We start from the raw sequence: 72,089 nt of genomic DNA on the forward strand, positions 1-72,089 counted from the left end.
ATCGTTGTCCTTGTCGGTCCATAAAGCCAGTTGTCATGACAGATCAGGATGTCGATACGTGTCATGACAATCAGTAGCGGTTCAGTAATATACTTATCTTGTTAGCGGTGGTATATCCTCACAATGATATCCCAACCTAATGGCTTTATCTTAATGGAAATAATCATGTTATGTAAAGAAATAATATAACCAAAATAAATAGTATATAACCATTCAATAAAATAATATTTTTGACATATTTTGCAAATTCACATGATCAATAGATGGCGGTTATGACCGCGAAGAAAGATGTGCATTTATTTCAAACATAAAATTATTGAAGTTATGTTTTTATTTTATCTATCTGAACTATTGTCTTACATGTTATTAGGTTTTCTTGCTAAGAACTTGAAACAATGAGTACTGAGGGACAGGTTGTGAGGTATGAAAGAACCTCTAGGCGAAGGAAAGATATGCCGGATCTTAATGCTCCTCTGGTTGAAAACATGTATCAACAAGGTGGGCCCGGGCTCTCTCTTTTAGCGGATCTTGGCGTTCAAGCTAATGTTCAAGTGGCTCTTGGTAGCCAAGTTCATCAACCTGCTGGATCCACGCACCCTGCACCGATCGATGTTGAAGAACTGGATGATGATGTTGTTATCGCATCACCTACTGCATTTGAAGAAGTAAGTTTTATACGTTTGTTTTATTTACTTGTATTGTTTGAGTTAATATTGTTAATCTGTACTTTCATTACTTTGTTTCCAGGCTAAAAAGAGGAGATTAGTGATCGACGTCAATGCTGGTAAGAATTTGCTTATTATTATTATTAATATTATTGTTGTTATTATTGTTATTATTATCATTATCATTATTATTGTTATTATTATTATTAACTAATGTGATGAATATGACAGAAGATGCTAGTAGGCTTGGTCGTAACGCGGTTAACAAGCGCAGAAGACGTCATCCAAATGCACCAAGCATTGACTGTGAACTTTACGTGAGTCTCGAAGGAAGTAGCTGCTCTATGGTACTTTAATCTATTAAATAAAATTATTTAAAAATTTATGTCTAAATTAACACTTTGGGCAGTTTTTGACTCGTTTTCCATTTTGTAATAGCAGAGGGTTGCACCACCGCCGCCACCCCCACCACCGCCGCCACCACCAGAGCCGACTTTTAGCTGTCCGGTTTGCATGGGCCCGCTAGTTGAGGAAATGACCACCAAGTGTGGTCATATTTTCTGTAAGGTGTGTATCACAGCTGCAATCAAGGCTCAGCACAAGTGCCCGTCGTGCAGGCAGAAACTTACCATTAAAAATCTGATTAGGGTTTACCTCCCTACCACCAAGTGAGTTCAAGGTGCGTCGTATAACTAATATTTTAAATATTTATTATACTAATGTTTTGTCGATAACATAATGTTTGGACTAACGAGTAACGAGTACTGAAAACAGGTATATGGCTGATCAATAGGCGACGATGGTGGGTCGTAAGGATATTAGTTTTCGGTCTTTTTTTTTTTTTGGTTTCGTCGGTGGGAGGATTATATGCAGCAGCAGCAGCAGGGTAGGAAGTGAACTGATTGGATGGTTATCTGGACCACAGTTGTGTTGTATTTGGTCACCTTAGGTTGCTTGGTCTTCTTTTGTGTGAACCATTGTGTCTGAATCTGTGCAGATTTTTTTTTCTTTATTAAATATTTTGTTGGATTTTATGATTATTGTCCCCCTATGCTGAATGATATACTTAGCTAGCAAGCGGGGTCGGGTGTGGTTTGGGTTCGGATTAGGACGTAGGGATGAGATCGGTACCGACCGGTCCCGGACCCGAAAATTGCAAATTTTTGGTACCTGCGGTTTAGTACCGGTATTAAAGGTAAAAAAAATTGGGAAATACCAATAACGATACCGAAACTCAAAACTTTTTGTACCGATTCGGGAATCCAATACCAAACTGGTACCGGTAGTACCAAATTTGCTCATCCCTATTTGGACGTGTAGTTCTAAAACATGATTATTTCGGTATCGGTAACGGTAGTTATATGTGCACAAATCGGGTTTTTTAAATACTCGGGTTTGGGTATGACCGGGTATTGGAAAATCGGGTATCGGTAAAACCCGGGTTGGGTCCGGGTATTGTCTCTAAAAACCATATCCTATGCATCGGGTTCGGGTCGTGTATAGAACCTAGTATTTGAATATACTATTTTTGGGTATTGAAAAAACCCTATTTTCAAGTTTTTTCGGGTATAAATTGTATTTTTTAAAAACTTGCACTTTTTAGTGGTATTTTTCGGGTATACATCGGGTATATGAATTACCTGGTTTCGGGTATTGAAAAAACCCGGTTCCGAGTATGGAACTGGTTCGGGTTTTCGGGTATTACCCGTTACAAATCGGGTCCGATTCGGGTTCGGGTTTTAGTACCGAAATGCAATACCCTATACCTATCATATGGGTAGGTAGGGTACAAGGTTTTAAAAACCCGGGTATTAAAAAAACTGGTGTCGGGTTTTTATTTCGGGTTCGGGTTTTTTATGCACCTCTACCGGTAGTACCAAATTTGCTCAAAACTTATTCTATTGCCTTGTAAGCTTCTTTAAGTTAATTGTTTTAAGTTGAAATTACTTTTGATCTTTTAGTTTAGGTTAAGTTGTTTGTTTTGCTTAAACATTTTTTTTGGCTAAAAGGCAACTTTAAGATGCATTTTTTCTATTATATTTAATAAATTATGTTTTTGAGTTTTATATAACGGTATAATATTGTTTTATTATCATTTGGTTTTTTTCCGATTCATATTCTCACACCCTATCCGAAGTTCATGCATTCGTCACTGATTGGGCCGTTTTATCAACTTGGATCTCCATTTGACTTCCTATATACCATTTGATGTCACTTTCTTTAGTTGCTTCGAATGTGAAGCTTATGCCGATATTCACACAACCATGAGATACACACTAGTTTTATTGAGCTTCAGTAAGGTTATGTGTAGTGGTTTAACTAAGAGGTGAAAAACATCTCATTGCCACGTAGATATGGGGCACTCAGTAACATTTCACTAAAAAACGCATAATGGTTTATGTAGTAAGATTGGTAACTAGCATGAGAAGATAGCATAGAAAGACTATAATAAACAGAAAAACAAGTTCATATTCATGTTCAAATAATCATGGTATTGAACCAAGAATTTCGTTAATGTGGAACAAAACAATCGGGCCAATCATGCTTGGATGCAATGAATTCCAATTGTATTTTTTTGACCAACGAAAGTACGAAACTGTTGATAGACGTCGTAGTCTGGTTTTGGTCTGGTCCGGGCTGAAGCAATATGAAAGTTACTTAATCGGGCTTTCGTTTTCTATTGGTTTCAGCCCAGAACAGACCGAAAACCAACTATACATTTTAGAGGATTGTTAAATATAAAATAGTTTGACCAAATAAATATATGTATAATTTAAAGTAAGCATGGTACCCACGTATTGTCACGTCGTTATTTATTTACTCTACATTAATATTCCAAAAAGAATTGAAGTAAAATGTTCACATAGCTGTACAATAATTATTTTAGAAAACTATATACGTGACTTCTTTTACATCAGGTAACTCAAATGATCAAATGTGTGCACATAAAATACACAATCATTAAACCTTTATAAAACTTATATTATTACATAATTCAATATAAATGATTAAAAGTTTAAAGCAACAATGTCATGTTTAAAAATTAATAATGCTAAATATACATTATTATGGGACTAAGCTTATTGTAAAATAATTGATCTTGGCTTATATGCTAGAGAAACATAAACAAATCATGTAAAACTATGACAACTAATTTATTATTATTATTAACTTGATGTCAAACATAGACTTTGGAAAAAAGCATCATTGGTCAAGAAGAGTTATGGCTGATGAGGAGTCGGAGCAATGGTGGCTTGCGTTGGAATCAATCGCCACGAATAGAGAAGATGAAACCTTACACAAAACCGGAGAAAGTTCTAACAACATTGGACAAATTGTTGAAGAGGAAACATTCGAGTTAGAATTTGAAAAGGTGAAACCAAAGCTTGCAACTCATTCTATGCATTGTCCGAACTGCAAGTCCGAAATTACGAAAGTTATTCTTCGTCGAAAAGTGTTCTTACATTGTCCCACTGAGCCAGAGCCCGAACGAAAAGATTTTGTTAGATGCTTTTCATGCTCAAGTTTGTTCACTTGCTCAGGTAAAACAATATTGTTTGTTACATATATTTTGCAATTAGCACCAACTGATCAAAGTCTTTCTTAAGCAGACGACGGTTGTTTTACTTTTGTCCCATTCAATATTTTCCGAAAAAGATCATCTGATGGTGAACAAAAACATAAACTTGCAGCTCATGAAAATGGGAATATAATATTACTAAATATTAATTTAAGGTATCAGTTTCATTAATTCTATCTAAAACTTTGCTTGAAAATAAACAGAATCTTGTTTTAGTATGTTTTGGGTTGTCGGGAACGAACAAAAAGATTTGAAACAAGAAGATCCTTTGCAACAAGATTCAGCGTTGTATGTGAATCGTGGGTCCATAATAAGTTCAGAACAAGTTCAAGCTCCTGAATATGTTAACCGACAATCTATAATAAGTTTCAATCAAGTTGAGGATACTGAATATGTCAAAGGGAATGATCTGAAATTAAAAGATCCTGAGCTGCTAGAACCATTGTACGTGAATCGACAGTCCATAATTAGTTCACATCAAGTTCAACCTCCTAAATATGTCACCGAGACTACTTCTATTAATCAAGGTGAAGTGTTCAATATCTAAAAACAATTTTTTTTATTATGCTTTTAGCTTTGTTTTAATGTAAATATTTTAATTTTTCAGGAACTTACCATATACTTTCGTCGGATATACCTGAATCTTCCAACGCTAGAGAATATGATAATACGACAATCATCGTTGAAAATAAAACGGGTAACAATTAGAAACCGAATGATATAAAGAGCTTAAAGTTTGCGTATATGTTGTTTTTCATGTAAGCACGCTTATTTATAATGCAGAGCCCATACCTGTTGCACGATCTAGAGGAAGATCATGTCTCGGTTACCAGGGCATTGTTACAGAGATCTTAAAGAGTATTGTTTATGGCGGTTTAATGGAGGTGATTGCAAGCTTAAGTGTTGTAGTATCTGCTTCTGCTTCTAATGCTACTACTTGTAAGTTTTGATCAGTTCTTGTTTAAGTGATTATGATTTGCATTATAAAATACATAAATAACAAGAAAAAAAAAATTCAATTTGTATAGTGAATATCGTATGTTTGGCACTCGGATGTCTAATCGGTGGAGTCTTCATCATCGGTCACAATGTAAGTAAAACCCGAGTGTTTAAAGTTTAAACATCTTACAAGCTTAAAATATAATATGTTTAATAAAAAGCATATCTTCAGCTTTGGTACCTTAGAGACGACTGTTACAAGAACCGCTCGGACCAAGAAATAAACAGAGCAACAACTAAAAAGTACAAAGAGCTACTCGGACAAGTAAACAATTTCCCACTACATGCGCTCATCGCAATACTATCTTTCCTCGTGTTCGGGATGGTCCCGCCAATTACATACAGGTACTCATATCACGAGACCAAAGATAAGGACTTTGCACTCGTGGTGGTTTCAGCCGTATCTCTTATATGCATCGCGTTATTGGCAATAATCAAAGCTTACATCAACAAGTGCACGGTTTTTTACTACTTTAAGACAGTCGTATACTACATTATCATTGCGGTATCAGTGTCGGGCGTGTCTTATGTTGTCGGGAATCTGGTTGAGAAGTTGTTGGAGGAGCATGGATGGTTTAACACAAGTCCGAGTGGCGGTACGTCCTGCCATCCACGCGTCACCAACGCATACTTAGAATCATTCTAGTATACATAATGATTGTTTGTATTATGTTTAACTATTCATTTGTGTGTCTTTGCTCAACAAGAAAGTCTTGTTTATGGCAAAACCGAATAATATTTGACGAACCGGGACCGCATTGGACTCTTTCATGTCAACTGTCAAAACTTTTTATAAAGATTTCCATTATGCTCAAAAATGAAACACAAACATATAAAATGATACATTTTACATAAAAAAAATCGACGCTAAAACGCCCATTTCGGAGATGAACGGTTAGCATTCGGTCTTTGCACATTAGGCAACCGTTCCGAGTTATTCTGTTTTTTCATGATTGACGACACGGTAGGGCTATAATAGTCATTACTCCTTTGTGACGTTGTAGCTTGTGAATAACCATATGTACCTCGTCGTGCAATCGGGTTCCTCTGAACCGAACCTGGACCCGACCCCCATCGGTTGTAATTTACACAGCTTTGACTCCTCCCGACCTGCTGGTTATTAAACCGGCCTTCTTTTGGGCTCGGGTAATTACGGCTCTCAGCTGTTTCTGCAGAGTACATTGTCGTCTGTCCGTCACTGGAATACCCATTTTGCCCCTGGGCTAACTCATTCGGGGACGCACATGACTGAACCTCGCTGTGGGCCCCGTTTACCGAGCCCGTTGACTCAATCTCAGCTTCAGCTATCATGTTTGACTTTGACTTTGACCTTGAGTATGATTTCACTTCACTAGGTGGAAAGTTAGTCAAGATTCGAGTTTGGGCTTTTTCGGCTAACGGGTTGGAGGTCAATTTTGGCGACTCGTAAATCTCGGGAGTCGGGATCCCCTGTGCGTGAGTCGTAACGTTAACGGGCAGGGTTTCATCTTGAGAAGAACTAGACCCGGGTTGTTCCACGTTATCTTTAAAAACCCGTTTTTTGGTAAACGAAGAACACGAGTACTCACCCTTTTGGCCCGATGCGATCAACCTAATAATCGGAAGCTTCGGTTTAGTCACAAAATCATCCAAACTTCCTTCCCAATGCTGATTCAACCAATCATATATTATATAAATCGGTATACCAAACTGAGTCCCATTATTCTTCTCAACAGATGATGTAGAAGACGAAGTTGATGACGATTTTGCGGTGTCTGACGTGGCAAGCTTCATGGGGTCACAGACCATGAACGAAAGGTTACCGTGTATGTCGAAACCGGCGGAACCAGGGGTCCAGATTTGACCATCTGGGCTGACTTTTATAAGGTTGTCTGTGGCTATAACCACCTTGCCTTCACCAATGGTTTGCTCGTGGTTTGCGGTGTAGCCTAACAAGTAGACCATACGACCGAGGTCTAGATTCGGTTTCGAACATGGTTTCAGATAGTGAGATTGTTGGCTCGAGGTGGTTGAGTCTGGGTCACTGGCATCTAACCATACTATGGTTAGGTCAAGGATCGAGCTAGTGATGAAGAACCTGTTGATGAGTACATAATATATAAGTATATAATCAGTGTTGTAAAAATCGCAATTAGGCGTCAATTTATCAGGATTAATCAGAATTCGGAGGGCTACTAATTCGATTTAACCTAGTCAGCACCTAAAATCTAGTTGTGCAAACAAGCCAAGCTGCTCGCGGGCTACTCGAGCTCGGATAGATAAAAGTCTCAAAACGAGCCAAACTTTTTCGAGCTCGAGCATCCAATAAAGCTTGTGTAGTTTTTTTTTTGAATTGTTTTTTTTTGAATTGTGAACTTATAAAAAATAAAGCTTGTTTAGTTATCGAGTCTGAGCTCGAGCCTTGTATAGGAAGCTCGTTTAGGCTCATCGAGCTTTAACGAACCTTGTGTATTTTTAAATTTAATCTCTTTTGGACTCTATGTATTAATTTCACACTGCACAACCGAGCTCGAGTCGCACTTTGGCTCGTTTAAGGTTTTTATCAAAGTATATAAAAATAATTAAGAAAGCATATAAATTAATTTATAAATAATAAACGAGCCAAGCCCGAGCTTGAAAAAACAACTCATGAGCCCAGCTTGAGCACTTTGAAAATTGGTCAAAGTAGGTCAAAGCAGGTCACGCTTCGGTCAAAATCGGTCATAGCAGGTCAAGTTTCGGTCAAAATGGTGAAATTGGTTTAAATCTTCCAAGTATTTTGAAAAAAATATTCAATATAAAATTCCAATATTGTTAATCCCGGTTAATCGCTAGTCGGTATCCAACCGCCTGGCTAGCCCCAAGTGCTCTATTAAGTCAAAATTCAAACGAAACTGAACATTTAGGGTTTATGAAACTTAAATTAAACATTTAGACCTAATATTACTAGTACCCAATTCAATCAAAATCACATAATCAATCACAAACACATCAATTAAATAATAATAATAATAATAATCGGAACTTATGTGGGTACCTTTGAGGAAAAAGTGAAACTTGGGCACCGTTTTGAAGCCGAATCTCGGCGGCTTCAGCTGCGGCTAGAGAAGGAATAACAGCGTGAGTAGTAAGAAGAAGGTTCCGGTGAATAAGAAACCCGGTGCCGGTGTTAATTCGAGCCATGGACGGAGCTTTGCCGGAAAATATAGCGGATTTGGTTCTTTCCGACTTGCATATGCCGTTACAGAAACACCAGGATTCTTTTAACACTCCCATTGTTGGTATAATAATTGTTCAGATCCAGTAAGACATTGATGGTGGTATGGAACAAAGTTTGTGATTTGTGCGTTAATCGAGAGGTGCGAGTGACAAGTGACTATACTGTCTATACCTGCGACTGCAACTGCAACTGCTGTTCGATGACAGCTCTAGTTTGAAATAGGCGCTCGAGGGTATTTGAATTCGGCGTCCGATTAAAGTTTAACTTTGTTTTTTTAGAGTTATTAAATCACATGCTCCATTATATGGCTATATCCTCATGAACCGAGTCGAATTGAACGTAACCTTGTTTATATTTGGTTTGGTTTGAAAGCGAGCTAAACTGAGTGTGTTGAATTTTAAAAAATGAGCGATATTTTTATGCTTTAACTTGGTTTGGTTTGAATTCGAGCGGCTTGGTTCGTAGATTTTTTTTAATTTTAAATTTCTAAAAGTAAAAAATATATTAATAAAAAATGTCTAGACTTCTAACCTTAAAATGTCTAAACTTAAAGTTAACAAGAAATCATATATAAAACGAGCAACTAAAGTTTAAAATTGAACTTTAAAGTTAACCCAAATTAGAGAAATTTCAAAAATTTTAAGGAATACTTTAAAGTTAAAGCAGCTCATGATTCTTGACGACCATCAAGAACAAGATGCTCATATTATTATATATAATAAATTGGGAGTTTGGTGCCGCAAGTGACCTCATTGGTCCACTTGGCGGCACCCAATTAACTACTTTTTTTGTTTTGTTTTAAAATTTGATTTCTAAACGTGTCGACAAGCCCTGTAACTCCTGGGATCGTCAACGCTCGGGTTTTACCAACAACCGTGTTTTATTATGTTTTTTGTTTTAGTTCCGGTAGCGTATCGAACGCAACCGAATCCAACTGAATTCGTGTCGACTCAGTGCCGCAATGCCCGAGACCAACAACGTTAAGGTTTAACAAAAGCCAATTGAATGACAATTTTGTTTTTGTTTTATTTGTCTTTGTTTTGTTTTAGTTCATGTATCGTAACGAACGTGACGGAAACCAGCCAAATTCGCGTAGACTCACCACACTTTGTTTTAGTTCCGGTACCGTAACGAAAACCGACCGATAATAGATGTTTTTTTTTTTGTTTTTGCTTTAATTCTGGTACCATAATGAAGGTGACAAAAAATCGACCAAATTTGTATATGCTCATCGTCTCAACGCCCGGGAATAACATCAGTCGGGTTTTACCAATGCTTGAGTTTTATGGGCCGACACCACCCTATTGGTGCACCTTAATTTTTATAATTTTTTTGTTTTAATTCTAGTATATAAGCGTAAGTACCTAAACCGACCGAATTCATGTCAACTTACCGCCTCAACGCTTAGGACTAACAACGCTTTGATGCTGCCACAGTCTGAGTTTTACCAACCTGCCCGGCGCGTTGCCTCAACGCTTAGGACTGACAACGCTTTGATGCTGCGCCGAGCAAAACACTAGTTCATTAACAATAAACTTACTAAACACCTACTTAACTGATGGCCATACTCATTAGGAAGCATAAGTGTTTTAAGGCCATCTCCAAAAAAACCGCTAAAAAACTTTGGGTCGAGTGCAAGATAATAACCAACAAAAAGACACGACGACGTACTTTTTGTTATAATTTGTATATAACAAATTCATACTAATATTAAAAATAAAACGCTTGTTATTATGGTGATTTTAAAAAAAGTATATATCATAAGAAAAAGTTATAGAAATTTTAAAATGATTGAAGAATTGATACGTGACTTGTATGTGAAAAGAGAAAATATATATACTATTACTTTTATACATTTTTTCTCTTTGTTATCCAATTAACACATGTCAATTAATTATGGTTTCCAAATTTCTTATTTTTGTTGGTTTTTGTAAAGTAGCTCAACCCATAAGTAAAAGAGTATTTTGTTGAATCTAAACAATAAAAATTTTTAGATATGTTTATTGTGTTATGGTTTGAGTTGTGTAAATTTGTTTTATATAAAAATGAACTTAAATTTCTTACGGAAATCGCCCCACCCAACCACTGCCACCACCACACCAATGCTACCTAGGGTTCCAAAATTGAACCCAACAACGGAACGATGACGGTTGTTGTAGTCCGTTTGTGACCAATCGGTGAGACTTAATGGTTTTCCGGAGATTGAACAAAGATGATGAAGAAGTCAACGACGATCTCAAACTGCTGAACAGGAAAATCGTTTGAGAAGATGACAAAGAAGCCACAGAAAAAAATAAGTGGAAGAAGAAACGTTGAGGTACATGTAGAGACGTAGAGTGGTATACAATTTTCATTGTAGTAGGTACAACTCGGTATGCAGCAAAAAAGTTTGCAATTGCTATATATAAAAATGGGCCACCTAGATGATCGGGGTGGGAGCGGTCGCCCCCCCCCCCCCCCCCCCCCCCCCCCCCCCCCCTAAAGACGTCCATGCTAGTGTTACCCTTAACAAACTATTTGGATCATACTTGTTAATTTTAGAATGTTTTGGACTAAACATGTAATATAAGTAAGCAATTTTCAACCCGTATTTGGAGGTATAACCCGGATTTCGGTTCGACCCGGAAACTACGTTTCCCCTATAAATTCAAGTAGCTGTACAAAATTAGGGTTTTAAAACACGCCGAACTCGTATATTGATTGAAAACATACCAATTTCCGTCGAAAATGATTTACGACGTCAACTCTCCGTTGTTCCGATCCTTCCTTAGCCAGAAAGGAGGCTCATCTGATAAGAGGTATGTCTTGTTTTGTTCAATTTGACCTAGGGTTTGTGTATATTGTATTGTTTGTTGATGATGTTAGCTGTGTTATACGGTTTGAGTATTTGTTTATTGGTTTGTTTATTGTTTCATACGTATTGAGTGGTTGTAATGATTTTTATTGATTGTTGTTATTAGGAGTTTGTAATTTGTAGTTTGGGTTTAATTGTGCTTGATTTTGGTTGGGGTGTAAATGAGCCTATCCGCTTGTGTTGAATAATGAGAGATTGAGGTCGGCTCGTTTTGAACGGCGAGAGCTCGAGCTCAACCAGGCTCGAACTCGGCTCGTTTCGAATGATGACAGCTTGAGTTTGGCTTGTTTCGACGGACGAGAGCTCGAGCTTGAGCCGAGCTACTTTTTGACTGCCGTGAGCTCGAGCTTGGCTTGTTTTGACTGTTGAGAACTCGAGCTTGGCTTGTTTTGACTTACAATAGCTGGACTTAGACTAGGCTTGAGGTCTGCTTGTTTTGACTGACGAGAGCTCGAGCTTGGCTTGTTTTGACTTACGTGAGTTTGAGCTCAGCTCTTGAGTTGTTTATTTTAAGCTTGGATTCAGCTCGTTAATTATTTTTTATAATTAATTTATATACGTTTATAAAAAAATATATAATTTGAAAAGAACCTTCGGTTGTGCAGTGCGAAATTAATACACAGAAGTCCAAAAGAATTAAAACTTAAAAATACGCAAGGCTCGTTAAGTCCTGGTGAGCCTAAACGAGCTTCCTATACAAGTCTTGAGCTTGGGCTCAATAACTAAACGAGTTTTTCGAAAAAGCTCGGCTCGTTTCGATTTTTTTATCAATCTGAGCTCGGTAAGCTTGCAAGCAACTTGGCTTGTTTGCACCCCTCGATTTTTATTTTGGTTTATGCATGTATGATCTTGAATTTCCTTGTTTCTTGTAGTGAATTATCTTATGAAGGATTAGGGCTGAATTTGTGAATACTGAATCAGAATACGTGAAGTGAACTTAATTAGATTTAGAACTATCATTGTGTATTATGTATCTTGATTATTGGTATGATTTACCTTGAGATGAAGAAAAGAATTAGAGAAACTGAAAGTCAAAAAGTCAATGTTTTTACAGAGAAAACAGATGCGTCTTTTGCTTACTTGTCTTCTTTTTGCTTTGAAGTATATTCTAATTAATTATCAAACTATAGTTGGCTTTATATAAGATTCTTTAAACATTTATAATGATGTAACTTCGTAAGTATTGCTCAAATAATCAAAAAATTTGGATAGTCTTGTTTACTTTCTTTATGGAGAAAAAGCAACCGCAAAACTGGTTATATGATTTGGGCTTTGAGGGCATAGACACATAGTATATCTTATAGAATTATATGTTATTGATCTTATTATGGTCTTTTAAATTTAATTGCACCTACTTGTAAACAACTTGATCCAATTCTTAATTGTGTGTATCAAGCTAAAGTCATAATCTTTATATGTATAAAACCAGTAAAATTAACCATCTTATGTACCACACGACTTGAAACTGGTGACTTGAACTAAGGGTAACCCTTTGGTTCAACTTACCAGTGCCACATAAGCATTTTTTTTGTTTTAAAGATAATTGTTTAGTAAGCTACACACAATTACAATGCATGTCAAGTTGAACTCTTTACATTATTACTTGTGTACATAATTTGCTTTTAACTTTTTACAGGAAAACTGAGGAGCAAAGACCAAAGGAGCACAAGCCGAAAGCTAATGAAAACAAACCCGTCATGAACGAGTAATAATCTTTTATCAACTAGACACATGTAAGGTGTTACTTGTTTTTTTGTTATCCATTTAGCTATTATGGAGTCCTTATCATCACTCTTGTTTCTGTTTATTTCCTTCAAGTAATGTTGGATATTGACTTATTGTCGTTTAAAAGAACCGTGTTGGTTTGAAATTCTGAAAGTATTAAAAGTACTGTGTTGGTTTGAAAAATTCTGAAAGATAATGATGTTGCTAATGAAAACATAACCTTAACTAAATGATTTCTTTTAACAATGCAGACATTTTAATTGCAAAATAACCATATTATGCAATCATTGTATCTGTGAAATGTGAATAGCTGTTTGTTCTTAGAAGCTGTTCTTTATTAAGAAATAATAATGTTCAACTTGCTTTATCTGAGTTTCTGATTGCCAATCAACATTATGTTACGGCTTTTTTTTAATGATGAAGTGATGAGAAAGTGGTCAAATTTTTGTAATGTAAAGGTCAAAGGCTTTTAATTATTGCTCTTTGTGGTGGATTGGTGGTGATAGAATAACAATATCGTTTTTATTTTTGTGTTTTTTCAAATGCTAGGTAATTGTAGAGGGGAAAAAAAACCCGAACCTGGAACCGGAACAAAAAACCCGGAACTGGTTTCTTATACCCGGGTTTTAACGACCTGAACCCGTACCGACCATACATGTAGGGTACAGATAAGGTATGCATTTCAGTACTAAAACCCGTACCTGAGTCGGGCTTGATTTGTCCCCGGTAATACCTAAATTCCCGAACCGGTTCCATACCTGAAAACTGGTTTTTCCAATATCTGAAATCGGGTATTTCAAATACCCAATCTGTACCCGAAAAATATCTTAAAAATACCTGAAAAATACCCCTAAAAAGTGCAACATTTTAAAAAATTCAATCTATACCGGAAAAAAGCTTGAAAACCCTGAAAAAAAGGACCTCAAATACTCGATTCTATACCCGACCCGAATCCAATGCATACCGTATGGTTTTTAGAGACAATACATGGATCTGAACCCGACTCGGGTATTACCAATACCCGATTTTCCAGTACCCGGTCATATCCGAACCTGGGTCTATATCCGGAATCGGGTATTTGAAAAACCCGATTGTTAAACCTCTAGATAATTGTACTCTCAAACTAATACTCCAGTAGTAAAAAAATTAAAAAAACGAGAAAAACAAGTTTTTGTTTTATTTCTTTAATCTGTAGTGGTCATGTCAGCATCGGAATGTCACATGGATGATTAATATAGGCCACATGGACGATAACTACAATACAAATTTACGTTTGGGGTACTAAATATCAGAATATTAAAGAGAGTACATGTACCATTTTAAGAAAAAGGTTAAAGTACAACTTTATTGTGTGACCTTAACTGTATTAATAAATAGCTACATGATCTATGAAATTGTAGTTCGACCAAAACTCATGTTACCTTTATAATTGGTGTGTTTTTAAAGGACATCTTGTTACAAACTAGTACTGTGTTACAAGTATACATGTAAAGGTTTCAACTGATTTATTAAAAAATCGATCAACTTGAGGTACCATATGTTCTAGTTTTTGTAGTGATATGTAACAATACATTTTTCATAATTTAAAGAGAGATGGATAGAATGAGTTTTAATATGTAAACATTCACATCATATCAATGGATTTCTGAACCCAACATCCACTCCAACCAGGCATCTCGTTACAAGCATGATCGGGTAAAGTTTGTCTCGTTTACAACTTTGTTGGTTCCAGAAATAAAAAAACTAGGGTTACGATCAGATTTTTATATACCGTCACCATAAAGGTTTCCAACACGACCAATCACCATAGAGCATAACCACCTTGATATAATAATCGAAATACCACACGTCAAGGTATGATCAATATCTCTACTATGCTAGTAAGGGGTTCGTTTATGACAACTAACCACTTTGCGAGAAGACCCCATCTACCTATAAGGTAAACGAGCATACACATTTACTCTTACCGAATATAATATATAGGAGTCACTCTCATGCCAGATGTTTGTTATAAACATAAACCTACATAGCGAGACTAGCATTGTATGCATGCAGGTTTTGACAACCTTCAAACCTTGTTTCGGTCTTACTGAATCGTATTTCTTTTGAGTGATAAGTTATAACACCTTAAGTATTTAAATAAATAACCAACAAAGAAAATTTGATAATGAAAATAGTTGTGTCTATTTGATGTGGTAAGGTCAAAGAAAAATAAATCATGACCATATTAGTGGGGATCTTTCTGCTTCCATAAACATGGATGATACTGAGAGGCTTTTCCATGGGTCAGAGATTGAAAATGAAATGCAATAAAGGTAAAGATTGGTGTAACTAAATGGTAAAAGAAGCATGTGAATTCACACTCATGGAAAAGGTAAAATGGACAGACTGATGATGCTTTTGCAAAAAAAGAAATATAAATAAAAATAAAAAGATTGGAGTATTTGTAAACAGTGGTGCACAAACCAATTAGTTGAAAACCGGTTATTGGTATGCGGTCAAATAACCGGTTAATCAGGTCGGGTACTAACCGGTTTTGAGACAAGAAACCCATACCCGATATAACCGGTTTCGGGTATTACTCAACAGATTAACCGGTAAGAAAACCGGTTTTAAAAAAATAATCCAAATAACCGGTTTGTAACCAGTTTTAGAGATCAGTTATAAACCGGTTTCCGACCGCCGGTTAGAAACAAGTATAAACCAGTTAGTGGTGAACCGGTTAGGAATCGGTTAACCGGTTAGCTTGTGCCCCTCTATATGTAAAACAAGAAACATGGAATTTACATAAATACCCATGAACTAATCAATGGGACGGTGTAACAAACAAGAGAAAGCAGGTTGGTCCCTTTAGGGTTGAAAAGTACTAAAACTACAACAAATGCACTTGATGAACCATAAGTGGTTTTTCCATGTGAAGCCCTTTAGTTTTGCCTTTTACCTTGACCTATTTCAATCACCTATTCTCTTTCTGTTGCAATATCCCCTCATTTATTCACTTTCCAACTTTGCCTTATAATAATTGAGGTTGTTATGAGGTCACTAATCTTCTTTTGCTTTTGTGTTTTTGTACTATTAAGGAGTGTTGTATTTCATGTCAAAGTTACAATTATGCATCAAGAGTTTCGACGTTTGGTCTACACAACCAATCCAAAACGATTAAAGATGAAATCAGACGCGTAAACACAACCCTGGACAACTAACTTGGTAAGTAGTGGCGGATCCAAAAAATTTACCTAGTGGGTGCAAAAAAAAGTTCAACCTACAACTCGTCAATTCAAACTAAAACAAGTCAAATCAAAATGGGTTGGGTCAAACCGAAATGGGTTGAGTAAAAATTTTACATTAAACAAACTATGTATACAAATGTAAACAATAAATTTCATTAAAGATAAACAAAAAACATATTACAATTGACCTTTACGTGATTTCATTTTTTGAAAACAGCCAATTACAACTTCATTCGTAACACTTAAAAGTGATTCTTTTTCAACGCTAATTTTACAAAATAAATCTAACCTGAGATGCCACATGTGAAGCCGTCATCACCCTAATTTGTTCGTCTCCCACTAATTCCAAATTTTCAATTAAAGTGGTTGAGTAATTAACTAATACGGGCTTAATTCTTATTATTCATAACAGAATTACATTTGGGCTTAATATTTTTGACTTAATGTCACACCCCCATTCTAGGCCTAGGGGTATGAACCATAGTTGATATCATATTTGTAAATAAATCAGAGTAACGGGTTATAGCGGAAGTCTTTATAAAAACATAAGGATCGATAATATAAAATATTTACATTACAAAAGATGAAACAAAAGTCTCGTTTAGTATTTACTTGTTTTTAGTTTACAAAACCACCATGTTTTAATATTTACACAAAATTATCTGAGCCATCTGATTCTAGAGCTTCTTCGTCCTTCAAGCTCTAATCTTGATTACCTGCAAAATGTTATTAAAATACGTCAGCAACGAATGCTGGTGAATATGCTGGCTAAAATATTTTCTTTACTTAATTACCCCTCGAGACCACGTAAGTCTCGGCCCATCTTGGCTTAGGAATAATCAAGTTAAAACAATCATCATAAACTCGAGTCTCTGCACTAGGTCACCTCAGCGAAACACCGCAGCGTTTATGACATAAGTTAGATACCATAAATATACACATGGTCATTCCCCACTCGGACGTAACTTAGGTCCGGCCCATCGTGGCTGGAGGTCGTGACCAAGCGTGGTGCGATGTGCCCACCACATTCCACGTATGTAAGGATCCAGACAAACGTATACCATAACCTGAGGGCTGGCTTATACTCTTATTTATAATGTTTTTAGAGACACATAGCCTCATATAAAGTTTTACACATAACACGTTTGTTTGTTTGAAAACAAGTTTGTAAAAGTGAGGCGTATTCACCTTTTCAATAGGATCGGCTTCCAACACCGTCCGTAGATCTCTTCTTGCTATCACGCACCTATAGTACGAGTATAACATTCATTAGTCGGATAGACGATCCGACTTTAAGACCTCTAGTCTTAATTATCTCGATGAACCTTTAGTTCATTATCTCATTTTACTTTAAAACCTTTAGTTTTAATAGTAATTTATAAACCTTTAGTTTATTCATAAAAACCCGACGTTTCTTCTTCTTTAAGAAACGTATTCTTTTCTTTATTATTTAAGTATACTCATTATACTTAAATAATATATTTTATAACAAAGAATATTTATACACATATATATACTCATATATATATATATATATATTTTATTTCTCTTTCTTTATTTTCTTTGTTATTCATTTCTTTGTTTATCAAGAATAACATCGTCTTGGGTATTAAGCCGTTGTAATATTTTATTATTATTTTGGTCGGGCATTATGCCTACCTTGCTCGACTTAGAAATACCCTAGACACTTGGGCAGCACTTCGACGCCGCTTGCTTTTCAACACTCACTTCAATCAACACTTTCGCTTCGACACGCTTATCGAGACACCAGCACGTACTTTGAGGTAGTTATCGGGATGTCGGGCAGCACCTTCTCTTTACTCGGGACGTCGTCGGAAAGTGGCACGTTTATCGAGGTGTAGGGCACGGAAAACGAGGTAGCGGGGTACGGATTTTGAGATAGATCGAGGGCACGCTTTACGAGGTTTAGAGAGAGAGTAGTGAGAGAGTAAAGTGTGTGTTTTTTGGTGTGCAAATGGGAAGAGCCGGAGGCTGCTATTTATAGATTCGAAATTGGACCCCATCGCGCTACGCGATGGGTTCCTTGGCAAGCCCATCGCGTAGCGCGATGTAGGCTTGCAGAGTCACATCGTAGACCTGCCACGTGGTGACACGTGGCAGGCGCCGAGCCACGTGGCGACACATGTCGGACGTGTTGCCACATGGTGACACGTGCGCGGCAGACGTTGCCACCGTGTGCCATGTGGCACACGTGTCAATATCTGTCAGACACCCCATCGCGATACGCGATGGGTGTCTCTCTTGACCTGTCGCGTAGCGCGATGGATGTCTCTCTTGACCTGTCGCGTAGCGCGATGGGTCAAGAAAACAGATTTTTCATTTTAGTCCCTGGAGTTTAGAAATTGACAGAATTGGTCCTTTTACTTTAGAAATTGACATTTTTTGCTCGAAAATTACGTGATGTTACACTTAAATTTTAATAAGTTGAGTTTGGGGCACTAAAAAAATAATGAATGGGTCACTAAATTTTTTTTCGATTGGTCACTTGGGTATTTGGACCTAATATATTACAAATTTATAAAGGAAACTATAGACTTTAGTGGGTGCAAACGCTCCCTTGGTCGAACACTGGATCCGCCCCTGTTGGTAAGTTCACATAAGTGTTACGACTGATTAATATTTAAGAATTGAACAATCATACTTTGATTGTAAGGAATGTGAATTTGCCTCCTACATGTTCTTTGAGCTATTTTGTTTAGGCGAAACAAGTTGCAATATGAACCAATGAACACTCCAAGACCATTACACACTACGGGTTTACTAGGTCTTCTACTTTTTCAAGCGATGTAAAACATTCCAAATACAAAGTTTTTTCATATATCACTTGTGCATTATTAGGTATGCTGGTTTGAAGTAGCCAAGTTCATATAAATTTTGGGATAGCTAAATTTATAACTTTGATATATTAGGAGCTTTAGTTTGTATAGGGATTCACTATATCATGAACAAAAGTTAAAAAGTTGGCTAATCACTTTTAATTTAACCGAATAATTTTATTTATTTATTTATTTTATTAAAATATGAACTGAAGTTAAAAAGTTGGTTAATCACTTTTAATTTAACCGAATAATTTTATTTATATTTTTATCATGACACTATATTATAGACAAAATTACAAATTTTGTCCTTTAAAAATATACGATTTATGAATCATGTCATTTAAAAAGTTTATTTGCAGGCGGTGTCCTCTATATGACAAAATGCATTCGCTTTTTGTCATTTACACTAACTGTCAGTCATCCAAAAACTTAGTTAAATTCAAATATGTCAAAACTTAAAGGGGTTTTTGTTTAACATATTTTATTTAGTTTCTTTTTCTAATAATATATTTAATTTGTTTTTTTAATTATAAATACTTAAATAGTATGCGTAAAAAGAATTAAATGCCCTCAAATGCCAAGACTTAATGGGGGTTTTGGATGCCATTTAGTCAAAAGAACGAAAATCAAAACTTTTTAAATGATCTAATCCATAAATTGCATATATTTAAAAGAAAAAATTTATAATTCTGTCTATATTATATATAAATATGTGTTTTTTTTTAAAAGAAAAAGGGTAAGAAAAGACATTCAATCCGCATAGAAGAAGGATCTAAGGCATTATTAAGGGTAATTTTCTTCTTGTTCTTGTAAAGCATGATTATCAGAACATACTTTAAGAAAATAGTTTGCATACATTTTAGTCCAATCACAATGATAAAAAGCATTATAATGTTGTTATTGCATATATAAAAAAAACAATCGTACTTTAAGAAAATAGTTTGCATACTTTAAAAAAAAAAACTTAATGTAATATCACCAAAAAAAGAAATATTAAAAAGACACTTCATTGAAACGTAAATAAATAATGTTACTAGACGTCATACTCTTTATCTTTACCAAACTTATTTAAAATATTGTTACTAAATAATTTATTTCCCACAAAAGTTATCCTTATATAAATGACTAAAAGTTAATCTAGAACTAGAAGACTAGAAGGCTCATTAATCTAGTATAACCAAATTTAATAATAGTATTTTTATTGTTTAATGTTCTTATTTTCTTAATTTTGAACCTAACAGAGCAGTTAAAAAAATCACATAGCCTACCAATAGTCTGCTAATTTAATTAAAAAATATAGTTGTTTTAAACTTTATGCAACTATATAAATATATTAATAATCTAGGTTGACAAAAACTCATTTAAAATTTCACTTAAACTCAATAATAACCAAATTCCCTAATTAAATAATTTACTAATAGTAACTATTAGTTTAAAAAACTAACGTTTATAAAAAATTCAGATCACTTAAAAAAACTCAATTAACCAATGAAATAAAAGAAAAAGGAGAGGGGATGATAAGAAAGGGAAAGGAAGGGAAAGAATTTTTTTTTAATTAGGTGTGTTCTTGAGTTGGAAGGAAATTAGAGGAAATGAAAGGATAACTACAGTAGAAACTCGATAATTAATACTCGATTATTTAATAAACTCTCTAAGATAATATTTTTTGCTGGTCCCTACTCGGGGATAGGGTGCTAAATTAATAATTCGCTAAAATTATAAGATAATATATTTTGATATTTTCTTTAGACCCCATATAAAATATAAATTAATAATTCCTTATATATAGCATATTACATGAATGATTTACGAAAGCTTCTTAAAAAATGACTCAATTGTCTTTTGTTTTTTGTTAAAATCAATTTCCCCTTAAATCCCGTCTCTAATTTTCCTTAGCATTGTAAGAACTTCTAGTGTTTGTGTTAACCTATTTTGATTTTGTATTTATATATAAAATATTTTTAATGTCCATAAAGTGATACATTGAACACAAGAAGCATAATAAGGTGGGAGATTGAATGTTTCTTTCAAATTGGGCCGTCATTTGATATACATGCATTGTATACAATAATTAAGTGGAACCTTGAAAGGTGTTTGTAAACTAAATATTCTACTATAAATTAATAAAATAATAATTAATATATAAATTAATAATCATTAATTTATCGATTAATTAATAACTCTTTTAATTAATAAATTTTGGTGGTCCTAAGTGTATTATTTTATAGAGTTTCTACTGTATGTTAAAAAATAGTTATGCTTAATAATCATCCCATTTTTGAGAAGATAACTTACTGGGAAAATACATTAATTTAATCATTCCAAACTCCTCCTACTCCTTTCCTTTCTATCCTAAAAAAACTCAAGAACACCCATTTTTTAACTATCATTAGTTTTCCTTTCATTTAACCTTCTTTAGAAAAACTCAAGAACAAGGCGTTAAAGAATTTCAATTAATAGTAACCATTTAAGTTACATATTTTATTTTAAATAATATAATTCTATAAAAAAACAAAATATTGTGAGATCAAATACAATGGTTAATGCTTCTTAAGAGGCAACTTTTTGCGATATATGTATCACATCTTTTTAGCCGAAAACACATGTAATATATAATGTCACTTAATGCCGCTCAATCATTAACACTTCAACAACGTATGACTTTATTGTAGAAATTTCCACACCTATAAAACCTGGTGAATTGTTGAAGGGCTTTATTTGCCCCCAAAAATGTTCTATTACCGATGGTATGTACACATGATAGTAAAAGTAGTAATTATAATTAGACTACGGCTGAGTGAGTTTATAAATCTTTAATGCCTTTAATAAAACACATAAGAAACTTAGTACATATAGTGTTCAAAGTCGGATATCCAAACTTTTCGGATAGTGGATTTCACTATCCGAATCTAAATCAAAAATTTCGGATATCGATTGAATAGTAAACCGGATATTCCAAAACCTGTAAAAAAATAATTATTATAAAATAATTTAATGATTACTTTTAAATATATTTAGAATAACCGAAATATTTGAAATATCCGAAATTTCCAATAACAATTATTTATTAATAAGTAAAAATATATTTCGGATAATTCGGATATCCGAACTATCTAGAGGCTCAGATATCATTACCCGAATTTGAAACTTCATATATCCGAAATTTCAGATAATTTGGATTCGTTTGTTTAACACCCCCGAGATATCATGTGAATTTTTCTCAAAAAATGAATAACAGTAAAATAGTTAAAGAGTTATTTTATAAACTTATGATAAGTTGGTTATGGCTCAATGGTAGAACACTCACTTTACAAGTGAGAGGTAGGGGGATCAAACCTCACTACCATCAACTTATATGGGAGATATGAGGGAAGACCCTGGCTTGCCAGGGTTCGAGTCCTGATCTCACCCGGTTTTACCGGCTCCTCGCTGTCGTGCCGTCTGGCGGGTGTGGGGGTCGGGTTTTATCCGGTGAATCCCTCAACAGGTGGACCGCTAGGGGCTCTGTCCGTCCGGACTAGTAGCCGGATCGGGCCACGTTTAGCCAATGGGGGGCGCGTACGGGGTACCCGACGATACTTAGTTGGCCGTTCAAAAAATTTTTTATAAACTTATGTTAAATACAAAAGAAAAAAAAAAGAAAAAGAAAGTATTAGACTTTCTCAGCGAGTCAAAAAAACGTAAAAGGAAACTAACACAAGACTTGTCGTACTCAAATCTCTTCCCTTTATTCACGCCGCATTCACTTCACTCTCTTCTTCAACTCTCCTTCTCCATCTTCCTCCATTTTCTACAATAACAATTATTAATAATAATTTACTCCATAATATTATTATTCATTCCTTCACCATAAGAACCAGCAATCAACAATGGCAACAACAGATCATCATCTTCTCCATCTCACCACCACTTACAAACTCATCCCAACTGTCTTATTTTCCAACATTATATCCTTCATTCTTTCTCACCCTCTTTACTTCTCTTTCGTCATCATCTTCTTCTCTCCATACTTCATCTCGCCTCTTCTCTTACTTCTCTCCGTCATTGCCTCCACTCTCCCACTATCCAAACTCCGGTTCACTCAAACCGCCCGGTCCAAGATGGACGACGATGACGTGGATAATAATAATAATAATAATAATAATAATAATAATGATGATAACAACGAGTTTCGTCAGTTTGAAGAACTCGAGATTTATAAAATCGTGTTTCACGGTCCACCGCCGGTGTTAACTGACGGTGACGGTGATGATGGACACGTGGCAGTGACGAGTAATAATTTGGAGAGCCTGTTTGAGGAATTGGATCGGTTTGAAGGTAGTACGGAAAACAAATTAGAGGTGGTGACGTCATCGGTTTCCGGTGAAGATGTAGAATCCGATGAGGATTCGTGGCCGTTGGACTCTTCTAGTGGATTCGGCAGCTGTGGATCGACGGCGGCGAGTTCGCCTATCGGAGAAGTCGCCGGAGAGATACAGAAGTTAGAGTTGCTGACGTCATCATTCTCCGGCAAAGATGAAAAACCTCTGAAATTAAATTTTACGGCGGAAAATGAGATGAAGGACTACAAAACGACGTCGCATGTTCGTGAAGTGTTGAAAAAATTTGAGCCGGTGACGTCATCAGTTTCCGGCGAAGATAAAAAATCCGTAAAATCATACTCAACGGTGACGTCAGCAATTTCCGGCGAAGATCAGAAAGACGTAAAATTACATTCGACAGTGACGTCAGCGGTTTCCGGCGAGAATAAAAAATTCGTAAAATCACATTCAACGGTGACCCCAGCAGTTTCCGGCGAAGATCAGAAAGAAGTAAAGTCAATTTCGACGGCAGCGATTGAGCATAAATTACAGCCGATGACGTCATCAATTTCCGGCGAAGGTATAAAAACAGTAAAATCAAATTCAACGGCGGCGATTGAGGCGAAGAATAACAAAACGACATCGCATCAGAAATCATTGCCAGTGACAGCAATTTCCGGCGAAGGTTTAAAAACCGTTAATTCAAATTCGACAATGACGTCATCAATTTCCGGCGAAGATCAAAAGCCCATTAAATCACATTCAACGGTTGGAGAAGTATACCGGAATTCATCGCCGGTGGTGACGTCATCAATTTCCGGCGAAGAAAAAAGTTCCGTACAAAAACAATTAAACTCATGGAGACTAGACTCATCAACTAGCTTCAGTAGCTACGGATCGATGCGAAAGGAGAAAAAATGGAAGCGGACGTTAGCATGCAAGTTATTCGAAGAAAGGAACAATTCGGAAGGCTGCGAAGAGGGTATGGACTCGCTTTGGGAGGCGTACGAAGATGATAATAAGAGGAAATCGAAGAACCGAAAGGAAGCTATGGTTAACAATAATAATGTTAATAACAAGAAGAAGAATAAGAAGAGCGAGTTTAAGTATTTTAACGATGGTGAAAATGAGGACGAGGAGGATGATGAAGACGAGTTTACGAGTAATGGGCAGTTGTGTTGTTTGAAGGCATTGAAGTTGTCTACTGGGAAGATGAATTTGGGCATGGGGAAGCCTAATCTTGTGAAGATTGGTAAAGCTATTAAAGGGTTTGGTTGGTTGCATCATGTTGGGCGTAAACATGGTAAAAGACATTAGGTTTGGTTTGGTTGTGTGTTGATAGATTTTTTGTTCTTTTTTTGGTTTTGGTGTTTTGTTGTTCATTTGATTGGTCTAATTTTTTGTTCTTTTTGGTGGTTTTGGTAAGTTTATGTTTTAGTTATGTATATAAAATACTTTATTCTAAGTATAAAAAATGTTTTGAAATACAAAATATTGTATGCTAAGGCTTTCGTGAAGGTCTTGACGTGGCGTGGAAAAATGGAGGGAAAAACCGGTTTGGATAGAACCGGTGAAGAATGCGAGGTGGGAGGAGAAAGAGAGAGACTTTTGCTCATGAGATGCATGTTTTACGGTTGATTTTATTATAACTTATTGCATTTGAGTATAAATAAAATAAAATTATGTTGCTACTTTATAAACTGTCATTTACTTTTTGACCGAAGGACCTTTTTTGTGTCACGTCTACTTACTTTACAAACGTAATGCGAATTGCTTTTATACTCGACAATGTTATACACGTGTACATGTGGGTGTGTAAACAAGTGAAGACACCAAAATATGCCTTTTTTATTATGGTATGTTATTTAAGACATATTGCTAAAAATCTATTTCGTCTATAAAAGCATTTCACGTGGGAACTAATAAACATTTCTCTATAGGACTCTTTTATAGTACACAAAAAAACAGTTTGATTCCTCTTCATAGTATCGCAAACATGATAAGCTACAAAAGGTACATATTACACATTCACGTAGTAAATTACATAAAAGCAGTAAATATTTAATAAACATAGTTGTAAAGGTTTCTCTTATATTAATCATTTATGTGTCGGTAAGATATGAAGACAAAATGATGACTATTTGTTACGAATGTTACTCAATGATGTTTGTCTCTTATGGGCAGCATGCCTGTGCTGAATCCGTATATTTGTTGGGTAAAATACAAGTCTTGTCCATTTAGATAAGGCGCCTTTTTATCATTGTAATCATATTGTCAAAACTTTTTACTGTTTTTTTTTGTTCCGTGTAAGTATTTTATTGAATACGAAATAACATTGTATATAATTTATTAATAACATCTGCTTTTATATAATAGATATGGTTATATGGTTTTAATGTATTTCTAAAAACATTTAGACGGGATCAGAAAACATGCATTTGGAATTATTCTATTTCCACACTTAAAAACCACATGACATACACATACATGATTATTTTGATGATGAAGTATTTATACAAAGATAAATATATAACTTAATTCTAGTATTAATGAGTAGTAAAAAATAGCTTATTTTTACAATAAAATAATATTAATATCCGTTGGTGGAAATCATGGCAATCGGAGATTTCGGAGCGGTAGCAATGATAATAGCAAATGCTGTTTTATATTTTTATATATTTTTTTGGAACAAAACAAAAATATAGATATATAGAATCTCCAACAATGTTGGAGAAAATGATATTAGATTATAGAATATGAAACTACGAAAGTGATATAGAATATCAAAGAGGCAAACAAACCAATAGACCCTAAACTTGAGAAAAAAAAATCAAAATGCTTACAATAACACCGTTAACAAAATTGAATATGAAACATTTGATTATGAGCGTATAACATATGCGCCGCATTTGTTTGTATATATATATATATAGTTTTCTTGTTTTGTTTTGTGTTATTGTAATTTTATTGTGAAGAAATAAATTTTTCTTTCCTGACATCTTTCTTCTTTTCTTTCTGTGTCATCGTTCTTCAACGATTACATGGTATCAAAGCAAGGTTCTTAATCATGCCCTTCGTTTCAACCGTTTCTCTTGATTCGTTGGTTTTCTCTCTTAGTTTCTTGTTTGTTTTTGATCTTTTGGTCATTTTTTTGATCGTTCTTGTTTTGTTCGGGAATTAATATTGTTATCATCTTTAAAAAAACCTTAAAATTCATCTCTTTTCTACCTATTTTTTTTCATTCTAGAAAGATTTAACCATTCAATCTTCACCAATTGTTCATAGCATGTCTTATTCTTGTTTTTGAACAGTTTATCAAAGTGTTAGATCATTAAATCTTCATTTTCACACAAAATTTTGCAAAAATGTCCATGATCATATTATACGCCTTATAAGTTCATCTCCGTATAACCTTCATTTTCTTCTTCTCCGTATAACTTACATGGTACGTGACCTTCATTTTCTTATTCTCCGTATAACATTGTCTCCGTATAAGTCAGTACTAAACTTATACACCGTATAAACTTATCAGCCGTATAAGTGAGCTTATACGTTATTTGTTCTTTTTCGTTTGAAAATAATGTGTAAAACCTTAATGTTGGGGTCTAATCGTATAACAATTTCACTTATTTTTTTTTTCTAGGATTGATCAAGTTATTGATTAATTTATTAGATTAGTTTGATTATAGATCATTGCTTTATATTATTTTATTTTAACTTATTTTATCTGTAATATATTAAATAGTTAAGGTAAAGTTGGGCGAAATGAAAAAAGCTATCACATCACATGAGGTAACAAAACTTAAGACTTTAAGTATGAGAGAAATTAAATAATCACACGGCCTTATGTTGCCCTGGCCTTATATATATTTTTTGAATCCACTATGGACCACTAACCTAAAGTTGGATTTTGCTGGCAGCCCAAAAAGGAGCCCAGGAAGAAGAACACAAGTAAAGAGGGGACGATTGTGTCAAGAAACTAAACTTTTCCAAATATTCTTGCGATAAAAGCAAAATTAAACTTAACGAATCTGGCAACAGGAATATAAAACAATTAATCTAAACAACGACTCACAATTCTCATAGCAAGAATAAGAATAAGAACATCAATATGATGAATCTTATGAACACTCGTGAATCAAAGGGATGAAACTCTAGAAAATATAACTAGAGCTAAAAGACAAGAAATAAAATATGTGATAGTTAAAAGTTTAGAGAAATCTGAATATATTTTATAGAGATCAAGAATCGCCAACTTGATAGGCTCAAACTGCTACATGAGATCTAGCTACTACAAGCCCAAAACGCGTCATGGAACTTCAAGCCCACAGACACTTTCGAGTTTCGAGCTTCAAGCCCAAACTCTCATATGATTAGCCGCCGCCATCACATAATCTACTTATACTATTAAAGCAAAACTATTCTTTCACACGTTATTCAACTAGAGTATCGAACTATGATGACAACTAATAATATTGCCATTTATATAATTACTAACAACTTTAATTTCTTTAAATGTTGTATTAAATTACGCTTTTATGTATTTATAAATTATAAAATTTTATTTATCAATATTTATATTTTGTGAATTCATAAGGTATATTATTACGTATATAACTAAAGTTAACTTTTTTATTTTATTTTTTTAACCACTCGTGTATTACATGGGCTATATGCTAGTATACAAATAAACGACAAAATCATTTTAGCAACAGTTAGACAAAACAACATACTATTCTAGAAGATATTTGTTTATGATATTTGTTTATTGAATTGATGAGAAATATAAGCATGCATTTCAACAAATTGTGGCCTGGGCAGACAAAGCAATAGAAAGTGTTGTCACGTCTTTGCCACGTTGGCAGTGATGTATTATTTAACTAACAAACCCATAAATCATTTGTAGTGGAGCTTTAATTAATTAAGTTTATAATCAATTTTGATTTATATAAATATATGAATGGATGATTCTCATTGGTTGGGTTTGATTATCGTCCCACCACCTTATACCTCTTTGCTCGTTAGTGCACTAGCACCCCAAGGAGGTGAGCATGGGTTTGGCGCTCATCAAGCTTTGGTTGTAATGGTTTAACCGGCACCAAAAGTTGAGGTGGAGTGGGGCCAACACCCATAACACTCGTTTTAAGAGTGTATAGTGCTGGAGAGGCAATGATGTGAATATAAGAACTAGCATACGAACTTCAACCAACAATACAGAAAAGGAAAGTGATTTTTGAGATCATAAGCGGTTCTCATACGTTCCTGTTGTAAATATTGTGTTGGCTATAACCCAAAATCAATCAATTAAACAAATAAACAAACTTGGTAATCTTGTATGCGATGTAGATGAAGAAATTGCAACTTGGATTATTCTCTGAATCGTGTAATCACTATCAAATAAACCTATTTGTGGGTTACACACAATGATTTATCGGATAAGACAGAGAATTCTGTAACATGGAATTGACTTTTTATTGTTCTTGACGAAGATCCAGAGAGAACCCAGTAACCGTTGTTCTTCTCTATATGTGTGTCATCGAGAGATTATTTTCTTCTGTTAGGGAAAACCTCGATCAATATATATTGTCATATTGATTCCCACATGAGCCCAAAACAAAATAATTATAAGCCAACTAATATTAACTTTAAGCCCAAGTAAACTAATTACTTAAACCCAAGTATAAAATCCAAAATTAAAGCCCAAATAACATTAGAATTAAATCGAGCCCGCACTCCCGCGTCACCTAACTCGTTTAATCTCTAACGTTATTTTCTCGATCGACAAGTTAATCCAATAACACTAAAATAACCAACAGTTCCAAGACACAATTAATATATAAGCATTATGTAACCGAGAAACACATTTAAACATTCGGTCAGATTTATGGAACATAGTAGCACAACTCGACTACCCAACATAAACTAGTTGTTTAAACTTGAAGTGACGTATTAACATGTGTTGTGTTACAGTTAATAATTATATTTATAAGTTGTTATATTACTGAATTAATTAAAAAAATCGATTTGCGAAAACAGAAAGATGCATATATACCACACCTTAAAATTTAATTTTAGCTTAATTATATAATAGTCGTATCTCTACAAAATCTACATTAGCATTAATTATAGTTCACTTAATTTGCCATTTAATTTTTACATTCACAATCGGCCGGTAATAAGCTTTAGAGTTTAAAGATGAAGATATAGATAAATATTCCAATGAAAGTTAAAAAAAAAGAACAAATTTCTAAAATTCATAGATGGAGATAATACAACATACAAACGAGGATTGCAACATATAACACCTTTTACAACAATTTCACCTACTTTTGTTTTACATAAATTTATACATTCAGTGTTACAATCAACATTACAATCTTCAAAATTCAATATTTACAATTGAGCAACATAACTTAATTAGAGATCAACCAAAATTGAGCAAAATAACCTTAAGTCTACAACTATACACACACAACAACATTAACCAAGTCAACGAAAATACACAAGATTATATATATATACGAATCGAACCAAACGACAAATCACAAAACCTTTAAATCACGACGCGAAAGCAGCCGGGAATATGGTAATGTGTTTCAACGGGTGAGTTATATCAACCCCTCCCGCATGCTCCACGAACCCAGCCGGCGAAAACGAGCGACCGTGACATACACACACAATGCTAACCTCGTTCTTCGTATACCGATACAAGAACCCGCTAACCGTCTTTCCATTTGGTCCGTTTCCAGTAGTTGAAACACACGGCATTCGTGCCAGTGATGAGGCTTGTTGTTGGTGTTGGGTACTCGGTTCGGGTTTAATAGGCGGGGTTAATATAGTTGAGTCGTGTGGGTTTGATCGGTCAGGTGGTTCGACACTTGCGGTTGAAGTAGTTGCCGGTTGTTGGTGGTCCAGTTGAGAGTTGTTGCTTGAATTGCTTCGGCTTTCGTCGGTAGCAGTAGCACCACCTAAAACCACGACAAAAACGATTATAAATCGACCCGTCGACACCACCTGTGATTAGTTGAGAAATCATAACATAAAACTTAAGAACATATCCTAGAAGATTATTCTCGTATCATCCAAAAACAAAAAAAAAATAAAAATAAAAATACACGTATAATAATAATAATAATAATAATAATAATAATAATAATAATAATATTTATAGCTACACCACCTGAATTTGATTCCAGGTAATCAAACAACGATGGTCCACATAACACTTAGACCTAGTTATAATAACATAAATTAATGACCGATGGACTAAATCACTTTTCCCTTGTGTTAAATTTGAAAAAAAAAATCCTGGATAATGCTTTTTACGGGTTAAAAGACAAACAATATATTAAATTAAAAATTAATAGGAGTGAAATGATGCTAAATGAATTAAATCATTTACTTTGGGAGAAATAGAATGAAAGAGTGAAAAATGAGTGATATATTACTTATGTGAAATTAAAAGAGATTAAAGTATACCCTATGACCTTAAATAGTCATTTAGAACAAGTTAAACTTTAAAAATAAATACCTAGTCAATATTTTGGAAAACCTTTAAAAATAAATACCTAGTTAATATTTTGGAAACCATTACGATTGTATGATTGTATAAATCAAACTTAAAATTATTGATCACAACAAATCAGATCAATAATTATTGATCTGAACGGATTAGATCATAAAAATCAAACTTTGAAAATTATTGGTCATAACGTGGTTGAATATCTAGATAATTAAACTTTTTATGATGAGAATAGCCATCGGTGTGTGACATTGTGTAGAGCTAATGCTTTATAGTTTATATTCAACTAATTATACCTTGTGGAGAGGAACATTGGCCATCGGAATATGCTGACGTGGCACAACCATTCGATTTCACTTTACAATAACATCTTCCACCACCACCACCACCATCTTTCACGTTCCCTTGATACGGCCTGAAACTTCCGCACGCCGTTGGCCGGATAACACAATTATTATCATCGTCACCTGGTGCCGTCGAAACTAAACCAACCTTCTCTTTTTTACATGCAGGCTCAACAACTTGCGCCTCTAACCATTCCTTATTCTCCACAAACGGTCCACTAACCGAACCACACGAACCCGAATACTCGACCGATAATTCCTTCAGCTTCTCCTCCCTCTTTCGCCTCCCATTCGATTGCGTATTCATATTTTTTTCAGGGGATTCTGTAACATTTCGGTTCAGTTTCTTCGGTTTTCCGAATATTCCACCAATAGATAACTCCAACATTAGCTCATTATCATTATCCTCCTCCATTGAATCAAAATCCAAACAAAGGGTTTTTTAATTTTTTAATTTTATAATTTTGTATTGAAAATTGAAATGAAAATAAAATGAATTAACTAGGGTTTTTTTCTCAATTTAAAATGGTGTTGTGAAAACATGGAGGGAATAGAAAATGACACGAAAGATTGGTTAATGTTGTGACGCGTTAATGTCGGAACATTATACTGTCCGAAGATGTTACATTTGTTATACGATGACACGTGGCGGAGAATGAGGGAACCGAGATTTGAGGATGAGTGCATGTCGGACACGTGGCAGGTTGTGTTTTGATGGGTGTGTATGATGGAATGGAATCTCCGCCTAGGTTTTAAGGATAACACGTGACGTGTGTGATAGCATGTTTGCTTTGGGTGTTTGACACGTGGCTGAAAATGTGTACGATTTTTAAATTACCGTATGGGTTGCGTTACAGGTGTGTGATATTACGCATCGATGTAGCTTTGTGGAAATTATCGTACACGTGGTGCGATGCATGGTAGGAATAATAATATTCATGTGATGTTTGATTCTGTTAGCGGGTGTTGGTTGGTTGGGTCTAGTATGTTCGTACGGTTATTTTGGAACGGGTTTTATACGGAATGGTCTTACGGTATAACTTTAAACGAGTCGTATTAATAGGTTGACGGGTTAAAAGTTAAAATTTTGAAAATTTGAACGAACCGAAAATAGAAAATATGGAAAATATGTCACGGTTATAATGTTTCGGTTAACTTGAATCAATAAGCTATTATAGAAGAAAGCAGAATTATACAAATTACAAAATATGTAAATGAGGAAAAACAAAATGTTTAAATATAATTATATAAGATATATATGTGTGATAACTGATAAGAGAAAAAGTTAAAATACCACTTAAAAAGCAGAATATACAAAATGATATTCATTTTATGTGCAAACGTAATTTTTTCAAGGAAGAAGTTGAAGGAAATTAAGAAAAGGGCTCGATAGATTTTCTTTTTTTTTTTTTTTTTTTTTATTTTAACAACTAATAAGTTACACGTTCGTTAGAAGGAATGAGGGTTCATTAACTATTGTAAAAATGGGCTAAATATAACGAAATCTATACCCGAAAATATTGTATATTAAAATGTTCAAATTTTATAAATATGATATATGCCTCACTTCAAAACCACTGACTTTATTGTCTCTTTTAAAGCGTGACCCATGTGGAATTCTTCGGTGATAATTTGTCGGAACATCAGGCATGAGTAATGAGATTTTGTTAGGAATTACTAAGTGATAATTGATGACTGATGAGATCATCATTGATAGCAGATTACAGAGAACTCTTACATTATCATGTGAATCATATGCAAATGCGCATCACAAAACCTTATGAATTTAAGACCAATAACATTTTGCAACGCAACACCTTTCTAAATAATATGTAGTGACAATTCACAGATCATATTTAAAATGCAGCGTATCGACGCTAGAAGGGTCATAGTCAATCAGAGTCGAAGGTACTAAAGAAGTGTGTAGCAATAAGCTGAATTCATGTATTAACCCCGTAGGTAGTAGTGTGTAGCGGCAATTCACATCCTGTTCTATCAAATATCAATCATCTTATTAGTTCATCATCCTCGTTCGGTCATTCTTTAAATCCGATTTTAAGTATATTTTAAATTTGGAACTTATTATTTGCATAATTTAGTCTTTAAAATTAAATAATTGTTTAGATTAATTATCAAGATTATTGATTATTAATTAGTGATTAGAACTTTTTAATTTATTGATTAGATTTATTCACTTTGCCTAAATGCTTGATTTAGCTTACGTTAGATTGTGTCCATGGCTTTATAGCCTAGTGACATCTTGGTGGTGAGATAAGGCTTAGGGACCATAAGGTCCTGGGTTCGAATCTCATAATGGGGTTTTCTCAAGATTTATTGGGTTTCCTTCTGAATTGGTGGTTAGGCATTATTGCCTAGTGGAGATAGATATGATCGCGTGGTTCTGCTGGTGACACGATAATACTCTAGTGGTCCGTGAGTGATCCTAATTTGCCGTTAAAAAAAAAGCTTACATTAGATTGTAATTTGATAATTGTTTATGTTACTCAGTTTGAAATTTAAATAATTTCCCAAAATCATGCTTTACAAACAACCATTCGATAGATAGCAAAAAAGAAAAAGAAGAGAGAGAGAGATACAAAGAATTAAGAAAGTCCTAAGTGAGGGCTCTACATAGGTTACTCCAAAATGTCTCAATGTTCTTCTCAAAATCTAACCAATTGGTGTCTAGCTGGGTTGGATAAGACTTGGGCTTTCCTATGGGAGGTCTCAAGTTTGAATCCCACTCCGGGTGGTCTTAAGGTACCCGTCACCAATAAAGTTCTATTAAGACAGGGAAGCCGTAGTGGCACGGGTTCGATCCTAAGGGTCGGCCCAGATCTGTCGCGGACTGAATGGAGGTGTTTTACCGGCGTCATACCTCTTGCGGGGTGGGTGATGGGTATCCAAATGGGTACCGGGGTAAGGGTTCCCTCCTCCAACCCTTTTTTTTTTCTTCTCAAAATCTAATGTTGTTGACAACGAGGTTGATAATTAATGCGGGTGTTGATGATGTTTAAATTGTTGTTGATAATTAATGTTGTTGACACCGTGTTGATGGTGCTAATGTTGATTGAGATCGTGCTGATGCATGATGTTAATGTTAATGAAGATGTAGCTGATGTTAATTATGTCGATATATTTGATCTAAAAAATTTGGTTAGACTTAATCTTGACATGATTAAATATTTGTTAGAGAAATGTCTTAAACACGATTACACCATTACTAAGTGTTCTATAAGTAATTTATTCTACAGTTTAATACAACTGTGTACACTAGAACTCTTATAAATTGAACGAAGGTGACAGAGAAAGACTAGTATATTCAAAAGAGCTACGTTACCATTGAATTCAAGGATTTCATCTAAGACATTACAGCATGATATCCAACTCATCTGAATTTGTGATTGAGTATAACAACAAATTCAAAATTTTGCATTGAATTATTAATTAACCTTTACAAAAGTCACCCTAAACAATATAGGAAAACATAAAGTAAAAAAGCAATAACTTAACATAGGTTTCCCTGTGTCAATAGACAAATCTCGGGAACACTTAGTTTAGCAGCACCAATCAAATCTTGTAAACTGTATGCACATTGCTAACCCATGAAACCTAGACTTGTAAATGTTCATGCCAATATTCTTCTTCTAGACTGGCGGCAAGCTGACTAAAAGATGACCGTTCACCACACTACAAAATAAATATTCAAAAATGTTAATTACTAACAAAAGAAAAACAAAAAACAATTCAACCAGTCAACCTGTTAACCCGACAGTTTACCTTTTAATATAGTAGTAACAAAAGTCAGCTAAGATAAACGTTTGAATCGCTTCCGCTAATAGGACTGCTGGCAACCAAAAGAAGTAGCCATTTCCCAACAAGAACAGATATGCTCCAGCCGATTCATACACTTGAATGATCCAGTGAGCACATCCCAAAAATCTCGCAACTCCGAGTGCAAACACATAGTGAGCCGTAAATGGTTCAATCATCTACATTTTGCAATATTTTTTAAATAATTTATAATTTTAATTATATTCATTTGACTACATATATATATTATGAATTCAAACCTTTGTTTTCTGCATCATAGTTAGCTGTGGAAGCACTGAAATTGCTTCCAAGTACACACAGAATGCCCACATCACCTTGCTCAAATAACAATGGTACGTACGCGGGTTGATAAATAGAGCAAGAACCAAACACGGCGCCACCTGTTATAAATCGAATAATATTAATATAAACATTCGACCTGTTTAACCTGATTAGTTTTAATTATTTCCTTTTGAATTTACACGCGATATATTATTACCAAATAATGCATGGGCATATTCTCTAGATTTTCATTATAGGTAGATTGCAGCTTGCATCGCATCATGTAAACGACCCAAAGAGTAGCGACCAAAGTCAAGAAGTCAAGAACCGTATGAATGTCGTTTTCCATCATTAAGCTACAAATTAGCCTTACGGCTAGAAAGATCGCTGTGAGTTGTTGTGTCTGTAATGAAAGGCCTGCCAATGCACAATGTATAACATAAGGATATTAGGAAATGTCATGAGAATGATAATGATAACGTGTAACCTCATGTTAACCGGAAAATTTGACAAAATAGCCTTGACTTAATAACGTATAAAACTTAGCTTAACACATGTATTTTGGCACAATAGATTTTTCGTATTTGACATGGTAGATCCACAAGTGTCGTAACAAATTCATATGATATACTATTACGCTAAGGCAGACCCCCATGCAGTAACGAAGACTGGACTAAAACACCAGGGGTGGACTCAAAATGTATACAAAATCTCACAAACGAGAGAGGGGAGGGGGGGGGGGGGGCTCATTCTTTTAGTCGAAAAATACTAAATTTACATTATGTATAAAAAATCTGGCAGAAAACAGGTAAATTTATATTACTGCGTAAACCCGGCCCTAAGTAAACTTCGCATCTGCCCCTATGAATGAAAACAGATAAACAAAACGATTAAATAACAATTTAAAATTTTTAAAACTTATTTGTAAAATAAATAAATTACTACAAACATATTCATTGTAAAATAAAAATGTTGATATAAACACATTAATTTGTACATATGAATAATTAAGATCCAAATACTATAAGTAAAAGAAAAGTAATTATATGAAAATGATATTTATAAAATAAAAACATTATATGTAAACTAAAATAGTTAATATAAAATTTTGTAAAATAAAACAAATGTTGATGAACATGTATATATAATAATAGATATGAAGACATACCAGAACATGTTTTTAAGGTGGTTAGCTTGTAAATGAGAACAACGATACCGGTGGCATGAACAAATTCGGATGCAACAAAAAACTGAGTAGCGTCTTTAGCAAGAAGTCTAAGCGCGATGAGGGAAGATAACACACATGTAACGGCCAAAAAGATCTTCACCTTCACCGATTGCTTACGAACCCAAATGAACAGCTTGTTAACCGCCGAACCCCTTCTACGACCCATGATCTATCAACCGTACCTCCTTCTTCGTCTCCTCCTTCAACCAGCAAGCAATCCTAGCGCTAGTTTTCCTCGCCGGAGGAGGAGATCGAGAGATAAGAGACGATGATCAAGGGAGATAAAACGTACCAATGAAGTTGGTTGGCGTTTTTGGGTGTGTATTATTATTAATTTGGCCGCACAATATGGAAACATATGAGATGCATGCATGGGTTATTTATACGAGTTTTTTTTTGTTACTCCGAATTGGTTGGCTAATAATTCTATGGGGGAGAAAATAAGTGGAAATAAGTTGTTTCCATAATACTTTTGGCTAGAAATGTACGTTACCCTTTTTTATGGGAGATTGTGTTACTTTTTATAGATGAAAAGAAAGAAAAAAATTAATTTATTATATATTTTTTATATAGCATCACTTAGGGTGAGGGGACGAATCATGACTTTAATCTTAGGTTCGAACCTGTTTGGGCCGCCATTCTTAGTGGAGATGCATGTTCGATTCCTGCTTGGGCCATTAACTCATTTCCATGGACATTTGGATGAGGGGGGGGGGGGGATCAGGGCTTTAGTTCCATGTTGTTCGAGCCCAACATGAGGCGAGGGTTTACGGATTTCATCATATTTCCGCGCATCAGGGGGTAAGGTTTCACGGAGGTCGGGGAGTCGACCTTGGGTGTAACCTCGAATATGGTAGGTTTACACGTGAGATCCTCTGCCGTTCAAAGAAAAAACTTAGGATGATGGGAGTGGAATAGGGTAGGAGGAGGGATCCTGCTACAGTAGCGGGGTACTAGGTGGGTGATGTTCTTGGTGATTTTACATCGTTACCCCATCCTTCTAACCAACATTGTTTCGTGTTAGAAAAACATCAACTTAATTTATCTCGTATTCACGTAAGATAACATATCCTTTGACAGTTATGGTACCAATTATGGCCCTTTGTGCGACACTAGTTCAGGCTCTTGTACGACCCTAGTATAGGCTTGTTTTTATTGGTACCAGTTTCACACAGTCTTCGTGATGTGTGCCGGTAATTACAATTACCCGAGATTAGTTCGATTCAGTTCGTCAGTTGCTTGTATGCTTTATACATGTTCACTTATGTTATCATACGTTTGTACTTCGGCACATCAGTTGTTATTATATATGTTTATTATAATTGCCAGTTAGTTAAAACTAGAACTCACTCAGCGTGCAGCTAACGTTTTGTGTGCACATTAGGTGTGACATTCGTCAAATTCAGATCTCGAATTATATTCGTTTTTGTAAACTTTTAATACGTAAACCCAACTCAACATTTTAGAACCTTATTTATTTATTATATAATATTATAATAGACATCGATCTTTAATAAACCGATGTTGTCATACTATAGTGACGCTAAGAAAGACATAAGGAGTTCAAAACGATTTTTCGTAAAGTCGTTATAAGTTTTTACGAACCTTTAAACTCGTTTTAAACTTTGTTGAAACTTGAGGGGGGTATTTTGGAAATATATATTACATATTTAAACACACAAACAAACCCTACATCACAAACACATCAGCCGCACCCTCTCCATCTCTTTCTTTCTTGTCTGGCGCCGTTTTTTCCGGCGACGGCAAGCCCGAACCTCCGACGAACACTCACCTCCGGCCACCTAGTTTTCCAACGCACCACCACCACTGAACCACCACCTCCACCGCAGCCCGTAACACCTTTTCCGGTGAGCCCCGCGTCTCCGGCGAGCAGCTCCGCCTCTCCCGCAGCTCTCTCCCCCCACCTTCTCGTATCTCTCTCTCACTCTCACTCTGTCCCGTTCTCTCTCTATCTCGCTATCTCTCTCTATCTCTCTGTCTCTCTCTCTCTCTCTCTCTCTCCGTGTTATCTCTCTCTCTCGCAGCTCTTTCTCTCTCTCTCGGCCTTCGTTTTCCGGCGGCTGCTGTTGCTTCGTCTCCAGCGGGTTCGGTTCGTTTACTTCCCGGTATAGATCCACGACTCGGGAACAATTAATAGGTAAATTAATTCGAGGTCTTGGTATTATTAGTTTTCATATATTGATTTTCAGATTTAGATTGTTAGTTACCGGTTTTAGTTATCGGATTACATTCTTTGAAACGAGTTGGATGAGTATGGATATTGATTTGGTTTGGGGAAAAGATGAACAACCGGGTTCGAGTCTCATCCTAGGCCGATCTTGTGATATCATTGTTAAAAATCGTATATTTAGTATAGAAATATTTAAATATATAAAACTCATGATTTATAACGATTATTATTATTATTATTAACAAGATAATATTTATTATTATTAATATTATTATTATTATAAAGGAATATTATTAAAATTTGATATTGTTAATACTATTCATTTGTTTTATCGAACCGAAACCCATGTCGGGCCTAGTTACCATTTAACGTCGTCGTCACTTGAGTTATATTCTTATCACTAATACTATTATTATTAAAGGTTATAAGTAAGTTATTATCATTAATATGTCATATATAATTACAATAATAATAATTATTATTATTAGTAAAATTCAAATATATTAATAATGTAATCAACAACAAAAGTAATTACTATGGTATTTGTTATTATTATTACTATTATTAGTTTTAACAACAATCATTGAGTTGTAGTATATTTATATATCATCAACATTATCTTATATATCTATCTATATATATATATATATATATATATATATAACATATTTTAAAATCATTAATATCATTTCTATCTTTAACTATTATTATTAGTATTATTAATAATAATCATTGTTATAATTATTATACGATATTAGTGTTATTAGTAATAGTTATTGTTATTATCATTAACTTATATATCTATATATATATAGATGAGAACATATTTTAAAATCATTATTACCATTTTTATCTTTAACATTAATAATATTTTTATAAACTTTATTATCAGTTCATTCATATAAAACCGAATCTTTGATTTAAAACCCGTCTTGTTTCTATTTAATTTTGGTTTAGTTATTTAAAAGCCCAATAAAATAATATTATTTTTATTTTAAATTATCAATTAAGTACGAGTCCCTAATTGTTAACAAATCAACCGGTAATCCGATCTATAACCGAACCTCATCGTTCATTGTTTCCAATATAGTTTCTTCATGGTTCCAAGTTTATTAATATATATTACATTATTTATTTTAACTAAGGTGTTTATCGTTTCAAGTCGGATATGTTTCGTTTACCGTTCGAGCTTCATGTTTTTATCTATTTACTTCTCGGTTCATCAATCGAGGTGAGTACTTCCATACCCCCTTTTTCCATCTTTCGTTTTGGGGTGACATTTCATACCTATCAAACTATATGCTTTATTTACTTGAATCTTAAACCCACAAACGTGATTTTATACCTTACTTGAATAATTGCTCGATTTGGTGTTCTATGCTTATTTGTCTATGTGTTTATCGCTTTTGGTTGGTGGAAGTCTATAAATCCTAGACTACTTGGCATCCCCTTGTAGTAAGGTGTCGTTAACGTAATGCAATTAACGATATTCTATTAAATCCTAGACTACTTGGCAACCCCTTGTAGTTAGGTGGCGCTAACGTAATTCTATTAGCGATTGTCAATTTATCCAAGTTGTTGCTTTTATTTATTGTGTTGTATACTAGTTTTGTGGCTTTTTATTACTATATATTTATATGTTCAAACTTATGAATTGCTCACCAACCTTTATGTTGACAAACTTTATTTATGAAATGTTACAGGTTTGACTTTTGTTGACTCGAGAACTTGACGAAAACTTTACCAAGACCATTAGGATATTAGTAAAACGAACAATATAATTGTTACTTGTATTCAACTTGTTTGTGTGGACGAGACGTGTTGATTATTTGATTTGTTGAAATAAAATGAGTTAAATAAATATTGTCACTTTAAATAGTGTCTTGTGTATTTGTCAAATCACATTAGGTTAGTAAGGTTTCACGGAGGTCGGGGAGTCGACCTTGGGTGTAACCTCGAATATGGTAGGTTTACACGTGAGATCCTCTGCCGTTCAAAGAAAAAACTTAGGATGATGGGAGTGGAATAGGGTAGGAGGAGGGATCCTGCTACAGTAGCGGGGTACTAGGTGGGTGATGTTCTTGGTGATTTTACATCGTTACCCCATCCTTCTAACCAACATTGTTTCGTGTTAGAAAAACATCAACTTAATTTATCTCGAATTCACGTAAGATAACATATCCTTTGACAGTTATGGTACCAATTATGGCCCTTTGTGCGACACTAGTTCAGGCTCTTGTACGACCCTAGTATAGGCTTGTTTTTATTGGTACCAGTTTCACACAGTCTTCGTTATGTGTGCCGGTAATTACAATTACCCGAGATTAGTTCGATTCAGTTCGTCAGTTGCTTGTATGCTTTATACATGTTCACTTATGTTATCATACGTTTGTACTTCGGCACATCAGTTGTTATTATATATGTTTATTATAATTGCCAGTTAGTTAAAACTAGAACTCACTCAGCGTGCAGCTAACGTTTTGTGTGCACATTAGGTGTGACATTCGTCAAATTCAGATCTCGAATTATATCGTTTTTGTAAACTTTTAATACGTAAACCCAACTCAACATTTTAGAACCTTATTTATTTATTATATAATATTATAATAGATATCGATCTTTAATAAACCGATGTTGTCATACTATAGTGACGCTAAGAAAGACATAAGGAGTTCAAAACGATTTTTCGTAAAGTCGTTATAAGTTTTTACGAACCTTTAAACTCGTTTTAAACTTTGTTGAAACTTGAGGGGGGTATTTTGGAAATATATATTACATATTTAAACACACAAACAAACCCTACATCACAAACACATCAGCCGCACCCTCTCCATCTCTTTCTTTCTTGTCTGGCGCCGTTTTTTCCGGCGACGGCAAGCCCGAACCTCCGGCGAACACTCACCTCCGGCCACCTAGTTTTCCAATGCACCACCTCCACCGCAGCCCGTAACACCTTCTCCGCGACATTCGGCCACCCTCACACCACCACCCCTCGCTTTTACAGTGAGCCCCGCGTCTCCGGCGAGCAGCTCCGCCTCTCCCGCATCTCTCTCCCCCTCCTTCTCGTATCTCTCTCTCACTCTCACTCTGTCCCGTTCTCTCTCTATCTCGCTATCTCTCTCTATCTCTCTCTCTCTCTCTCTCTCTTTCTCTCTCCGTGTTATCTCTCTCTCTCGCAGCTCTCTCTCTCTCTCTCTCTCTCAGCCTTCGTTTTCCAGCGGCTGCTGTTGCTTCGTCTCCAGCGGGTTCGGTTCGTTTACTTCCCGGTATAGATCCACGACTCGGGAACAATTAATTGGTAAATTAATTCGAGGTTTTGGTATTATTAGTTTTCATATATTGATTTTCAGATTTAGATTGTTAGTTACCGGTTTTAGTTATCGGATTACATTCTTTGAAACGAGTTGGATGAGTATGGATATTGGTTTGGTTTGGGGAAAAGATGAACAACCGGGTTCGAGTCTCATCCTAGGCCGATCTTGTGATATCATTGTTAAAAATCGTATATTTAGTATAGAAATATTTAAATATATAAAAATCATGATTTATAACGATTATTATTATTATTATTAACAAGATAATATTTATTATTATTAATATTATTATTATTATAAAGGAATATTATTAAAATTTGATATTGTTAATACTATTCATTTGTTTTATCGAACCGAAACCCATGTCGGGCCTAGTTACCATTTAACGTCGTCGTCACTTGAGTTATATTCTTATCACTAATACTATTATTATTAAAGGTTATAAGTAAGTTATTATCATTAATATGTCATATATAATTACAATAATAATAATTATTATTATTAGTAAAATTCAAATATATTAATAATGTAATCAACAACAAAAGTAATTACTAAGGTATTTGTTATTATTATTACTATTATTAGTTTTAACAACAATCCTTGAGTTGTAGTATATTTATATATCATCAACATTATCTTATATATCTATCTATCTATATATAAATATATATATAAAACATATTTTAAAATCATTAATATCATTTCTATCTTTAACTATTATTATTAGTATTATTAATAATAATCATTGTTATAATTATTATACGATATTAGTGTTATTAGTAATAGTTATTGTTATTATCATTAACTTATGTATCTATATATATATATATATATAGATGAGAACTTATTTTAAAATCATTATTACCATTTTTATCTTTAACATTAATAATATTTTTATAAACTTTATTATCAGTTCATTCATATAAAACCGAATATTTGATTTAAAACCCGTCTTGTTTCCATTTAATTTTGGTTTAGTTATTTAAAAGCCTAATAAAATAATATTATTTTTATTTTAAATTATCAATTAAGTACGAGTCCCTAATTGTTAACAAATCAACCGGTAATCCGATCTATAACCGAACCTCATCGTTCATTGTTTCCAATATAGTTTCTTCATGGTTCCAAGTTTATTAATATATATTACATTATTTATTTTAGCTAAGGTGTTTATCGTTTCAAGTCGGATATGTTTCGTTTACCGTTCGAGCTTCATGTTTTTATCTATTTACTTCTCGGTTCATCAATCGAGGTGAGTACTTTCATACCCCTTTTTCCATCTTTCGTTTTGGGGTGACATTTCATACCTATCAAACTATATGCTTTATTTACTTGAATCTTAAATTCACAAACGTGATTGTATACCTTACTTGAATAATTGCTCGATTTGGTGTTCTATGCTTATTTGTCTATGTGTTTATCGCTTTTGGTTGGTGGAAGTCTATAAATCCTAGACTACTTGGCATCCCCTTGTAGCAAGGTGTCGTTAACGTAATGCATTTAACGATATTCTATTAAATCCTAGACTACTTGGCAACCCCTTGTAGCTAGGTGGCGCTAACGTAATTCTATTAGCGATTGTCAATTTATCCAAGTTGTTGCTTTTATTTATTGTTTTGTATACTAGTTTTGTGGCTTTTTATTACTATATATTTATATGTTCAAACTTATGAATTGCTCACCAACCTTTATGTTGACAAACTTTATTTATGAAATGTTACAGGTTTGACTTTTGTTGACTCGAGGACTTGACGAAAACTTTACCAAGACCATTAGGATATTAGTAAAACGAACAATATAATTGTTACTTGTATTCAACTTGTTTGCGTGGACGAGACGTGTTGATTATTTGATTTGTTGAAATAAAATGAGTTAAATAAATATTGTCACTTTAAATAGTGTCTTGTGTATTTGTCAAATCACGTTGCACCCCGACATGTTCCGCCGCCTTTGGTCGGGGTGTGACATTAGGTTAGTATGTTTAGTTTGAGAGCGAATAAGAAGGCTGGAGCACTACGGGTTATCTGCGCGGCTGTAGCATCCATAGTTGATTTTATTTGTTTAGTTAAGACTTAAACATGTTTGTTTGTTTCCATTATGTACAAACTTCTAATGTTATGTTAAATTCCGAAGTTTAAGAACTATTTATGCATGTGTAACCCTTCACTCTTTTATCAACAAATATAGAGACGGGTTTAGAGGTGCACACAGAACCGGTTAACCGGTTTCTAACCGATTTTGTAACTGGTTACTAACTGGTCCAATCATAACCGGTTACTAACCGATCCTAACCGCGGCTTAGTAACCAGTTAGTATTTTGTGATTTCAAAACCGGTTAACCGATATTTATTGAAAACCGGTTTTTTCCGGTTATTAACCGGTTAACCGGTCTGGTCTAACCGGTTACTACCCTACCCGAAAAAACCGGTCTAACCGGTTATTTCCCGCCAAAAAAAAACCGGTTACAAAATTAACCGGTTAACCGATTTGTGCACCTAGACGGGTTTATCACGGGCCATCAATAATGAATCTGACCCTGGCCCACTCCAAGTCTACTCAGCTCTAACAGCTACTAACCCATGTACACAACCCAATCACAAGCCCATTAGCATACTGGTCCATTGTTATTTTATCCATTTATTGTTTTTTCTCATATCCACAAACAAATATTCATAGCAACTAACCAAATAAATAAATACTGAATTGAATTACAAAACAAGTTAATCAGTTATTAGAGGAAAAAACATATAGCAGTTGTTTGATATTGAATTGAAACATACCTATATTTTAACAGACACACAATTCAATACCTATATTGAATTGTTACACCCACACTGTTATTATAATAGGAATTACCGAATTATGTTAGTATTATGATTTGTATGAGTGCACGTACAGTCCTTTTACCCTTCAACCACCTGATTCACCTTGTCTAACTGAGGGGATCGTCAATGATGCTCAATTCTTGTGTGGTGTACATCATATTTTTTTGATGAAATCTATTTGTAACAACATTCACATCCCTTCCCCTATTTTCAAACCAGGGCCGACTTTGAGAATTCACGTGTCTCGGCCGAGCTGAAAAACATATGTCCCTTAAGCTTTGATGTACTAAATAATGTAAATAACTTTTTTTAAATAACGATTAAAGATATAGCAATAAACATAACAATTAGCAAAATCATAGTATTATAATGAGTTTATAACATACTAAATATGCTAATAGTTAACTAAGGATTTGTGAAGCTATTCTTGATATCAAAATAGTGAATCAACTTTTCGTAGTTTATGCTCTCTAATATGTCGTTCTCGATAGCTATCATTGTCAACCCACTAAATCTTTCTTGGGGCATTGTGGATAGTAAATAAGATTTCAATAACTAAAATTTCAAAAAACTCTTTTCTGCAGATGCTACATTGACCGTTGGTGTTCGAAGCCTATTAGTTTCATTTATTTATTTATTTATGATTAATTTCAAGTAATGAGCCTCTTTTTCAATTTTTAACGGGCCAATAAATATGTGGATAATTTGAAAAAGGCGAGTCTAAATGGTATTTGGGTATTGTAAAATTAGTGAGATTATAAGTGTTCGGGTATTCTATATATATATAACATTGAGAAATTATTTAAAAAATTTGTGCCCTTGAAAAAGATGTGCCCCGCCGACGCCCACCTCTCCCACCCATGGAGCCGCCCTTGCTCCAAACCTATAATTACACTAAAAACAACTACTTTTTCTATCTAGTGTTTAATTAAATAAGACTTTTTATAACTTTATCGATATATTTTCTTTTTTCTCCACTTATAACTACTTTTAAAAAATATTAAAAAATTTATAGGGTGGAATAAAAACTTTTCAAATATGAGAAAAATCCATAGATATTCTCATTCACTCACAATACGCTAAACCCCTTCATACATTATAGAAATCCAACTCACAATAATTCTCTAAGAATCGTTCTAAAGTAAGAAACTTTTTAGTTAAAGTTGATACTCTTAAATAGAATAATTGTCCTTACTCACAAAGCCCTTGGTTAAGATCGCCCTTAGTTGTAATCAAAAAGCTCGTTCATCTGTTCTTTTAACAACCATCATGAAAAATGGGTACGGTATTTAACTATGGCTACAATTGTGTCTTGGCTGAGTCAAGTGCACTAAGCACTTGTAGTTGCTCTCGAGCCATGGCTAGCTAGCTACTTGTTCCAAAGCTATAGTCTATGAACACAAAGAAAATGAGTTAATACTTATAAATACACAAATGTTGAATTTAGACTTTAGACTTTAACTTGTTAAATGATTTATAAATAAATTATTAATATTAATATTAATATAAATATCTAATAGTATAATAAATATTTTCTAGGTGTCATGTCATGAATTATTATATGTTTAAACATGAATTTAATTGTATTAAATTAAATGTTGGAAGACCTATTCAACAAATTAGATATTTTATTTTTTCTTGGTTGTAACTATGATGACAGAATTGGTGGACCAGTGACTTTTGGGATTGGTACTAAATGAAAAGTCATGCATGCATGCGGAAAACAAACAAATCTATACAATTAAATAAATAAAGCTTTCCTCTAGCCACGTGTCATTCATTTAGCCCACCTTCACTCATCCATTCCCACCTATGTCCACAATCCATTTAGAATCCATTAACCCGGCCCGATTCTAATTGTTACCACCAGATCTTTCAAACAAACCCTAATTCATCCTTCATGTCCTCCTCACTGGTGTAATCAGGCTGTAGAATGCCTTCATCTCCGTTCGTCTCCTCTCCTGTGTTGCAGCCGCACCCACACCCGCCACCGCCATCGCCAACCCCGTTTTCTCACCGGATTCCACTTCTCCGGTGTTGCAGCACCCGCCACCGCCACCGCACCAGCCACCGCCGGTATGCTATAGTTTTTGCTTTCTGATTTGATTCGTTGTTCTTTAACTATTAATATAAACCTTAAATCGATTTGATTATGTATTTAGGCATTAATCGATTCCACTTCTCCGGTGTTGCAGCAACATGTTCGGACCGCCGGTATGCTATAGTTTTTGCTTTCTGATTTGATTCGTTGTTCTTTAACTATTAATATAAACCCTAAATCGATTTGATTATGTATTTAGGCATTAATCGATTCCACTTCTCCGGTGTTGCAGCAGCATGACCGCCGGTATGTTATAGTTGTTGCTTTCTCATTTGATTCGGTCTTCGTTAATTATTTATATAAACACTAAATTGATTTCATTATGTATTTAGGCATTAATCAATTCCACTTCTCCGGTGTTGCAGCAGCATGTTCGGAGCGCCGGTATATTATAGTTGCTTTCTCATTTGATTTGGTGTACGTTAATTATTTATAGAAACACTAAATCGACTTCATTATGTACTTAGGCATTAATTGATTAATAAGCGTCATCTTCGGTGTTCGTTAGTTATTTATATAATTAAGTTAGATCAAGTTATATTACTCTGTCATCAACTCGATTACATTCGCTGTTCGTTAAATTTATTTTATATAAACACTAAACTGATTTCATTATGTATTTAGGCATTAATCGATTCCACTTCTCCGGTGTTGCAGCAGCATGTTCGGACCGCCGGTATGCTATAGTTTTTGCTTTCTGATTTGATTCGTTGTTCTTTAACTATTAATATAAACCCTAAATCGATTTGATTATGTATTTAGGCATTAATCGATTCCACTTCTCCGGTGTTGCAGCAACATGTTCAGACCGCCGGTATGTTATAGTTGTTGCTTTCTCATTTGATTCGGTCTTCGTTAACTATTAATATAAACCCTAAATCGATTTGATTATGTATTTAGGCATTCATCGATTCCACTTCTCCGGTGTTGCAGCAGCATGTTCGGACCGCTGGTATGTTATAGTTGCTTTCTCATTTGATTTGGTGTTCGTTAATTATTTATATAAACACTAAATCGACTTCATTATGTACTTAGGCATTAATTGATTAATAAGCGTCATCTTCGGTGTTCGTTAGTTATTTATATAATTAAGTTAGATCAAGTTATATTACTCTGTCATCAACTCGATTACATTCGCTGTTCGTTAAATTTATTTTATATAAACACTAAACTGATTTCATTATGTATTTAGGCATTAATCGATTCCATTTCTCCGGTGTTGCACCAGCATGTTCGGACCGCCGGTATGTTATAGTTGCTTTCTCATTTGATTTGGTGTTCGTTAATTATTTATACAAACACTAAATCGACTTCATTATGTACTTAGGCATTAATTGATTAATAAGCGTCATCTTCGGTGTTCGTTAGTTATTTATATAATTAAGTTAGATCAAGTTATATTACTCTGTCATCAACTAGATTACATTCGCTGTTCGTTAAATTTATTTTATATAAACACTAAACTGATTTCATTATGTATTTAGGCATTAATCGATTCCACTTCTCCGGTGTTGCAGCAGCATGTTCGGACCGCCGGTATGTTATAGTTGCTTTCTCATTTGATTTGGTGTTCGTTAATTATTTATACAAACACTAAATCGATTTCATTATGTACTTAGGCATTAATTGATTAATAAGCATCATTTTCGGTGTTCGTTAGTTACTTATATAATTAAGTTAGATCAAGTTATTTTATATATTACTCTGTTGCAGCACCTGCCACCGCCACCGCACCAGCCACCGCCACCGCCAGTATGCTATAGTTTTTGCTTTCTGATTTGATTCTTTGTTCTTTAACTATTAATATAAATCCTAAATCGATTTGATTATGTATTTAGGCATTAATCGATTCCACTTCTCCGGTGTTGCAGTAGCATGTTCGGACCGCCGGTATGTTATAGTTGCTTTCTCATTTGATTTGGTGTTCGTTAATTATTTATATAAACACTAAATCGACTTCATTATGTACTTAGGCATTAATTGATTAATAAGCGTCATCTTCGGTGTTCGTTAGTTATTTATATAATTAAGTTAGATCAAGTTATATTACTCTGTCATCAACTCGATTACATTCACTGTTCGTTAAATTTATTTTATATAAACACTAAACTGATTTCATTATGTATTTAGGCATTAATCGATTCCACTTCTCCGGTGTTGCAACAGCATGTTCGGACCGCCGGTATGTTATAGTTGCTTTCTCATTTGATTTGGTGTTCGTTAATTATTTATACAAACACTAAATCGATTTCATTATGTACTTAGGCATTAATTGATTAATAAGCGTCATCTTCGGTGTTCGTTAGTTATTTATATAATTAAGTTAGATCAAGTTATTTTATATATTACTCTGTTGCAGCACCCGCCACCGCCACCGCACCAGCCACCCGCCACCGCCAGTATGCTATAGTTTTTGCTTTCTGATTTGATTCGTTGTTCTTTAACTATTAATATAAACCCTAAATCGATTTGATTATGTATTTAGGCATTAATCGATTCCACTTCTCCGGTGTTGCAGCAGCATGTTCGGACCGCCGGTATGTTATAGTTGTTGCTTTCTCATTTGATTCGGTCTTCGTTATTTATTTATATAAACACTAAATTGATTTCATTATGTATTTAGGCATTAATCGATTCCACTTCTCCGGTGTTGCAGCAGCAGGTTCGGACCGCCGGTATGTTATAGTTGCTTTCTCATTTGATTTGGTGTTCGTTAATTATTTATATAAACACTAAATCGACTTCATTATCTACTTAGGCATTAATTGATTAATAAGCGTCATCTTCGGTGTTCGTTAGTTATTTATATAATTAAGTTAGATCAAGTTATATTACTCTTTCATCAACTTGAATACATTCGTTGTTTGTTAAATTTATTTTATATATACAATTTGTTAACTTGATTGATTTATACTCAATCAAATTACTATGTTAAGTCTGGACTTTTAAAAAGACAATCTTTTTTTGTAACATGAGATACGAAAAATTTATAAAAAAATAGACATTCAAATAAATTATAATACACATTTTTTTTCGTAAAGACATTAAATTTATATTAATCATGACGAAAATTGAATACTTATGCAGCTTAAAATTCGGACTAATATACGCTCATTCAATAATTCTTTAATTAGGTAAATTTATATTAAATATATAATTTTTAGGTTGACTGATTTATGCTCAATCCATTATCTATGTTAACTTTTGACTTATATAAATATATATTTACCCCAATTTATAATTGCTTTAATTAAGGTCAAAATTTACTAACGTAAATCATGGGCACTGATTAATTTATAACTTTTAAATTTAATGTATTTTTGTTAACATAAAAGGAATAACTAAATAAAATCATGTGACAAAATAATTTTGATACCTTACGTAAGCCTATATGAAAACGTTTAACTAACTAATTTCAACTTTAAATAACATATATATGTAAACTGTTTGGCATATGTATGAAAATATTCTGTTTGACTATGCTTTGTATTTAACACATTTCTAATACTTTTAATTACGGAAAATAGCAACTAACGAAAATCAAGGCCCCAGATTGGTTATTAACTTTTATTTTTCTTCTATTTTTGTTAACATAAAAATAATATGTTTGCCATATATATCAAATTATTCTGTTTGCATTTGCTATATATTCTTTAATAACAATCCACCCTCATCACCATCGAAGTCGATCTAACTGCCATGGTAATTCAATTGTTCTCTCCCTTTAATTTATATAGTTTGTTATATCTTATTACTTACGAAATACAACACCTTTTTTTAACAATGTCTCTAATACACAGAAACATGGAGCCAAAAAATTTGATCAAACTTAGGGATCTTGATGCTACAAAGACAAACTATACAATCAAAGTTCGAGTTGTTAGACTATGGAGAAAACCAAACAACAAGAACCCTAACGAAATTTGGTCGATTGAAATGATTATAATGGATGAGGAGGTAAATATTTACCAATTTTTTTTTTCTTTTTATAATATTCAGCACTCTCAACTACATAAATTTTCAGGGAACAAAGATGCAGCAAGCGTGTTCAAAACTTACTTTCCTAAGTTTGAAGAACATCTCCGAGAGAATGAGTGCTACTTCATTTTTAGGCCCACACTGGCCGACAATGACGCAAAAATCAAGCATGTGGACAATGGCCAGAAAATTTCTTTCCGTTGGCAAACAGACCTAAAAAAATGCACCACCTTCAAAGGCTCCAAGTATGGTTTTGAATTCACCAATTTTGGTTCCATTTTAAAGACCCTCTACCTCAGTACATTAGACTCGGTTAGATACCGTATTATTTTATTTATTATTTACTCTTAATTGTTTAACACACATTAAAACTCTTAAGGCTCTAACTTTATTTCACACTAGATATTATTGGATATGTTTACAAATGCTATGAGGTGGAGAAGAAACCGGTAAGAGGTGGCAAAGAAGCAATCAAGATGGAGATCAAATTATAAGATCTGGAGTAAGCAACTCAAATTTTACTTTTTTTTATTCATTTGCACTTAACTGTATTTATGTTATCCATATCAACAATCTTACAGAGGTAGACACATCATATTAACCTTGTGGGAGGAATATTGTCAGCAAATGTTGAACTACATGCAAAATAAGCAACAGGCTCATGTTTTCCTAATTCTTCAATTCGGAAATCTGCATATATACGGACGTAAGTAAAAAATCATGTCATTATTTCATTGTACTTTAAATAACTAACGAATTTATGTTATTACAGATAACAGGACTGTTTCTAATGTTTATGATGCGACGCGGTTGTTTATAAATTCACCAATTGATGAAATCCTAGAATTTAAGAAAAGGTACATTGTTATTATATATGTTTAAAATAATTACCATTTATATTTACCTTTACTTTCTAAAGGTAATACTATTATTGTAATGCTATAATTTAAAAATATAATCTGTACAGCCCATTCTTCCATACCAAATTTGTGATCGTACAATTGTAATAGTATTATTTAAAATTGATTATGTTTTGATAAAAGCTATTATCAAAACACGGTAACACATGAAAATAGACCATCCACAAGTCTTGATTTTTTTTTATTAAAAGTTACCTACTCATTATAACAAATAATGTTTCATCACACCAGTTTCCTGTCTAACATTGGTGAAGAAACATCCTCTCATCGGTCCGTTGGTACCTCTATGGTCTCGTCACTGGAAGACGAATTTCTTAATGATATTGATTTCATCAACATTCGTGAAATTAACGAAATCAAAGAGGTATGTCATTGTTTTTTAAATTTTTTGTTTTTAGATTCATTGAAACATCATTATTAAAATTCTCTTATTTCTGGATAGGTTAAATCCCTTATTGTTGTTGGTAAGATCAAAGCTCTATGCATTGAGAAATCATGGAATTATCGTAGTTGTGATTTATGTAAAAATGGAGTTGAAACCACAACCGTCAGAATTGATAAGGGAGAGAATCCAGCCGATTTTGAAGTGGCGAAGCAGTACAAATGTCTCAATGACAATTGCACTCAGACTATTGTATCATCTCCTATGACTAGGTTCTCAAATCTTTTAACTTTTTTTTTTACAATATTAACCATGCTTTATCTTTTTAATTTATTTTAATCATATTTTTAAGATACAAGATCCCCATACGAGTCCAGGATTGCACAGGGACTGTGACTCTTACAATGTTTGAGCGGGAGGCTAACAAGCTTATAGGACGAATTGCTAAAGACGTGCTGGACGAACAGGAACAAGTAAACTTTTTGTCCTTTTTGAATCGTTTTATAATAACATTACTATAATAGTGAAATTCTATAACTTTTTATATTTGAAATTAAAACATTTGATGCTTTTCACAGTCGGCTGAATTTTTAACTCTTCCTGCTGCCTTCAACGTTTTATTAGAAAGAAAGTTCGCCTTTAGGATCGAGATCAAGAACTATAATCTTGATAACAATGCTGAGTATTTTTCCATTACAAAACTGACTGAAGATCTCAACATTATTTCAAAGCTCGAAAAGAATTTCTATAATAATCAGGTAATTTGTTAATTTCTTCATTTATATATAATAAACCGGTCAAAACTGTACATGTAAAGCATGTGAGTTTACATACAAAATGAAGGTTGAAGATTCTGATTCGGTGAACCCAAGTAACTCAGAGTTGCCATTACAGACGGACGTTTCTTTGAAGGTTATCTACTATTTTTACTTATGTTTTCGCTATCTACTTAAATCAAACTAACTATATTGAACTTATAATTCCTTACTTTTTTTATTATATAGGATTCTATTTCATGTACCGCTGACAATGGGACCCCGATTTCCAATAGCAATGAAAGTATGGGCACGGCTGCCAGTGTTGATTTGAAGCGTAATCTTGAAGATGTATACGACGTTGACGAGTCATCCGCTCTGTCATCAACTAAACAACAGAAGATTCACACAAAGGATTTGCGCGATGCAAATTGGAATGAGACGCTGTTGATTCCTAAAACCGAGAAGTAGTAGTCGGTTCCTATTTAATTTAAAAAACTTTCCTTTTTATTGTCTTTTTTTGCGTGGTTTGCTGAGACTATGTTTCTTTATATTTTCTGTTTTGATTGTGTTGGGGATTTTTCTTTTTGTTTGACTACATGGAGATTCCTTTTTTGATAAAATTTTATGATTGGTTATTGCTATGTTTTTATGTGGTACATATGTTTTGCAAAACTTCAAATTAATATTATAGACAAATAATATTTCACTTCCTTTAAGTATAATTACTACAAAAAATATTCCAATTACTATTAATTAATTTTTTCATTAAAATACAATTCTACATTAGTAGGTATATGTATGACTTTAAAGTACCTACATGCAAAATTAAGATAAAATACGAAAAACTTTAACAAAATTTATATTTCTACAAAAAACTACCTACATGGATATTACTTTTTCATTGAAGTCATCAAATTTATATTTATGATGACAAAAATTCTATTTTTATGCTCAATCAAATTACTCTGTTAAGTCTGGACTTTTAAAAAGAGAATTTTTTTATAACATGAGACACGAAAAACTTAAAAAAAAATAGACATTCAAAAACAATATAATACAGAATTTTTTTCGTATAGACATTAAATTTAAATTTATGATGACGAAAATTCAATACTCCTGCAGCTAAAGATTCGGACTAATATACGCCCATTCAATAATTCTTTAATTAGGTAAATTTATTTTAAATATATACTTTTTTAGGTTGACTGGTTTATGCTCAATCCATTATTTATGTTAACTTTTGACTTATATAAATATATATTTACCCCAATTTATAATTGTTTTAATTAAGGACAAAATTTACTAACTTAAATCATGGGCATAGATTGATTTTTAACTTTTTAAATTTAATCTATTTTTGTTAACATAAAAGAATATTTTGTCATATCAGATAATTTTGTTACCTAACGTAAGCCTATATGGAAAAGTTTACCTAACTAATTTCAACTTTAAATAGCATATATATGTAAACTGTTTGCCCTTGCTTTATATTCTTTAATAAACAAAGTGTTCCACAAAGCTTTTCTCTACACAGAGTGTTCCACAAAGCTCTTCTCTACCGGTTGTGATATTTTATCATAGTACTACACCAAAGTTCGTCATTCAACTAACTAATTCATTACTCTTTTATTTTTATTTAGTAAAATGTTATATTTCATAATAAATACTTTATACATTAAATAAGTTAGGCATTCATGTTGGTTGTTCTACCGTTGGTATTGCCACCGCAACTGCTCCTTTTGATTCCGGTTGTAATCTTGGTTGCTCTTATTTTCTTGGCTTTTACACCAATCAAGGGCACACCATAGACCATTATAACACTACGTTATGCTTCAAAAACAACTATATTCAGTTGTCGTATATATGCATATAATTATTTGTTAGGCATTTAGAGTTGTGATAACTTTTCATCGTTGTAAGTGGTTAATGATGTGAGTCTATTCGGACGAATAATCCTATAAATATATGCAATTTCACATAACAAATTTAATATGTTACAAGACAAATTAGAATTTTATTATATTTTTTCTAATTGATACATGTTAATAATAATATTCTATTTCTTTTCTTTGATCATATATCTGATATCTAAAAATAAAAGTTATAAAACAAACACGCATTCCTACATATCTCGTGTGCGTAGTGTTTTTGCACAAATAACACTCTAGACCTAAATTAGAAGAGGAAATATTTAAGTCCTCATGTCACTAAAATACTCATATGTTACCTATATAAAAAAAGCCTTTTTTATTGATTTTATGCTTCCGTATGATTGCATGCATATGCTATAACAAAACAAAGATTAATTAACAATAATAAGAATTAAATAAATACCTTTTTTAGTGGCATTTATTAACCAATACCATCTAAACTGTTAAAAATATAGTACTAATAAATCCTTTTTCGATTTTATAACTTTTAAGGTTTTGTATTCTAATTAAGCTCAATCGTGTAATACAAACGGTGGAATCCCATCACCTCTAAATATAAAGTCTTTGACTGCATACTGTTGACTTTAATTATATTTGCACCTTATAGATATACAAGGACATGGCTAAAAGGAAAGCCCCTCAAATTTCATCTTCCTCTAAAGCGTCACACACCGGTGATTCTTCAAATGGTAAGATTTCCATTTTGTATTATATAACCCTTACAACAACTTTTTATCTTTTTTTTTTCTTTTCTTTTGTAGGGGACATGCAAAGAACTACTTTATCTGACATTTCTAATGGTAAATAAATTTATTTGTTACTTATGTTAAACTTAACTCATCATCTAATAATATGTTTATTTTATTTTTTTTATTTTTTAGAGCTTATGTAAACAACGTTCGTTATGCAAATGCTTCAAAGGCGGTAAAATTCAGGAAAGTAGATCTACATATCAATAAATCCAATATTGTTCAAGTAAATAATTCCTTGCTCCCACTGATATAAGTTTCAATCCGTCTAAACTGGGAATGTGTTTAGTTTTTAGCATCGATTTTTTTCAAGTCATTTATACACGTTTTACCTTTAAAAGAATATACAATCTGTCCTTAACTACAATAGATTTAAAACACAAATACAAGTTTAATTTTTAATATATATATATACATATATATATATAACATAATTATTATAGTTTCGTTTTAGATATAAAACTTTTGTACTTTGTAATATCTACAAACTATTTTCCTTGTCTTTACGTCATTTGCATGAATTTCAAGTTTTCAACTGTAAATGCTCAATGAAATTGTATATGTAATTTTAAAACACGAAGTCATATTACAAAAACATTTTAATCTATCGATATTATAAAATCAATAGATAACATTAAATAGTTGTTTTTTACTTTGTAAATCTATTTCTTATACTTCTATTTGCACTCTATTATACAAGGAAATGTCTAAAAGCAACACCCCTGAAAGTGCATCATCCTCTAAAGCGCCTGTCAACGGTCATGCTTCAAATTGTAAGTTTTCAATTTGTATTATATTACGTTCATTTTTGTAATTCAGAAAATTTAAATTTGTCCGTGTAGAACAACATTTCTACAATTATTTTATTTATGTAGGGGACATGCAAAGAACCGCTATATCTTCAGCCGACGTTCGTAAGTTAAATGCTTCAGAGGCCAGGAAATCAAGAAAGCTACTTCTAGATAGCAGGAGATCTAATATTTCTCCTAACACCCAAAAGTCTAATAAACCTTTTTCGTCATCAATAAATTCTACATCAATTACACAGGGCAAAGAAAATGTGACACCAAATACAATGATTACAAATCAAAGCAGTTTGCAAACTTTTCATGAAAATACAAAGAATCCAACTTCATTAGGTGATATCAATAGTGTAAGATACCCGTTTACTGGTTATTTTTCATAATTTAAACATAAACGATAATATCAATTATTATCAACTTGCTCATGTTACCATATTTTAAATCTTAATTTTTTCCCCAGGGGCATCTACTTCCAAAAACAACAGGTCTACCTCATTATGTGATACTCGTCGAGTTTATATTTCTTCACCTATAATGGCATCCAGCAATTGTGCATCTACTTCTTTAACAAAGTTATCATCAGGAAAGCGTAAACTAATAAGTAACTCGCGGATTACAAATCCTATACCTATGCTTGACTTGACGTCAGATGAAGAAGTTGATGTCGAAGTTTTGGTTAAAGACCCATTCAAAGGAATCTCAACAGGTACTTATAATACAACAATTCCAATTAATAATGCACATACATTTTTTGACCACCAGTTAATTTAACAGATTACTTGGATCATGGTGATCAGAATCTTATATGTGAATTATGCCATGCAAAATTGTGGAAAAATGAGGGTGGAATAGGAAAAAAAAGAAGGAAAAACAACTTATTTCCTATGTTGTGGTTACGGTAAGGTCGAGCTACCTGAATTTAAAGATGCTCCGCCAGCTTACAAAGATCTATTTAGCAATGTTGGTCCTAAAAGCAAGTTTTTCTTAAAGAACATTAGACGTTACAATTCTATGTTCGCGTTTACATCAATGGGCGGAAAGGTTGATTCCTCCATTAATAGAGGTAACGCTCCATTCGTGTTTAGGATTAGCGGTCAGAATTATCATTCTATTGGAAGTCTTTTGCCAGAGAATGGATCAAAACCAAAGTTTTCGCAACTATACATATATGACACAGAAAATGAAGTCTCAAATAGATAATGCTTATTTAGGTATGTATTAACTCAATTAATTCACTATTTTTACACATTTGACCTTATGTCATTTTTTTAAATAATGACAAACGAATATTCTTATTCCTACCAGTCAATCAAAAAAACAATCTACAAGAGGTTCCAACTTGCTAGATCTTGAGATAATAAAGGATCTACAGCGTATGTTAGATTCTCATAATGAGCTGGTGAAATCTTATAGGATGGCAAGAGATCGTTTTCAATAAAATCCTCATGCTAACCTTAAGTTGCGTCTTATTGGAAGAAGACAACAAGATGGAAGAACATACAACTTGCCGAGTTCTTCTGAAGTTGCTGCGCTGATTGTTGGTGATATTGGTAATATTGAGCCTCGAGACATTATTGTTGAAACTAAAACGGGAAGTCTAAAGCATATAAGTGAATTGCATCCTTCATACGTTCCTCTTCAATATCCACTTTTCTATATTTACGGTGATGATTGTTACAGGGTTGACATCCCTCATAGAGATTTTAGAAGCTTACAAAAAAGTAAACGGCCAAACTGCACCATGAGAGAATTTTTTGCGTACAGAATTCAAGATAGGCCAAATATTTTCTCATTGCCTCTGAATGGAAGAAGACTTTTTCAACAACAGTTAGTTGATATATACACAATGATTGAAACCGAAAGACTCAACTACATACGTAAAAAACAAAAGGTTCTTAGATGTGAGTCATATGAGAATATTCATAACTTAAAAAACACCAAAAACCAAGACATGTCCCGCGTTGGTCAACGTGTGATATTACCTTCATCTTTTACCGGAGGTTCTCGGTACATGATGCAAAACTACCTAGATGCCATGGCTATTTGTAGGTGGTATGGATATCCAGATTTTTTCATAACTATAACATGCAATCCTAAATGGCCTGAAGTTAAAAGATTCCTGAATAGTACCACCATTAATCCTGAAGACAGACCTGACATCATGTGTAGATTTTTTAAAGTTAAGCTTGATGCAATAATCAAAGACTTAAAAAAAGACGAAGTTCTGGGAAAGGTTCAAGCAGGTGATTTACTTTATTATTTACTTAATATAATAGTATTTGTTAAACATAGTCTTCTTTTTAGCAACTTTCAATTTATATCGAACATTAATAATATTCATTTTTTATGTAGTTGTTTATACCGTAGAGTTTCAAAAGCGTGGGTTGCCTCATACCCATATATGTTTATTCATGCATGCTGATCACAAGCTTCCTACCGTTGATCATATTGACCCGTTTATTTCGGCCGAGATTCCAGACAAGAAGGAAGATCATGAATTATATTCCCTTGTGAGTGAATTCATGATGCATGGTCCTTGTGGTTATGATAACATGAACTGTTCATGCATGATTAATTGAAGGTGTTCTAAAAAGTTCCCTAAAAAGTTTACACCTCACAATTCTATTGATTCAAATGGTTATCCTATATACAGAAGAAGAGATTCTGAATGCACAGTTAAAAAGTCTGCTGTGGACTTAGACAACAGAAGTGTCGTGCCATATAATAAAACGCTTCTGAAAAGATATCAAGCACATATTAACGTTGAGTGGTGTAATCAGGCTGCATCCATAAAGTATTTATTCAAATACATTAACAAAGGTCCTGACAGGGCTACAGTTGCTGTTGTAGACGCTGACAATCAAGATGATCAAGATAAAGCAAGAGATGAAATTAGAGAATATTATGATTGTCGATACCTTTCTGCGTGTGAAGCAGCATGGAGGATATTTGCATTTGAAGTACATTACAACTCGCCTTCAGTAATTAGGCTTCCTTTCCATCTCCCTGGTCAACAACAGGTTACGTACGGGCCCGATGATGATATTGATGATGTCCTTAACAAACCATCAGTTTCTTCATCAATGTTTTCAGCTTGGATGTTGTGTAACCAAATTAATGACGAAGCACGAAACCTTACTTATGTTGAATTTCCTACTAAGTTTGTTTGGAAACTTGAACAACGAAAGTGGGAACGACGAAAGCAGGGTTTTTCAATTGGAAGAATTCATCAAGTTTCTCCGTCTCTCGGTGAGGCGTATTTCTAAAGAATTCTTCTAAACAAAGTCAAAGGACCAAAATCTTTTGATGATATTCGAACGGTAGATGGCCAGACATATCCTACATTTAGAGATGCTTGCTATGCACGTGGACTACTCGATGATGAAATGGAATATATCGAAGCAATTAAGGAGGCGAGTGCATCCGGTTCTGGTTATTATCTTCGTGCTTTATTTGGATCAATGTTATTGTCCAGCTCTCTTTCTAGACCTGATTTTGTGTGGGAAAAAACATGGGAATATCTATCAAATGGCATTATTTACACACAACAAAGAATATTGAATATTCCAGGTACTCCAATTCGTTATTCAGTACTAAAATATATGAACCATATTATACTTTCAAATGAAGATTAATTATAAATTTTCAATTTTTACCATCCTTAATGAATTTGGTTTTTCGTTTTTATGTTTTGTTCATATACGTACTTCATATAATATTGTTTATATTTTATTAATACAATTTTGCAGATTTATCACTTCCAGAAACTCAAATTAAGAACTTAACTTTGTGTGAGATTGAGAAGTACCTACTTCGAAATAACTCAAGCCTACGTAGATTTCAAACTATGCCGTATCCTAATCACGATTCTATAGCTTCTTCAAACAATCGTTTAATTGTTGACGAACTCTCTTATGACACAATCACTTTACAAAATGAGTCTCACAGCCTTATAAGTTCATTAACAGATGAACAACGAAAAGTGTTTGACGAAATCATGAACGCAGTTGAAGCTAACAAAGGAGGTGTATTTTTTCTTTACGGCTATGGTGGAACAGGAAAGACATTTTTGTGGAAGACATTATCTGTGGCAATACGATCTAAAGGTCAAATTGTATTGAATGTTGCTTCAAGTGGTATTGCATCATTGATGTTGTCAGGAGGTAGAACATCACACTCCAGATTTCATATTCCTATAAATCTTAACGAGGACTCAACTTGCAGCATAAAACCAGGAAGTGATGATGCGCATTTACTAAAGGAAACAAAATTGATTATATGGGATAAAGCCCCAATGATACATAAACATGCATTTGAAGCTCTTGATAGAACAATGACGGACGTATAAACTCCTAATACTTCTATCAATTCGGGAATCCCATTTGGAGGTAAAGTTATTGTTTTTGGTGGTGATTTTAGGCAAGTTCTTCCTGTTATTACAAACGGAAGCAGACAACAGATTGTGAATGCATCTTTATGTTCTTCCTATATTTGGGGTAAATGCAAACTTCTTAGGTTAACAAAAAACATGCGGTTAACCATCGGAGCTCAAGCATCTGATATTGAGCAGACAAACCAGTTTGCTAAATGGCTGTTGGATATAGGCGAGGGAAATGTCGGTGGTTCAAATGATGGTGAAGCAACAATAGACATACCTCATGATCTTTTGATCAATGACTCGTATGATCCGATTCATAGTTTAATTGATTTTGTTTATCCTTCAATTCTACAAAATATCAAAAATATTGAATTCTTTCGTGAAAGAGCAATACTTGCACCTACCAATGAAGATGTCCAAGACATTAATGATCGATTGATCTCACTTTTTCCCAGAGATGAAAAGGAGTACCTTAGCTCAGATAGTATCTGTCCAACAGAAGACTTCGTTGATCCGTTGCAAGCAAATTTATACTCGCCCGACGTGTTAAACGGTCTTAAAATTTCTGGATTGCCAAATCATAGATTGGTCTTAAAGGTGGGTGTTCCTGTTATGTTACTCCGAAACATTGACCATCAAATTGGTTTGTGTAATGGTACTAGGCTGCGAGTCATATCTCTTAAAAAACATGTCGTAGTAGCTGAAATAATATCTGGAGGTAATATTGGTACTCACACATATATTCACAGAGTAAATATGATACCTACAGATAACAAGATTCCTTTCAAGTTTCAGAGAAGACAATTTCCAATTTCAGTATGTTTTGCAATGACGATTAACAAAAGCCAAGGACAGTCACTATCAAAAGTTGGTTTGTATTTAAAGCATCCGGTTTTCAGCCATGGGCAGTTGTATGTGGCACTATCAAGAGTGAAGAGTAGAGACGGAGTCAAATTATTAATATTCGACGCAGATGGCAAACTTACAAATAAGACATCTAATGTTGTTTACAAAGAGATATTTCGAGATTTGTAATTTATGTTTCACTTTGTCAAATTTGATTGTAACTTACTTTCTTCCTTAGTTTCAACAATTTATCAGTTTTTGTGCCTTTTTTCACTTTACATGAATAAATCTATCATTTATGTTACCATTTATATTGTGTCCAACCATATAATATTTAAGATTAATGTGTTAGTAAATTAAACATATGCTTCTACCTTTAATATTTAATACCACATTGTTTCTTCAAATATTTCAAATGTTTTTAGAATTATAAAATAAAATTTCTTAAACCCGTGTTCTACACGGGCAACTAACCTAGTTCTATATATATATAACATTGAGAAATTATTTAAAAAATTTGTGCCCTTGAAAAAGATGTGCCCCGCCGACGCCCACCTCTCCCACCCATGGAGCCGCCCTTGCTCCAAACCTATAATTACACTAAAAACCACTACTTTTTCTATCTAGTGTTTAATTAAATAAGACTTTTTATAACTTTATCGATATATTTTCTTTCTTCTCCACTTATAACTACTTTTAAAAAATATTAAAAAATTTATAGGGTGGAATAAAAACTTTTCAAATATGAGAAAAATCCATAGATATTCTCATTCACTCACAATACGCTAAACCCCTTCATACATTATAGAAATCCAACTCACAATAATTCTCTAAGAATCGTTCTAAAGTAAGAACCTTTTTAGTTAAAGTTGATACTCTTAAATAGAATAATTGCCCTTACTCACAAAGCCCTTGGTTAAGATCGCCCTTAGTTGTAATCAAAAAGCTCGTTCATCTGTTCTTTTAACAACCATCATGAAAAATGGGTACGGTATTTAACTATGGGTTATGTACTTATGTTCGCTCTTTTGCGCGGGTAGCATGGCGCATTCTAATGAAACATGAAACTTGAAAATAAGTTAACTAAAAAATAAAAAAAATTAAATGTATAAAGAAGAAAAAAATATTTGTTTAAAAAAGAAAAACACTAAACTTTACTAAACATTTCTTGAGTTAAAAGATAGCTTTTGGAATAGAAATGAAACTTATTTAAAGAAAATATATTATTAAAGTTCGGAAGCCAATAATAATCATATTATACCATGTGTAGTCATAACTCTCCATTCCCAGGTATTATGCGTCACGTGGCCCCCAGTCAGAGTTATGGTTTTTACCAAAACAGGGTGTAGTCATAACTCTCCACCCCAGGCGTTATGCGCCACGTGACGCCCAGTCACTTTTACACTTTTTATTTTTTTTTTAATTTTTTATCTAAAGTAAATAACATATATAAAGTAAATACATATATGAAGTAAACCTATCTTCAAAAAAAACACCTACCCACTGATCGGAAAATAAAGCTGATCGGAAGCATAGCCACTCATCCTCGCCGGAAAACATAACCACTCATCCCGTCGGAAAATAAAGCTGATCGGAAGCCATACATCCCATCCATCAGACAATAAATCCCGTCGTCAACATCGGACGACATCCATCCCTTCCATCCAAGTGATCAACCACCACATCACCACCACCCAACTCGCCGGTCACCATCACCATCCATGGAAAGCTCGCCGGAAAACATCAACTCGCCGGAAAACATCCAACCACAACATCACCGTCAACAACATCGATTAGCCGGAAAACATCCAACCTCTCACCGGACACCGGTCACCATCACCCAACAAGCATGGTCTAACATATATAACGGACATATTCTTGATTTTTGAGCCATTTTACGCGTTTTATAGAAAACGCAGGTAAAAAAAACTCAAAACGGCGGGGGGGGGGGGTGTACCCCCGGCGTTACACCCTAAAACGCGCCGGACAACGCACGACTACGGATGGTCTTAAAGTTCAACGAAGAAACGTAAATTGTAAAAAGAGGCCACTAACATGATGCCATGTGGATCACTAAGGAATTAATGCTATTCACCCTTGGCATCTTGCTATTAGATACCTGTATAGCGTATAGACTGTACGCTTCGTGGCTGTGTCATAATTTGCAGTTGTATATTTTGAGAAACTGATACAATGAAAATGTTAAATTTAAAATTTTTGAGGCACCGTTACACAAAGATTTTAAAATTTGTAATGTTAAACAAATAATTAAAATACTTAAAAAAAACCAAAGAACTTTAAGAAAATAAAGAAAAAAAATAAACATCTTAGTTTTCTAAAAATATAACATTTACAGAAAAAAATATTCACATTATAACACTTAACATTATGTGACCGTACTTATGGCATATTAATCTACTGGCATGGTGACAAGCCAAGGGGGGGCGCTAGCATCAATGGCGCAGCCGACCAGGTCACGAACACCCCAACAACATCAAGTGAACGGGCTGGGGTGTGAGTGGTAACCTGTAACCATGCTAGATGCACTTTTTGGACTGTCATAATGGTTTTTTTTTTCTTGCATTTGGTTAAAATGACATATAAGTTCAAATTTAAAAAAAAAAAATTAATTTTCTATGTTATTCAAAAACTACTCACTCTTTACCAACTTTTCTCTCAAAATCTTTATAGAACATCCCCATTTCTATCAGTTTTTATTAACATATTTTCATACTCTTTACTTCAAAAACATCAACAAAAATTTGGAATAGAATGCGTTCCCTTCATCTGATATTCCGAAGAAGACGATCTAAGTTTTGAAATGGGTAGGACAATAGTTAACAATTTGATTGAGCGGTCTCAATGGCGACATGGGCTAAAGAGACAACCATCTCTTGATCATGATCGAGTGGACGCAAATGAAACTTTGCTACGTAACTATTTGTTAAATTTATATATTTATATATGTATCTTTCAATTTAATAATCCTTTTTTATCTTTGTTTCTTTGCATATGGGTTCTTGGATTGCTACTGGACCTCCAAGTTTCTGCTAGGTTTTGATGCTTGCTCTGCCAACGTCTTTTTTGACGCGCCCTCATCTTTTCTTAATTTTGGAATGGCGCGTCCTCTGTTCTGCACTTATCTTTGGCAACTCCGGTGATTGCTCCGCTCATCTTGGTTCTCTTCATAGCTAAGGAAGGATTCATTCGCCTATTTAAAGTGGCTCCATTTATGTTGAAGATACAACAAACAGATGCTCAGTTCTAGCCCAAACTCCACTTCAAGGGTTCTACACCACAATCTTGTTGCGGCTGTCTTTATTTTATCACAAATCATCTTTAAGTTGTAGATGATTTGTGTTTTATTTGTATTCTATTTTACTTCGATTGGGCAGTAGACTTTGTTTGACTTATATATTGGGTTGGGAATAATCTAAATACCATTTGTCACACTATTTTAGCCCCAATTCCCTTTAAGATGAAGAACATTTTAAGCGATGTTTTAGAATATTAATAGACATTTATTTATGCGTTTAGCAAGTGATTTTGTTGGAACGATATCCTATTTTTCAACAAAGAGAAGATGCTAGAGGTATACCCGGGTTCACAACTATATAAAAACTTACAACCGTTCTTCGGCAACTAGCGTATAGATTTTCGTCAAAAGCAATAGATGAATATCTAGAAATGTCTGAAAAAATAATGCGCGATTCACTTCATTTTTTGTCAATGTATACATATCTTTACTGAAGTTATATTTTTTAAATATTTAACGTATATTTGACAATTTTTATATAACATTTTTATCAAACTTATAGACAAGGATCATATCAACTTACTCACGGAGATATTTACGTAAACCAACATTGTTTGATTTCCAACGCATATACGAAGTGCACAGTGAAAAACATGGTTTTCACAGAATGCTTGGTAACATTGACTGTACGCATGTTGGATGGGCTATGTGTCCTACGACATGGCGAGGTCAGTTCCACCGGGGGCTCGTCTATTATGCTTGAGGTGGCGGTCTTGCATGATCTTTGGTTTTGACATGCTTTTTAGTGTCCATGGGTCAAATAACAACCTAAATGTTTTCCATCAATCACCGAAATTCGATGACATTATCAACATGATTGAGCCCGCTCAATCATTTTTGTAAATGGGGAACAATTCAAGCACGACTACCACTTGGTTGATGGTATTTACAACGAATGAACGACACTTGTTAAAGCTTTTACCTCTCCAATTGAAGACAAACAAAAGTACATTACGAAGAATCAAGAGTCGACAAGAAAACATATTAAAAGAGCGTTTAGAGTTCTAAAGAAAAATTTTAAATTGGTGGCGAACTCGCGATACGGATTTTGACAAGGGCCAAACTAATGGATATCGTCTACACTTGTCTAATTCTACATAACATGATTCTGAGGGACCACTGTATGACTATTTGTCAAAATTACCAAGATGATGCCCCACGACCGGAATTGACAATCACTGAACCATGATCTACACAACAGCCTTCGTCATGAGTTGGTGTCACACCCAGCCTCAAGGGCCTAGCCGTTTGACCAATAGTTGGTACCGATTCTATTAATTTGTCAAAATTTGATTACGCAGCGGAAAATATTTAATAAAATATTTACTTCATAACACAGGAAATTAAATCCCCTCTTCGTTTTACAAAATTTCTTGCTTTATAAACAAGTTTATATATATATGTCTCGTTTACAAACCTAGCTAAGCCATCAGATGTATTCCATGCCTAGCGATCTTCTATTTGCACTGGCATATCCACTTCTATACTTTACTCCTGGTACTTGTAAACATTTTTGAAAATGCGTCAACAATATGCCGATGAATAACGCTGACTAAAAAAAAGTTTTCATAATTCGTTATGACACAACACCAATAACATTCAACGACTCAATCCATCTCATTGGAACTAAACATATGCACAAACCATTTCAAGGACGGTTACGCGTCTCATGGCCAATATGACTATAGTGTGCCCACTACATTTATATATGTAAGGATTCAGACGCATGTGTATTTTAGCCTGAGTGTCAAATACTACCTTGTATCAAAACGTTTTAGAGGATTTGAACCAACTCTCATGTAAATATTTTTCTAACTCTTTACATATGGATAACCTTCCATGATCTAAAAGAGTAAATACTAAAAAAAATAGTATACATGCATGATATTAAAAAGGTTGGGCGTATTCACTTTGTTTATCTTTCGAAATAACAACCGTAATCGTAACGGTTTATTTTCTTCAACCTTCTATAGCCCATAATTCAACTCGAATTGTAGTCACTACCACATTTCTTATTCTACTTCTTTCCCTCAATATTTTTGTTTAAAAGAAGACACATAATGTTCACTTGATGATTTTGTTAAATTATGCATGCTTATTTAAATAGGGTGATAGGCCTCCATGTTTTGATACGTGAGGATTTTAAGAAGTTTGTGGCATTTAACAAACTTCATGGCATTCAAATAAATTTTTGGTGTATATAATATTCTAACTATGTGATTAGTTTCAAACTAGTTGTAGCTAGTGAAAGCATATTCGTCCACGTTTTTTATATAATACCCACGTATGAGATATCAATGCAATTTAATGTGAGTTGTTTTTTCACCACTAAGTTATGTTTGTTTCTACCAAACAATTTATTATTTTTCTTTTTCACGTTTAACATTTATATACTCATAACTACAATTTTCATATAGCCATATACATTTATATTTATATTAATAGTAACTATACATGTAACGCATATCTAATATAAATTACATGATAGTAATTTGTTTATTTATTTATAGTTCTTTAACGTGCTGATAGTTTTAAACGCTTGTATATATGCCATAACAAAAATAATCGATTTATCTATTAAACACTCGTGTACTAACATTATATAATATTAAAGTAAGGAATGTTATAGTTGGTCGAACATTTGTCGGCTAAACGACCCGATAATCTTGTATTAGACTCGTATTATTTGTTGCTTGTAACATTTTTATTTTAATGTAATATTTTCTACTAGAATTAGTTTACAAATTTAGAAGGCAATATATACTATATATAATGCATGAAACATGGGCAAATTAAGACACCTACATTTTAAGTAATTCACAACTTGTAAAGCTTAAGGTACACATTCTATAGCATGTAAAATAGGGACAAACTTGTCCATTAGAAAATATACATGAAAAAAGTTACAATATTGCCCCCTCATCTTTACTCAACTTTTGTAAATTTGAAAAATTATTACAACTTTGAACCTTCATCTTTACCTATGTATTCTTTTTTATTTTAATTGTAACCAACTTCCCACCAACGATTTTCCAACGGCTGTAACTTTTTCATACGTTAATACATTTTTTTAAAAATTACACCATAAAAACGAGCATTTTATTGTCTTTAATTTGGGTATGGTATTGCTATAGTTTTTTACAATTAAAAAAATTAGCATGTTACATATTGGCGTTCACAATTCAGTTTTAACGGTTTCTAAGTTAAATAGTGAGCTAAACTGTTTGTTTGATTTTTTTTCATTGAAAACGAAAACTAAAGCGTCGAAAATTGAAACTGAATCGTTACTAATGGTTTGGTTTCACGCATTGAGTTTCAATAATAAGTTTGTAGTCCGGTCCGATTTTATATGGCCTATTTTTGGCATAAACCGTAAACCGAACTGTTTTCTATGGTTTGAACATTCATAAACCAGCTAATCAAAAGTGACGATTGGTTTAAACGTTTTCAAGATTTCAAACGAACTTTGAACATCAGTAATTGTTAAATGATTACTAGGATTTTGGTTTCCCGCAACATCGCACGGGCACCCGTCTAATATATATATATATATATATATATATATATATATATGAGGGTTATCCTAAAAATAAGTAGTTTCCTAAGAAGACTAAGAATAAATCATAGCCATTGGATCATGTTAATCAATGGTTGAGATTTAAAATTAACAATAACCGACATAGTTTCCTAGAATTACTTTTTCATCATTATAACCGACATAGTTTGCTAAAATTGTTTTTTCATCATAATTTGTAATGCCAAATGTCAAAAATTTGTTGGTTCTTATCATTTTTAGAAAACTTTTGAACCATTTTCTATATATATATATATATATAAAGAAAAGGAAAATCGCTGAAGCACTTCTCACCTGTATATATCACAACATCACAACAAGTTAATTGTGGTTTGAAAATGTATATTTATTTGTGGTTGCAAGTTGCAACAGCGACATTAGTAGTTGCATAGTAGGCCAATAGTCATAATGTCATATAAAGACTATTAACTACATCAGGATCACGTGCGATATTCAAATTCGTAAACAGCATGAGATATTAGTCCAATGAGTAAAGGCAACGTAAAAAGGAAAACAACATTACCGATCACACCGATGACAATTTATTTATGTCAAAAGTACTAATATTTCAAACCTTTAAACCTAGTAAACAAATAGATATGGGTTTATAACCTAGTACACAAACAAATAAACAGCTTAGCAATTTATACTAATATTTCAAACATTGACATGACAACTCCAGATAATTTAGAAATTAGTTTTAACCATGTTCTTAAAGAGCCTTCAGGTTCTCAACAAAATCTGCAGTATACTTATGATGAATCTCACCATTCTGCAAAAACTCCTTCCATTTCTTGTGGTTTTCTCTTATGGATTTTGCCGGTTCTTCTTCGGTCTCCATCATAACACTCTTCACAGCTTCAAACACATCTTCTTTCCCAAAATACCCATCTTCGTCTCTTCTGTTTACTTCCACTCCAGCCTTCCACTCCGAATCAATTAGTTTAGAGTTAAAGAACTGGTCACCCTTTAATGGAATCATCACTAGTTGACAGTCATTAACCAGTCCTTCAATCACCGAGCTAAAACCGGCGTGGCACACATAGCAACCCAAGCTTTCGTGTTCCAGTATCTGTCGTTGCTGCACCCACCCTGAAGAGGTAGGTCCCAGCAGAGCCCAGTTGGACCCGCAAGACTCACCTTAAACAGGGACGTCTGCGCAGAGACCAACTGGATCCGCAGGACCAACCATGCTCAGAGACGTGACGTCCTTACGCGCAGTACGCAAGCTGTTCCCGCAGGAAATGCCTCCCATGGTGAAGGACTCCGCCTGTTCCCGCAGCCTCGGATACAAGCCATGAGGGAAGGCCACCCGCGCAGCATGGCTACACGCACAAGGTACTTAGCTCTCGATCATTCAGTGTCACCTGAAGGAATGAGCAAAGCCGGGAGCAATCCCGCACAGAGGCGGGAGGGGGAATACTCCCGCCCAAATAAGCCAGTCTGTATACTGAAGGATCTTTTACTATACCTGACGAGGTATGGGCGAAAGATCTGATCAGAGATACGACAGCTCACTGATACAGTATGGCGAGCAGCATGCTCCTGTACTGTATCACTATTAGCCGCTGCCTACTCACCAACTACTGTCATACCACGTGCGTAGCCGGCAGTTGGTGGAAAGGGAATAGTATACAGCAGGCCTGGTCACTATCAGCCGCTGCCTACCCACCAACTACCAGCAGGGCACGTGCGTAGGCTACTGTTGATGAACAGGAACACTGTTGCAGCCGGCCATACCTCCTTGGAAACCTACCTTCGGCTATAAATACCCCAAATGGTATGATCATCTCAACACAACATATCTTACTACATTATCATCATAATATACCTGATATCTGCTCTAGCAATCTCTTAATATACTTTTATATTTAAAGAGCAATCTAGTCTGATTCTCACGCCGGAGGGTGGTCACAAGGAGGAACCCCCCCTTCTCAGTGACGAGCTCACGGTGTCTGTTTTGCAGGTTATCAGAAGAACCATCTTCCAAGGGTCTAACCCCTCGTGGGAAACAGCTATCCAACCCCCAGGTTACCAGTAATCTGTCCGGGGTCCGGTTAGTGTTTCTTCATTGGCGCCATCCGTGCATAAAGCTAGAACTACAACTTTCTCCAGTTTTTTCAAACTTTTACAAAGATGGTTAGAGAAATTCCGGTGACCACAACCCCAGCTACTGGGATGAACACCGGCAACACAGTTTTTACGAACACTACCCCGGTTACCGAAGCCGGGGCAAGTGAAGTAAATTTTACGAACACTACCCCACTTACCAAAGCTGGGGCAAGTGCAGTAAATGATCGCCTACTGGGATCCACCGATACCCAGTTTGAGAAACGAAGACTCCCCCGCCAGACTCTCGATGAAGTTAAGGCATGGGCGGAGGCACGACAAAAGGAATTCCAGGCTGAGTTGGACGAACGCTTGCGTTCCGTGCAACAGGCCGACGAATTCGAATACTGGGAGGATGACTCGGAGGAATCCGACTCCGACGCGAACCCTCGCCATAGGGCAAAAGGGAAGCGTAAGGAAACGGAATCCCAACCGAAAAGGCATTTTGGACAAGCCTTCAAACCAAAAAGCACAGGTGGAAGTCCACGAGACTTCTCTAAAACGTTCAGACCAAACGTTGCAAATGCAGGAACGTCCAAATTTGCAAGGGACATTGCTGAAGCAATCGCCCCAAAAAGTGCCAAACAAATGCCCAACATAGGCACATATGACGGTATATCTGATCCAGACGATCATTTGAACAGGTTCATAGCGGGGGCAACCGTCAGCAATTGGACGGAACCCACGTGGTGTTACATGTTCCAAATGACGCTGGTTGGGGCTGCTAGAGCATGGTTCGATCGTCTACCGGTCAACCACATCTACGACTGGGCAGACTTCCAACAGAAGTTTAGCCAACACTTCAGCCAGCAACGAAAGTATACCGAGGAGCAATGGACAATCCTCAAATGCATACGAGAGGAAGATGAATCTCTGCCAAACTTCATCACTCGCTTCAACTCAAAGAAGCTAAGTTTGGGCAATATCAGCGAAGATCTTGTTCGCGCTGCCTTCATCCAGGGCGCACATGACCCAGAGCTCATCCGCACCCTAACGGGTAAAGATGGCATGCCATCCACATGGGATGGCATCATGACAGCAGCAAAACGCTATGCGGAAACAGAGAAGCAACTGGGTAGAGATCTCCCACAGAGCACAAACCTCTACACCCAGAGGACGAGAGAAGACAACGTCCTCACCGCCCGACTAAATAAAAAACGAAAGCTAGGCATTTGTCAGTCAAGGGTAAACTTTGACACCTCATCCGGCTTGCAACATCGGTTGGGCGGAAGGGATAATGTACAGTCGCACCGGAACTCCAGATGGACGCCACTCACCAAAAGCGTCACTGAGATATTCGCCACTGAAGAGCTCCCATGGCCAAAGCCTCCA

The 72,089-nt window shown here is 34.4% G+C and overlaps 8 protein-coding genes across 10 annotated transcripts; 5 read left to right on the forward strand and 3 right to left on the reverse strand.

Moving 5' to 3' along the window:
- Positions 1–375: 375 nt before the first annotated feature.
- On the forward strand, positions 376–1,732 carry LOC143567380 (uncharacterized). Of its 2 annotated transcripts, none has more exons than XM_077053818.1 (5): positions 376–665; positions 748–784; positions 897–1,012; positions 1,104–1,344; positions 1,440–1,732. In XM_077053818.1, the coding sequence occupies exons 1-4, from the start codon at positions 396–398 to the stop codon at positions 1,335–1,337; spliced, it is 657 nt and encodes a 218-aa protein (XP_076909933.1). In that variant the 5' UTR covers positions 376–395; the 3' UTR covers positions 1,338–1,344; positions 1,440–1,732. The 2 variants fall into 2 exon arrangements, with proteins under 2 accessions (XP_076909933.1, XP_076909934.1); XM_077053819.1 differs by having other exon boundaries at positions 1,107–1,344; positions 1,440–1,730.
- Positions 1,733–6,111: 4,379 nt separating this feature from the next.
- On the reverse strand, positions 6,112–8,500 carry LOC143567370 (uncharacterized). Its single transcript, XM_077053810.1, has 2 exons — positions 8,261–8,500; positions 6,112–7,321 (listed from the first exon to the last, which is right to left on the reverse strand). The coding sequence occupies exons 1-2, from the start codon at positions 8,497–8,499 to the stop codon at positions 6,112–6,114; spliced, it is 1,449 nt and encodes a 482-aa protein (XP_076909925.1). The 5' UTR covers position 8,500.
- A 2,628-nt stretch (positions 8,501–11,128) lies between these two features.
- LOC143567371 (wound-induced basic protein) lies at positions 11,129–13,170 on the forward strand. Its single transcript, XM_077053811.1, has 2 exons — positions 11,129–11,241; positions 12,934–13,170. The coding sequence occupies exons 1-2, from the start codon at positions 11,171–11,173 to the stop codon at positions 13,004–13,006; spliced, it is 144 nt and encodes a 47-aa protein (XP_076909926.1). The 5' UTR covers positions 11,129–11,170; the 3' UTR covers positions 13,007–13,170.
- Positions 13,171–29,912: 16,742 nt separating this feature from the next.
- LOC143567372 (uncharacterized) lies at positions 29,913–32,239 on the reverse strand. Of its 2 annotated transcripts, none has more exons than XM_077053813.1 (2): positions 31,212–32,239; positions 29,913–30,361 (listed from the first exon to the last, which is right to left on the reverse strand). In XM_077053813.1, exons 1-2 carry the CDS (start codon positions 31,672–31,674, stop codon positions 29,952–29,954), a joined length of 873 nt encoding a protein of 290 aa, XP_076909928.1. In that variant the 5' UTR covers positions 31,675–32,239; the 3' UTR covers positions 29,913–29,951. The 2 variants fall into 2 exon arrangements, with proteins under 2 accessions (XP_076909928.1, XP_076909927.1); XM_077053812.1 differs by having other exon boundaries at positions 31,203–32,239.
- Positions 32,240–34,730: 2,491 nt separating this feature from the next.
- Positions 34,731–37,077, reverse strand: LOC143567374 (uncharacterized). Its single transcript, XM_077053814.1, has 5 exons — positions 36,523–37,077; positions 35,572–35,771; positions 35,333–35,473; positions 35,040–35,251; positions 34,731–34,949 (listed from the first exon to the last, which is right to left on the reverse strand). Exons 1-5 carry the CDS (start codon positions 36,746–36,748, stop codon positions 34,907–34,909), a joined length of 822 nt encoding a protein of 273 aa, XP_076909929.1. The 5' UTR covers positions 36,749–37,077; the 3' UTR covers positions 34,731–34,906.
- Positions 37,078–50,817: 13,740 nt separating this feature from the next.
- On the forward strand, positions 50,818–59,800 carry LOC143567393 (uncharacterized). Its single transcript, XM_077053830.1, has 19 exons — positions 50,818–50,970; positions 51,013–51,236; positions 51,573–51,697; positions 51,764–51,848; positions 52,143–52,275; positions 52,354–52,565; positions 52,646–52,766; positions 52,872–53,051; positions 53,137–53,205; positions 53,298–53,515; positions 55,590–55,671; positions 55,744–55,782; positions 56,432–56,504; positions 56,607–56,903; positions 56,995–57,240; positions 57,309–57,432; positions 58,011–58,777; positions 58,887–59,044; positions 59,129–59,800. The coding sequence occupies exons 1-19, from the start codon at positions 50,818–50,820 to the stop codon at positions 59,798–59,800; spliced, it is 3,978 nt and encodes a 1,325-aa protein (XP_076909945.1).
- A 120-nt stretch (positions 59,801–59,920) lies between these two features.
- Positions 59,921–60,882, forward strand: LOC143567394 (uncharacterized). The gene is made up of 2 exons (XM_077053831.1): positions 59,921–60,104; positions 60,284–60,882. The coding sequence occupies exons 1-2, from the start codon at positions 59,921–59,923 to the stop codon at positions 60,880–60,882; spliced, it is 783 nt and encodes a 260-aa protein (XP_076909946.1).
- Positions 60,883–61,062: 180 nt separating this feature from the next.
- LOC143567395 (uncharacterized) lies at positions 61,063–61,947 on the forward strand. The gene has a single exon (XM_077053832.1). It carries the CDS (start codon positions 61,063–61,065, stop codon positions 61,945–61,947), a length of 885 nt encoding a protein of 294 aa, XP_076909947.1.
- Positions 61,948–72,089: the final 10,142 nt, after the last annotated feature.

This window comes from Bidens hawaiensis, unplaced genomic scaffold (genome assembly GCF_021521415.1).
Source record: "Bidens hawaiensis isolate Kalapana, Puna unplaced genomic scaffold, B.hawaiensis_p1.1 tig00023395_1, whole genome shotgun sequence".
Lineage (NCBI taxonomy): Eukaryota > Viridiplantae > Streptophyta > Magnoliopsida > Asterales > Asteraceae > Bidens > Bidens hawaiensis.

What these genes read in the sequence shown, in the direction of transcription:
- LOC143567380 (XM_077053818.1), top strand. Translation starts at nt 396, where the DNA reads ATGAGTACTGAGGGACAGGTTGTGAGGTATGAAAGAACCTCTAGGCGA. An exon ending in CACCTACTGCATTTGAAGAA is followed by an intron (nt 666 to 747) that starts GTAAGTTTTATA and finishes CTTTGTTTCCAG; the next exon opens with GCTAAAAAGAGGAGATTAGT. An exon ending in AGTGATCGACGTCAATGCTG is followed by an intron (nt 785 to 896) that starts GTAAGAATTTGC and finishes TGAATATGACAG; the next exon opens with AAGATGCTAGTAGGCTTGGT.
- LOC143567374 (XM_077053814.1), bottom strand. Translation starts at nt 36,748, where the DNA reads ATGGGTCGTAGAAGGGGTTCGGCGGTTAACAAGCTGTTCATTTGGGTT. An exon ending in ATATGCCCATGCATTATTTG is followed by an intron (nt 35,474 to 35,571) that starts GTAATAATATAT and finishes GATTTATAACAG; the next exon opens with GTGGCGCCGTGTTTGGTTCT. An exon ending in TGTTACTACTATATTAAAAG is followed by an intron (nt 34,950 to 35,039) that starts GTAAACTGTCGG and finishes TTTATTTTGTAG; the next exon opens with TGTGGTGAACGGTCATCTTT.
- LOC143567372 (XM_077053812.1), bottom strand. Translation starts at nt 31,674, where the DNA reads ATGGAGGAGGATAATGATAATGAGCTAATGTTGGAGTTATCTATTGGT. An exon ending in CTCTCCACAAGGTATAATTA is followed by an intron (nt 30,362 to 31,202) that starts GTTGAATATAAA and finishes TCGTGGTTTTAG; the next exon opens with GTGGTGCTACTGCTACCGAC.
- LOC143567395 (XM_077053832.1), top strand. Translation starts at nt 61,063, where the DNA reads ATGCGGTTAACCATCGGAGCTCAAGCATCTGATATTGAGCAGACAAAC.
- LOC143567371 (XM_077053811.1), top strand. Translation starts at nt 11,171, where the DNA reads ATGATTTACGACGTCAACTCTCCGTTGTTCCGATCCTTCCTTAGCCAG. An exon ending in GGAGGCTCATCTGATAAGAG is followed by an intron (nt 11,242 to 12,933) that starts GTATGTCTTGTT and finishes AACTTTTTACAG; the next exon opens with GAAAACTGAGGAGCAAAGAC.
- LOC143567393 (XM_077053830.1), top strand. Translation starts at nt 50,818, where the DNA reads ATGGAGCCAAAAAATTTGATCAAACTTAGGGATCTTGATGCTACAAAG. An exon ending in AAATTAACGAAATCAAAGAG is followed by an intron (nt 52,276 to 52,353) that starts GTATGTCATTGT and finishes ATTTCTGGATAG; the next exon opens with GTTAAATCCCTTATTGTTGT. An exon ending in ATTCAAAGGAATCTCAACAG is followed by an intron (nt 57,241 to 57,308) that starts GTACTTATAATA and finishes TTAATTTAACAG; the next exon opens with ATTACTTGGATCATGGTGAT.
- LOC143567394 (XM_077053831.1), top strand. Translation starts at nt 59,921, where the DNA reads ATGGAATATATCGAAGCAATTAAGGAGGCGAGTGCATCCGGTTCTGGT. An exon ending in AAGAATATTGAATATTCCAG is followed by an intron (nt 60,105 to 60,283) that starts GTACTCCAATTC and finishes ACAATTTTGCAG; the next exon opens with ATTTATCACTTCCAGAAACT.
- LOC143567370 (XM_077053810.1), bottom strand. Translation starts at nt 8,499, where the DNA reads ATGGGAGTGTTAAAAGAATCCTGGTGTTTCTGTAACGGCATATGCAAG. An exon ending in GTTTCACTTTTTCCTCAAAG is followed by an intron (nt 7,322 to 8,260) that starts GTACCCACATAA and finishes ACTCATCAACAG; the next exon opens with GTTCTTCATCACTAGCTCGA.